The sequence below is a fragment of the Diabrotica virgifera genome, chromosome 10 (genome assembly GCF_917563875.1).
Source record: "Diabrotica virgifera virgifera chromosome 10, PGI_DIABVI_V3a".
Taxonomy (NCBI): Eukaryota; Metazoa; Arthropoda; class Insecta; order Coleoptera; family Chrysomelidae; genus Diabrotica; species Diabrotica virgifera.
The window spans coordinates 80,400,848-80,472,936 of NC_065452.1; the positions used below are offsets into that span (position 1 = coordinate 80,400,848).

At 32.3% G+C, this 72,089-nt stretch overlaps 2 protein-coding genes across 2 annotated transcripts; one reads left to right on the forward strand and one right to left on the reverse strand.

Moving 5' to 3' along the window:
* Positions 1-29,364: 29,364 nt before the first annotated feature.
* On the forward strand, positions 29,365-35,272 carry LOC126878735 (uncharacterized). The gene is made up of 4 exons (XM_050641604.1): positions 29,365-30,145; positions 30,207-30,629; positions 31,984-32,341; positions 34,034-35,272. The coding sequence occupies exons 1-4, from the start codon at positions 29,908-29,910 to the stop codon at positions 35,247-35,249; spliced, it is 2,235 nt and encodes a 744-aa protein (XP_050497561.1). The 5' UTR covers positions 29,365-29,907; the 3' UTR covers positions 35,250-35,272.
* Positions 35,273-48,867: 13,595 nt separating this feature from the next.
* Positions 48,868-56,199, reverse strand: LOC126893085 (uncharacterized). Its single transcript, XM_050663029.1, has 5 exons — positions 56,148-56,199; positions 55,958-56,035; positions 55,781-55,897; positions 55,589-55,705; positions 48,868-49,125 (listed from the first exon to the last, which is right to left on the reverse strand). The coding sequence occupies exons 1-5, from the start codon at positions 56,197-56,199 to the stop codon at positions 49,109-49,111; spliced, it is 381 nt and encodes a 126-aa protein (XP_050518986.1). The 3' UTR covers positions 48,868-49,108.
* Positions 56,200-72,089: the final 15,890 nt, after the last annotated feature.

Below are 72,089 nucleotides of genomic sequence, written 5' to 3' on the forward strand. Positions count from 1 at the left end.
TACACCATGGCCAGAATAATTTTCACTTTTAATTTCTCCTGGTTTGAGGATTATGAATAAACCTGGTTTTAACTTAACTAAAAATCCGCTGTGTCTAGATACACGCTAAAGTGTCCAGTGTTAATTAAATGTGTAACAAGAATTATACTTGGCAACCCTGCCGACCGTGTGACGTAGGTTCTCCCGACGGCTGACAGATGACATGGCGGTGTCTGCTTCAAGAGTGCATGATTGTACTCCAAGCCATTGAACTATTAGTTTTAATAATGTAGTTTGTTTCTATTTCTTTCGGTGATTATACCGCTCACAGTAAAGTTTGTGCTTATTATTATTCAACCCCGATGTGCAAGGTGCTTCCCATTATTTACAGCTGAAGTTCGAGTACGAGCAAAACCCCTATAATATATCCTAACTCTCACACCCTAAACCCTCATCCCCTTATATTGGCGTCCCAACTTTGTGGCTAGGAATTATAGACATTGTTTCGTAAGTGTTAAAGTGCTTTTTAATACCAGAATTTCGCTGTAAGTAGTATTTTAAAATCAATAACCCTACTTTTTCATATCGTGGCGTGGCATGTATTTTGCGCCGATTTTCATGTTTCACCGGTATATATCGATTTTGCATGCAGGATCTGGGCCCTGATTCTAAATCAAATTTCGACCAAAAACAAGTCGCTTTCAATATGGCGACTGTCGAAATTATTTGACACGGAGATGAATGAATGGCCAAAAGCGAGGTTAGGTTTAGTTTAGATGTGTTTTGTTTATTTCTTGCAAGGAAAACTAAATCAAAAGGTATTATAATATAGCTGGGTTTAATTGAAATTTGCTTGTTTTGAGGAATTAGATAGAATAGTATTAAATTAGAAATATAATAATTGAGAATGTCCACAACATGAATCATCAACTCAATGAAAGATGTGAGGTAATAATCTGGGAAAATTAGTAAAAAACAAGGAAAATTAATTACCAGCTATTTTATTGCTGGACATGCTGAAATCAAATCTTAAGATTTCCTATATTAGTAATATAGCTGTGCAAAGTCCACAGAAAGTGTGCTATTTTGTTTATAAACAAATTAGCACTCCGAAATCTTTTTTTTTATTATTGCTCTATAACTCCGAAAATTTTAACTTTAAACCAAAACACTCACATAAAAATTGACAGTAATTTAATTCTGCACATTGATAATTTATTCCAATTTCCTTCGACGGAAATTTTCTTCGGAAAATTCGGGTTTTCCAAACAAAATCTTTAATTTTCAACTAAAATTTGAGGGAAGTAATTATTTATCAATAATTAAATAATTTGGTGACAGTGACATAAATCTTTTTTGTTATGAGTGTCTTGAAGATATGAAAATTTGTATGTACAAAGAGGACCGGAATTAAAAGGTATCTAATGGTTCAAAGATTAAAATCCTGTTGTTTATAACTCTGTCGCAAATGCCGGTCAAATTTGACCGGTTATACCTGGAATCACTCCTCGCAATTCAATTTGTTTTTCTTCGAAAAGGACACAGAAGCCGTGCTCTTTTCAACAGCGTTAACTTAATTTAATTTAATCTAATATTTTCTTTGTTTATAAGCCAAAAAATTGTTTCTTTATGACATTCCTGAGACCGCTCAAATGGTCCAATTTCAATCCTGTAAGGTACGTTGAATAGGTATAGTGCTTTTTTATATGAAAATCATAGTTATTCTGGTGTATCATAATCTTTCTGGTTATTATTTCGACCGAAATTTTTTAATTAACATTTTAATTATTGCTAAACTATTGGTTAGATTGTCGCCGGTCTCCTGATATACAGAGAGGGGCTAAATTATGGAATAAATTCATTTTCTCTAAAATGGACGATTTTAGAGAAAAATCCCGAAACAGGTCGATTTTTATTTTTAAATTAAATTTCTTGGCATATATTTCAAACTAGTGACGTCATCCATCCGAGCGTGATGACGTAATTATTTTTTTAAATAGGAATATGGGTTCGTGTTGTAGCTCATTTACAAAGGCGTTCAATGCTCTATTCAGTATTATAAACATTAATATCATTATTTATACAGGGAGGCCAAAAAAAATTTTGAATTAAATTAATTGACGCAAGAAGAAGAATGCATGTAATTTATTTAACTCAAAATACATTCTATTGCTGTCAGAAAATAGAAAAAAATGTTTATTTTGCAAATAAACATTGCTTTTAGCTTAAATTAAAAGTTCAAACTGCCAATAGGTAGGAGGGAGGCTGTTTGTGATTTAATTTAAGCGAAAAGAAATGTTTATTTGTGAAATAAACCTTTTTTTCTATTTTCTGACAGCAGTACAATGTATTTTGAGTTAAATAAATTACATACATTCTTCTTTTTGCGCCAATTAATTTAATTCAAAATTTTTTTTGGCAACCCTGTATAAATACCTAATGATATTAATGTTTATATTACTGAATAGAGAATTAAACGCCCTTTCAAATGACCTACCACACGACCCCTATTCCCATTAACAAAATTATCGATTACGTCATCACGCTCAGATGGATGACGTCACTAGTATGAAATATATGCCAAAAAATTGTAATTTAAAAATAAAAATCGATCTCTTTCGGGATTTTGCTCCAAAATCATCCGTTTTAAAGAAATGAATTGATTCCATAATTTAGCCCCTCTGTATAATCTACTATAATAAATCTTTCATGTCTTCAATTATTTAATTATTGATAAATAATTAGGTACTTCCCTAAAATTTTAATTGAAAATGGCAGATTTTTTGGGAAAACTCGGATTTTCTGAGTAAAATTTTTGTTGAAGGAAATCGGAAAAAAAATAACTTTGTGCAGAACTAAATTACGGTGAATTTTTATTTGAGTGTTTTTGGCTCAAAGGAAAAATTATAGGAGTTACAGACCACTAATTAAAAAAAAAAGAAGATTTAGGAGTGCTAATTTGTTTATAAATAAAATAACACACTTTCTGCGGACTTGTCATACCCCATATTACTAATATATGCAATCTTAAGATTCGATTTTAGCAATAAAATAGCTGGTAAATAATTTTTCCCAAAAATGGTATTTTTTCGATAATTTTCCCAGACTATCAACAAAATCCAAGAAACCGAAGCGCCAACCCAAGCAGTCTCAACATGATAAGGTTAATATCCCCAAGAATCGCTATACTCTGCGGCTGTCATGGCGGTGTCGAAATGAAATTGCGACTGTCGAAATGAATTAGAATCAGGGGCCTGAGTACGGGGAATCGATTTCGTATTTCGATTATTCGAATTGATGTTCGCTTACTTGTCGTTCTGCGCGGTGTTGCCTATGTCTAACACTGTTTCGTAGCTCTTCAAACTTTTTCAACATTTTGTTGCCAAATTTAAAATTTTACCGAATTTGCTCGGATTTTAAATTAAAATATAATTATATAACTTTTTTCAATAAAATAACTTTATTGCATATAATTATAAAACCTTTTCAATAAAATAACTTTATTGCATATAATTATAAAACCTTTTCAATAAAATAACTTTATTGCATATAATTATATAACTTCAATAAAATAACTTTATTGCATATAATTATATACCTTTTTCAATAAAATAACTTTATTGCATGTAATTATATTATGATTTCTCAATAAAATAACTTTTATTGCCTATACATATAACTATTTAATTTTTACAATAAAATCACTTTTATTGCCTGTGTCTGTTGCATATTTAGTAATATTTGGTTATCTGCTATACTTTGTAAAATGTCAAAAGGTAATTCAAAAAATCCTACAGCAGGGGAATGTTCTGCTCCCGCTATGGTAACAATGTCACAAGATCAATTTGATTCATTACTTTCGGTACTTGCTAATTCTAACAAACAAGTATCTGAAGATATTCTGGTACAAATCAGAGACCTTAATAGAACTCCTACACATACGTTAGGAGGAAACTTCGTTAAATGTACTGCTCGCTTTGATGGTACTGTTAACGCTGATGTTGAAGCTTTTCTCGACAATGTGATCACTTTTAAGGACTGTTCCCAAATAAGTGATGAAAATGCTCTTCGTGGTTTATCCATGCTTCTTAATGGTAGTGCTGCTACATGGTGGCAAGGTGTCAAAAATACCATTCTCACATGGGAAGACGCTGTACAAGCCTTGAGAGATGCCTATTCGAGAAAACTTCCTCCTCATTTAATATTTCGAGAATTATTCTCGCGTGAACAAAATTCTAAGGAACCTACCGAACTGTTTGTTTCTCGTATTCGAGCTTTGCTCGCACAATTACCTTATACCCTAACCGAAGAGGTTCAGTTGGATATGGTTTACGGCTTAATGGCGCGTAAAATACGAAAAAGGTTACCAAGGAATAAATTTCGAGACTTTAAGGAACTTTTAAGGGAATCTCGAGAAATCGAAGCATCCTTAAAGGAAGGTTTAGTTGCTACCGACTCTGATCGTCGACAAAAACCTCAATCGAATGAAGAAAAGGATTCTGTCAAACCAAAATCCAGACCGAAGTGTACATTTTGTAAAATGTTTGGCCATACTCAGCTGGAATGCAGAAAATTTAAGCAATCTAATTCTAATGATTCAGTTAGCACCTCTGTATCTCCTAGTCGTCCAAATACAAATCCTAGCACTTCAAATATACCTTCTCAACGTTCTTCCAGTGTAGTTTGTTACGGTTGCAATACTCCTGGTTATGTTCGCACAAATTGTCCTAACTGTAAAATTTCTGTAAATCCTATTACCACAGAAGCAGCTTCTTCTGTAGAGCTTCTTTTAGCAGAAACTAACAATTTGAATAATCGTCCCCTCTTACCAATAAGTGTCTTAGGTTTGAGTGGTTGCGCATATGTTGATACTGGAGCTAAATGTACTATAGCTGGAATTAGACTTTACAATCATTTTTTAAACAAAGGTCTACACTATATTTCCAAGGAAATGAGTTTAGTGCTTGCTGACGGTATAAGCCGCATGGTAACAGCTCATATTTTTGAGTGTTTGGTTTTCCTATTAAATAGATCTATACCTACAACTTTTGTGGCATTTCCTGAACACACATCAGCTAAAACTCTTCTTGGCATAGACTTCTTAAAAAATGCTGATATTATTATTAATATCTCTCAAATGAAATTCTCATTTGCTGATTCTCCTGATATTCAACATAAACTATTACGGGAACCTAACTCCTGCAATGCTTCAATTAATCTTCTTGAACTTACTCTACGACAGGACGAAGCTTCACAGTTAAATACTTCTGAGCGTAGTACTTTACAGTGCTTGATAAATCAGTACGGTGACGTTTTTATGGAACATAATGAACCTACACCATTTGCTGAGCATTGTATTAATTTAACCAGTGATATTCCAATCGCTGTGCCCCCTTATAGGACAACACCTCAGAAAGCAGAGATACTCAAAAATGAAATCCATCATTTATTGGAAATGGAAATCATTGATGAAAGCGACTCAGCTTATGCTGCACCAACTGTACTCGTTCCTAAAAAAGACGGTACCTTTCGCATGTGCGTTGATTACAGACGCCTCAACGAAATAACTGTACCAGATAGATATCCTCTACCGAGGATGGACGATCTGTTGCATGCCACCACACAGACACTATTTATGACAACACTAGATCTGAAAAGTGGCTACCATCAAATAAGTGTTCGTCCATCAGATCGAGATAAAACTTCTTTTATTACCCCTTTTGGTATTTTTAGATTTAATCGTATGCCTTTTGGTCTACGAAACGCGCCTGCTACTTTTCAAAGGCTTATTGACCGTTTTCGTAGCGGATTACCAAGTATTACTATTTTGGCATATTTAGATGATATTATTATTTTATCTAGCTCATTTGAAAATCATATCAATGATCTAGCTAGTGTGTTTCAAAGATTACAAGTATTCAAACTGTGTGTAAATAGAGCAAAATGTACTTTTGTGCGCTCTTCAGTAAAGTATTTAGGGCACCTTCTTACGCCCAATGGGATCGCTCCTGATCCAGGGAAGATATCAGCAATTGCTGAAATGCCTATTCCACGCAATGCTAAACATGTTTTGTCATTTTTGCAAACTTGTAGTTGGTTTCGACGTTTTGTGCCAAACTTCGCAGGTATATCCAAACCTCTTTCGGATCTAACTAAGAAGAATGTAGCATTTGTTTGGGGACCGGCACAAAACCAGGCCTATGAAACTCTTAAGAGATTGCTTACGCAAGCTCCCATTCTGCAGCAAGCAACTTTTACAGATACTTTTGTAATTAAAACAGACGCAAGTTCATATGCACTTGGCGCATGTCTCCTCCAGGGGGAGGAAGAAAATGAAAAGCCGATAGAGTATGCAAGTCGCTTACTCACAGCGGCTGAACGTAACTATAGTACGACAGAGCGAGAAGCTTTAGCTATAGTATATGCAATTAATAAATTCCGGGGTTACATAGAAAGTTCGCCTATTATTGTCAAAACAGATCATCAACCGCTAAAATGGTTGATGTCACTAAAATCTCCTACTGGCCGTCTTGCTAGATGGGCATTAGAAGTGCAAAGTTACGACTTACGAATCGAATATGTTCCTGGACGGACGAATCGAATCGCCGATATGTTATCAAGGCCTATCTGTGGTCCAGACACGAAAGATATTTGTGACCTCTGTACTATCGCAATGGATGTACCAACGATAAGCAATAAAAAACTTAGAGAGGAACAGTTGACTGATTCACAGCTTAAAATAATTATTGATTGCCTTGAATCTGAAGAACCTGAATTAGTAGACATCAACCGATATACTGATCACGGATATGTCATGAATCAAGGAGTCTTGTATCGTTATAATCAGGACCTTGAATGTGAGGATGCTCAGTTAGTAGTGCCTCAAAATAAAGTAGCTGAGGTTTTGAAAGAGTGCCATGACATGCCCATTGCAGGACATTATGGTGTCGAAAAGACAATCCAAAGAATTGCTCTTCGATATTACTGGCCTACCATTAGGCGAGATGTTGTAAAGCATATAAAGAAATGCATCGACTGCCAAAGGTATAAACCTTTGAATCTAAAACCAGCAGGTCTAATTCAAACTCCTGTGTTGGCACAACGCTTTGAATGCGTTGCAATTGATTTAGTGGGTCCACTACCTGTGACTGAAAAGGGAAACCGATGGATTTTTGCAGTGGAAGATACTTCCACGAAATGGATAGAAATATTCCCGTTAAAACAAGCTACTGCGGAGGAGTGCACAAAAGTACTAATAAGTGAAATTTGTTTACGATACGGCACCCCTCGTAGAATAATAAGTGACAACGGACCCCAATTCGTTAGTAAAATAATGCAGCAGTTTACATACTGCCTAGGTATTCAGCAATCACTCATTCCTGTTTATCACCCTGCCTCAAATCCGGAGGAACGTAAAAATCGAGATCTTAAAATTCAGATTTCCATTTTAGTTCAAAGGGACCATACTAAATGGGATGAAGTGCTACCCAGTATACGTTTTTCTATGAATACCGTACCAAATTTAGCTACCGGTTATTCCCCGGCCTATTTGAACTTTGCGCGTGAGCTACGTACGCCCACAGATGTGCATAAAGACTTACGAGCTATTATCGCGAGTGAAACGGTTATTCCCGAGATAACACCTTACTTGCGCAGGCATACTGACATTTTATTAAGTGCGCGAGAAAACAATGAGTTACGCCAAGACTCTTCGAAATTGTATGCAGATAAACATTTTCGCGAAACCGTTGTGTTTAACAAGGGACAGAAAGTTCTAGTAAAGACTCACATCCTTAGTAAAAGTGATGCAGGACTGTCTTCTAAATTTGCGCCTCGTCGCGATGGCCCATACCTTATCCTTAACCAACTTTCTCCCACCTCGTACGAGTTAGCAACTCTAACGCACCCAGATGTATCGATCGGAAAATACCACGTGTCTGCTCTCCATCCTTTTGTGGAAGATGATTCTGATTCGCCTGTAACTCCTCTACATGAGTTACGTAGTAGAGGTCGACCTTCAACCACGTTGCAGAAAGATGTCGCAGCCAAAAGCAGAGGGGCTATCCCTAAACGACATCCTGAGACAACGCAGCAATCTACAGGTTCTGGTGTACCTGTAACCACAACCAGCGACTCCAGTAGTACCTCGTTGCCTACGCAGATTGATTGTTCCATACAGAGACCCAGACGTTCCAAACGCCCTCCTAAGCGCTATCAAGATGCTCATGTATGATTCCGAGGTCTGTTCCAAGCCCTCGCTAATAACCAGTTATTCCGTTTTGTATCAGCCATACTCTACGTCTGATCCAAAGGGGGAGGATGTAACAAGAATTATACTTGGCAACCCTGCCGACCGTGTGACGTAGGTTCTCCCGACGGCTGACAGATGACATGGCGGTGTCTGCTTCAAGAGTGCATGATTGTACTCCAAGCCATTGAACTATTAGTTTTAATAATGTAGTTTGTTTCTATTTCTTTCGGTGATTATACCGCTCACAGTAAAGTTTGTGCTTATTATTATTCAACCCCGATGTGCAAGGTGCTTCCCATTATTTACAGCTGAAGTTCGAGTACGAGCAAAACCCCTATAATATATCCTAACTCTCACACCCTAAACCCTCATCCCCTTATAAATGCATTATTTTTTTTCAAATTCTGAGAAAACTAATTAATAAGTATTTTTGAAAATTTTAAACGCAGAATGGAAGTTTACATTATTACCGAGAGCCGAAAGTCTCTGAAAATTTATATAATGTTTATTTTAATAACTTATATACCTAATATGTTTATTTTAATAAAGATAACGGGATGAAAAAACAAGAGAAAAGTTAGTGTGATTTTTAATTTCGAATATTTCATTCAAAAGAAACTTTTTGTTTATTCTAAGGGACTTTCGGTCCTCCCTAATAATGTAATCTTTCATTCTGGGTGTAAGTTTTAAAATGTATTTATTAGTTTTCTCAGGATTCGAAAAAAAATAAATGTATTTAAATAGAATTGGACCGAGATTTTGCGACTACCCCCTTAAGAGAGAGTTTACTGTATTTCATATTATTACTAGAATTTATTACTTTAAACATTTTATCGCTCTTGATTCATTTTTTTGTGTATTTAATTCCATTCAATTGTAATTGTACATTCAATTTTTTTTGTATATGTTTACACGTTTTATTACTTTCGAAATAACAATAACTATAAAATCGATTTTTCAGCCTACTTGGGTCCAAAAAATACGCAATTTTCGGAAATTTCGTTAAATGAGAACATTTACCTACATTTCTATTTAAGCTTTTAATAAGATTTTTAAAAATAATTTAGATTATTTAATAGATACACTCACCGGCACGAAAAACGGTCACCCCAAAAAATGGGTCATTTTGATGGCTCGTATCTCCTAAACCTATTGTCCGATTTAAGTATTTTTTTAATATGTTATAGCCCTATTCTTTAACAATATCGCTGTAATAATATTGTTTCTAGACAGGTAAATTATCATTATATACCGAATACCGGGCGTACCAATCAAACTGGATTTTTTTCTCAATCTTCACAACAGCCTGTGGAATATTCTAGCCTTTATACAATATTGAAATTAAAACCCAACTATAGCCCCAGGTTTTCTTAACATTCTGTTTTTTTATTCATTCGCTTATGTTGGATAATAAAAAAAGATAGGTACTTTAACAACTAGCCATGTTCTTTATCGATACATGGTGTTTCTAAATAAGTGCGACAAACTTTAAGGGGTAATTCTGCATGAAAAAATAATGATTTCAAAAATAAAATTCTTTTGCCAAACAATCATTATTTTTTCATGCATAATTACCCCTTAAAGTCAGTCGCACTTATTTAGAAACACCCTGTATTGATAAAGAACATGGCTAGTTGTTAAAGTGCCTAACTTTTTTATTATCCAACGTAAGCGAATGATAAAAAAACAGAATGTTAAGAAAACCTGGGGCTATAGTTGGGTTTTAATTTCAATATTTTATAGAGAAGCCAGCCGCTGAGAGATTTACTAAGCTTTCCCTATCACGGCTGGATACAACCACTCAGCCGATTTCTGCTGACCGCCAGCCGCTATGGTCGTCCGAACGCACCCATTGAGTCTTATGGGATTATTTTGTTAAACTTGAATATTTTATTTTGTAGTGATAATAACCGAATACAATTGTTAGAATTCATTAGTTATTAATTTATACTGTAATTTATAGTGCAACAAAAATATTTTCTTTTTCGTTAATAAAGATTTATTGACATAAACTGCGATAGTGAGGTTATGTATACAAAATCAAACTGATAATCAATATTGGAAATAGAAGAATTTATATCAGATTAAGTGCGTTTTTATTTTCTGTTTATATTAATACATAATATCACTAGCGGGACACGGCATTTTTTTAAATGTCTCATTTAAACATACACAAAGCGTCCTGATAAAATTTCAAAAAACCGCCACCATGAGCATAGGTCGGTCGATTTTGCTTTGACACTTTGTTATAACGCTCAGAGCGAATAGAGCTTTGAAGATGCTTGGTTTTGTAAAACGTAGTCTTTCTGATTTTAATAATATAAATTGTCTTAAATCTGTCTATTTTGCATGAGTTAGATCAATATTAAGGCCGCGTCTCACCATCAAATAATTTGATCAAACAGTTTGAGCAAACTCCGGAAGTACGTCAAAGTGACGTCACAATTGCAGTTTTTTTGAAATTCTAAAAATCTGTGCTCTCACTATCAGTCTAGTTTGATCAAATTTTTTGTATTGAGTTGTCTGCCGCGTCCCACGATCAAATAATTTGATCAAACTGGTTTGAGCAAACTGAAAGTGACAGTTAGTGACGTCACATCCTGAAGTGTTCATTGTGAATAATAATGAAAAATTTTAATTTTAAATAAAGTACAAACAAGTTAGACAACTCAATACAAAAAATTTGATCAAACTAGACTGATAGTGAGAGCACAGATTTTTAGAATTTCAAAAAACTGCAATTGTGACGTCACTTTGACGTACTTCCTCAAGTACGTCAAGTTTGCTCAAACTGTTTGATCGAATTATTTGATGGTGAGACGCGGCCTTAACTTGTTTGTACTCTATTTAAAATTAAAATTTTTCATTATTAAGTGCGTTCGCGGGTACAGTTGACAAATTGTCGCCGACAATTTCTAACCTCACTTAATATAAATAATACCGTTAAAAGATAAATATACAAGGTATATTTACTTTTAATTAATCGAGAGTTATCAAGTAACTCTATGAGAATACGGTAACGTTATAAATAACATGTAAAGTATACAGTAAAATAGCGTTACCGTATTCTCCTAGGGTTACTTGATAACTCTCTATTATTAATAACTAGTTATTAAATTATACTAGGTAAATATACCTTGTATATTTATCTATTAACGATATTATTTATATCATTTTAAAGTGCGCATGCGTTTTGCTGCTAATTTGTCGCCGACTAGTCGTCGACAGGCACCCACGAACGCACCTATTATCCACAATGAACATTCAGGATGTGACGTCACTAACTGTCACTTTCAGTTTGCTCACACCAGTTTAATCAAATTATTTGATGGTGGGACGCGGCCTTTAGAATATTCAAGCTGCATATGGACACCCTACTACAGATGCCACATCGATAATATAGAGAAAGTCCAAAAAAATTTCTAAGATTCATTGCATATAAACTAAATATACCATCTGAAAACATCAATTATAGTGAAATTCTCAACTTATTAGATTTATCATCACTGGGAAATAGAAGATCATTTCTTGATTTAGTTTTCTTATATAAGATTGCTAATGGATTGGTTGATTGCTCAACACTTCTTGAGAAGATAAAATATAGAGTTCCTCAATGTAATACTCGTAGTAAAGAACTATTTTTTGTAGACTTTCATTGCACCAATTATGCACAGAACAAAGCAATTGGAAGAATGTCTAAGGGGGCCAATAATATCGATATTGACTTTTTTGACTGTTCATTGCCTAGTTTTAAGAAAAAATTGAAAAAAAAATGCTAAATTGTATTTAATATATATATATATATATATATATATATATATATATATATATATATATATATATATATAGTGGTTTGAAGTTTCAGCAATTCGGTCATGTGAAATAAAAGTCTATTTGTTATTTCTCAATATTTCGTCACACTTTTGTGACTTCTTCAGGAGAAAACTGTAAATTTATTAAGATTAGAAATTAACAAAAGCTAAATATTTAATTACTTACAACTATAAAGGCCCCGTCTCACCATCAAATAATTGACAGTTATTTGATCAAACTTGACAGTTAGTGACACAAAGTGACAGTTAGTATGTATAGTTTGTGTCACTAGTCAAGTTTGATCAAATAACTGTCAATTATTTGATGGTGAGACGGGGCCTTAAGAGTATTAATTTAGATTTTTTTAACATATCGTAAGGGACATTGACTTAATTTTGATTTTGACATTTATTATTTCGGAGTTATGGTAACTGCAATAAATTTTATATTCATAGAATATTGTCTGATATTTAAAATTCTTTTTTTAATAATAAATAGGTCAAAGTAAACCAAAGAAAATATTAACGGAATTTTAAGGTGGAAAGGTATGATTAATAGTAGAAAAATTTTAGAAAGAGACTAGAGTATATTAAATTGATCTATAAAATGTAAGTGATGGTACATAGTGAGTTAGTATAAGGCTGATATTTTTCGAAATTAAATAAAAATTAAGATGGATTAATTATTAGGTGAATAATTGAGTAATTTGTTTGAATTTTTACATTTTTTGAAAATATTTTAAAGGTTATTTATTATTTAGAATGTTACAGTAGATATTACTCAAATGGTTAGTATCAGTCTTATAATTAATAGATTCTGGAGTTTTGATAATATGTACCATCTCAAGGAAGAGTCGTTTTTTATAATTGTCAACTTGTTCCAAGATTTTTACATTGTTAAAGTCAAATTTATGTCCCGTCTTTAAATGGTGTTCTACTGTTGTGCCTTGGTAAATCCTTGGTAAAGCCTTGGTCACAAAAGTGTGACGAAATATTGAGAAATAACAAATAGACTTTTATTTCACATGACCGAATTGCTGAAACTTCAAACCACTATAACACAGTACGGTCGAAAATATTCGTACAAATATATATATATATATATATATATATACAGGGTGAGTCATAACTATAGGGACATAGAGTAAGGACAGGTTATTTGGACCAAAATATGGCTATTGGGCCAAATATGCCTTAATAAAATGTTGCTGAGAAAAAAGATACAGGGTGTTAAAGTTAATTTTTGTTTTTCGTTTTTTGCTAATAGTTTCCCTGTATATTGATAAATTGCTATCAAAATTGGCACAGAGGCATAATCTTAGACAAGAAATAGTATTTTATCTACAATTTTACGTTTTGTCATAGAGGGCGCCACGTGGATCATTCCTGATGATCAAATTGAGTCTAAACTTTTTCTGATTAAACTTTTTAGTAATTTTTATTAGAAAATATGACGTAAACATAATTTTTACGTAAAATTTGTACTCTTGTTTAAACATGATAATTTCAACCGTTTTCGATAAAAACGCAGTCGAACTGCTTAGAGTCATTTTTCATTAGCTGTTAGAAATCATCTTAATGACGTATTTCCTCAACGATGGATTGGCAGAGGCAGTGATTTTCAATGGCCATCAAGAAGTCCTGAGTATAGCGCGCTAGATTTTTATTTTTGGGGACATATGAAGTCCTTAGTTTATGCCAATGAAATTAATACACGAGACGAACTTTGGAGATACATTCAAAATGCAGCTAATCTTATAAGGGGACAGAATAATATTTTTTTTAACGTCCGAAAATCCTTTATAAAAAGAAGTAGAAAAGGCATAGAAATCGGAGGAGACCATGTAGAACATTTAGTTTGAGTTTTTGTGAGTTCTTTTAAGTTAAAGTGTATTTAGTTTTGATTTATCGGTAAAACGGAGACCTTACGTTAGTTGCAACTTTGTTTATTAGTTTGGTCAAAGAATACATATCTCCCAAGAACCGACACAAACGGATTATCTATGAACTAAATTTTTATGCGCATGTGCCAGATCGGCCATTTCTCAATTTGTATGAATAGCAAATAATTTTGGTGACATTTGTCTTGTACAGGATCGGCGTTTGTTGTCACAGTTGTTTGTTTGGCTTGGCTTGGCGTTAGTATATTGTTTTTGTATCAGTTTGTAGCTCATAATATTTTGTATAGACTTATTTTCTATATATATTTTCTTATATAGCCTACAACTATTAATTGTTATTTTCCAACATTTATACAATTTAATTCTTTTTGAGATATCTTGATTATGTGAATTAATTATTTTAAGCTTTTTCATGAACTATAAACTATCGTATAAAAAATTAATTTTGTATTTATTGGGATTTCAAAAAGAATTTGAATCTAAAATATCATACAAATTCTCTAACCTTTCTTTGACCTCTACTGTACCAAATGCATCTGCAGGAAGAGCACAAAGTCATATTTTATATGTGTTCATTCCACAAGCCACGTGCTGTGTTTAAAAAATTGAGAATCCAATACTCACAAAAACTTCCATAAAGTACTTTTATCAGCAAACCTAAATTAAATTTAATAAACTATGTTTCATTAAATTGTTTCTGTAGTTTGTATAAAACAATAACTTAGGTCAAATATATAAAACAATTTATGACTGACTACTTGAAATTCAGGATTTTCGGGAGTAACATTATATAATTTAGCTAATTCAAAAAGTTTGATCCAATATCACTTGAAATTGTTTCAACATTCAAGTTAATGCTTGATAATTGACAATACACTCTTCATAATAGGTTTACATTCTCTTGATTATACTTGCGTTCCAACAAAAAAAGCTAAAGGCTGCTTTCATATGGAATATAAGCTTCTGACCATAATGATCAAAACGTTTCCATATATATATTAATTAATATATTAATTAAAAAAAATCACTTTTCTCTTTTCTCGATTGCTTATTAGTTTTTATTGTATACTATATATATTTTTTCAGTTATTACATCTTTATATTTATAGAAATAAAATAGTACAATACTTATTAGTTTTTTATTTATTTACCCCGATATTCGACTTTAAAGAAACCCCTATCTATGAACCTTGTATCCGTACCTCATTATTCCTATGCCCCTACAGTGTAGGCAACCACAACCGACGTTAATATCGTTTTTCTTTATAAAATTTTCAATTTTCATTATTTTTAATTAAAGCCAGTTTATTTATAATCCGCAAACGAGAGCAATTAGGTGATATGGTTATTTATCAATTTTACGGCTTTTTATACCCAGAAAATGAAAATTTATTTTTAGCGCTGCTTTTTGTTTGGTTATATCTCGAAAACGGAAAATCCGCAAATGAAATTTCGAATTGAGGGATTTTCTTACGTCAGAAGCAATCATTTTAGATATACATTACAATACAGATAATACTTTTGCAAATACAATTTAGGACCACCAAAATGGAAAATTTTTTTCTTCGGAAAATTTTTAAGTTTTATGATTTTAGTTTAAACCAGATCTATTCGTAATTGTCAAACCAGGAGAAATTAAATGATATAGTTATTGTTATTTTTACAGCTTTTAATAAATATCCCGATAATGGAAATATATACTTTGGCGCTGTTTCGAGAAATTTCATTTTGATATAACTTGAAAATGGAATATCCGCAAATGAAATTTCGAAGGAGGGATTACCTTTACTAGTAAGTCAGGAGGAGTTATTTTGACTATGGTACATACTACTTTTAGCAGGCTGTATGACACTATACATTTTCTTGTATCATTTCTAATATCGTTTCTGATATGTCAAAAAAATGCATAGTGTCATACACAGATACAAGAAACGATATCAGAAACGATACAAGAATTTGAGTCAGACACAGATTCTTGTACAAGAACTGCGCCAATTTCTGCGCAAAGAGCAAAAACGTAAAACCTGCTGGTAAAAGATCTAAAATGTCATAATTACTTACTTATAATGGCGGCTGAAATGAAAATGGGATCATGTATTGATGAATTTATTTGTGTTTTTGTAGGTATTATTTATAAATCTTATATTGATACTAATATACCGTTTGGTATGGACTACTGTTCTACTAATAACCATATATTTAGCTCCTAGTAAAGTTCAAACTATAAATTTAGGTTTCATGGTGCATAATTTTTTACAAAATACAATAGCTCCTAATTTGGATCAAACTGAAGATAATTCTAATGCAAATATTTTAGCACAAATATCAAAACAAAATAAAAACACAAATAATCAACCTCAAAGAGTCAACGTAAAATTCTAACATTAAAATGTTAATTAAAAGTTTATAAATTTTATAAAAATCCTTAAAATCAGCTGTAGATGTAGATGCAGTACTACCATAACGTGACACGGGGTGACAAACAAAATATCGACCAATCACGTGCCGAATTTCATACAATTTTCGATACAAGAACTTGCATAGTGTCATACACAAGAATCTACAGGTCGAGCAAGTCTTGTAAATTTCACGATTGCGAGCCACGTTTCACGCAACCGTGTTTGCGTACTTGTGTTTCGAGTTGCGTGGTCGTGCGGAGTTATATTTACCAATTCGCGCTTGATTGCTTGATTCTGTGGTGTGAAGGTGGTTAAGGCTAATTTTCACAGATCCGATATCCGAAGACACGAAATACGAAATTTTTTCGTACGATTATATTTGATTGTCGTATCCGAAATTTTTTGACATTTGGGTAATATGTCAGATTATTCCATGGATTGATATTTGATACAAATGAACAAATGTTTGCTGTTGGAACAGGTACAGATAGATAGTTTTATTTCGATTTTATTCTTATTATTGTTTGGATCATCATGGATTCGTCAAATTATCTGTTTGAAGAGGATAAAAATGTGAGTTATTAATAGAAGTACCATCACATCCATTTATAATTAACTGTTTTTAATGGGAAATAAGCCACAATTTTACTAAAAAATAAAATCATTTTTTTATTAAAATTGTGGCTTATTTCTCATTAAAAATAGTTAATTACAAAAATGCCACAAGAAAATAGTTTCAGAACAACATCCATTTATAATTACGATTTTGTTGTTCCATTTCAATATATCAAAAACATAAACACTTCACAAAAGTAAGGTTAAAGTTCAAGACGTTCAAGATAGAATGTCAATAGTCAAGGTTAATAGATTAGGGCGTAGGTTGTCTCATAACTGTAGACCAATCAAAGGCTGGCTTTTTAAAGGCGGGAATACGTCATCCGTACGACAATTTTAAAATTGCCATAAGAGTCAATGCTAATAAAAGGTTCGAAAACTTAGGTTTTGCAATATATTTTGAGATTTTCTTGGGTATAGGTATATTAAGTGGTTCTTATATTGGTAATTATATCAATTTTTCCCTTAAAAATCAATAGTCTGCTAACAAAAAACTAGAATTCATTTAACACTTATTATGTGTGTTTTAAATGGAGAAAACAATTTAATTAGCACAAAAATCCAAAAAAAATAGAAGAAAAAGTTTAAAATCAAAAATACTAATATGTAGGTACTTACTCATTATGTTTTTCGTGGAATGTGCAGCACTTTTATCATTTTTGGTGGTATGCAACAACAAAAGAACAAATAATATAAATAATTTATTATTAGGTTAAAATATAAAAGACATAACATAATATTAACATATTCAGACACGAGGAAATGTTTGCTACCTATTTTCTTATGTTTAGAGGCCCATTTATCTTGTAACATTTTATTATCCATTATTGTTTGATAATGTTAAGGTATTTGGGAAATGTCCAAAAGCATTATTTTGTTTCCATCTGGTTCAGGAATTTTGGAGTTGCTTTTACATATAGCTATGCTACAAATGTTACCACCACTCATCTAAAAAATGTTTTATTATTATAACATACAAAACTACATATTATTATGTGTAATATTATAATTTTTAAACTAACTTTACACGGTTACGAAAACACACTTCACAAGTCATTACTGCCTTTGTATAGGACCCAAATAAGTAATTATAGTAATATTGTCCTTATATGCTTAAAAACTCAACAAATATTAAACAAATAAACGATATTACAAGAAAATTCCACAAAAATATACGGAAATATAACCACAAACAACTGTCAAACTTGACTTTGTCGTACGAGTGACGTAGGCATTCCCCTCCCTCTCGCTTCCGCCCACATAGTTATGAGATAACCTAACCCCTATCTATGAACCTTGGTCAATAGTGTCAAAATTCATCCGATTTTCGTGCAAAAGTTAAAATAATTTTAACTTCTTCCGATGACTTTTTAATTTCGTACGAAAACCCAACTGTCACTTTTCAGCCAATGAAATTCTCTGAAATTTCTATCGTATGATCGTACCGTCGGACATCGGATCTGTGAAAATCCACCTTTAAACTTTTGTTTTATTTTTTTTGTTTTGTTTGTTTTTGTTGTTGCGAATATATCGCAGAAAGTTTTTAGATGAAGTAATTGTATGATGAAGATAACACAGAAAATACAAGAGGGCAGCATACTTTGCAAAACAATTGTTACAATTTGAAATCAACAATTTGTTAAGTTGTTGTCTTGCAGGTAAAAAAGTGACTTTTTAAAAAAATTATATCTTGGAAACTAAAAATTATTTTTATTTATAATTGAAACATGTAAAAGTATAGTACTCTCAAAAAAATTTCAGCCAAAAATATTCATTTTTGTAGAGGTGACTGCAATTTTTCGACAACAGCCCTTTTTTGCAGTGAGCAGCATAACAAGTCCAGTCTCATCTGAAATCAAAGTTTCTTGTAGTTTATACCTCTGGCTAGTGAATGAACAAAGGATTTTTTATTAGATGAGGTCATTTTTGTTTTATAAAAAAACTACTTTAAAAATGAGAAAAATTGGGGTCAAAAATGTGTTTAAACTTATGTAAAATCTTCAAATTTCATTTTTTTTAATTCCTTCGTTCATATTCTAGCCAGAGGTATAAACTACAAGAAACTTTTTGATTTCAGATGAGACTGGACTTAGTTATGCTGCCAACGCAAAAAAACTTAACTCTACAAAAATGAATATTTTTGGCTGAAACTTTTTTTGAGACTGCCTTAAGTACTATACTTTTACATGTTCTAATTATACATAATTTGTCACAAGATGGCCGGCGACGAGGATGCAGGGTCAATTGACGGTGACAATAATTTGCAGATTAATTTCAAATGCTGCATCAAAAAAGAGTGCAAAATTGTGATTTGTAAATTGTGTTTTAATGTGTTTCATCCCAGCTGTGCAAAAAGGGCTGGGTTTGAAAGTTGTGAGAAAAATTTAATAAAGTGCTGCGAGAATGGTGAACAAAACCTGAATCTTGATAAATCAACAATGGATTCAGAAATGCTTAAGTTAGAAAATGAGTTGTTAAAAAGACTTATAAAGGAAATGGAGGATAAGAACAGCATTTTAAAAGAAAATAATGGTCTATTATTACAAAGAGTAAGTTTTTTAGAAACAAAGTTATCTGAAAAAAGTGTAAAAACTAACAAAAACAAGCAATCCACAGTAAACAGTAGCCATCAACATCAAGGTCATGCCATTAGTGAAAGTGAACTACAGCTCAAATCTATGGATATCCCACAGAACACAAATTTCGCACAACCCACGCCGGTGAATCGATTATATCGTGACGTAGTTAAAATCGACAGTAGTTCATACGTACCAAAACTGTCAGCCACTCCGTTGACAGACGACAATGTTCAAAAACAAATGAACAAAACTTCTTGTGATGTTTCAATTACCGAAAAAGGGTTGGAGATTGATGCTGAAATTGTTGATAAAGCCTCACTAGACGATAACTACACCGAGGTAATGAGGAGAAAGACAAAACTTCGCACTAGAAGAAATATTGGCACTGCAGAAATAGCTCATGGTGATAGTGGTAGTGGTTTTACAGGAGAGGAGAGTAAGGTTTGGCTATACCTATACAGAGTTAGGAGGACATCTACAGAAGAAGATATTCGTAAATTTTTACGAGACAAACGAGGAATGGAAGAGAAATCTATTATGGTTAAGGAGCTACCCAGCCAAGAAAACATGCTAAAGCGATTTGTGGTTTCAGCTCCCTTCAACAAGAAGGATGATATGTATAAATCGGATTTCTGGCCTGTTGGAGTTGGTGTAAAAAGATTCCACATGAATCGATATAAAGAATTTTTAGGCAATGGTGGTGGAAATTTTTGAAGAAAGATATAACAGGTCGGTTAAAAATTGCACATGTTAATATTCGTTCTTTACTTCCTAAAATAGCTGATTTAGGTAATTACGTTATTGATAAACAATTTGATATATTTTGTGTATCTGAGACATGGCTCAAGCCAACAATACCGAATAATGCTATACAAATTTATGGTTACAATTTAATTCGTCAGGACAGAACAGCAGACTGTCGAGGTGGAGGAGTTTGTATGTATATAAAGAATAATTTGCAATTTTCTGAAGTTAAATTTGATAATCACATAGAACAAGTGTGGATTAAACTCAAAATTAATGACTTGTTGTTAGGTATAGGTGTTGTCTATAAACCACCAAACTACACAATTAATACCTTTGTTGAATCTTTTGAAAAATCTCTTGCTGATATGGTTACAGATTGTGATGAAATTTACTGTTTGGGTGATTTTAATGTTGACTTACTTAATTCACATCTGAGTCCAGCTCATAAAATTAATGATTTACTTGACAGTTTTAATTTGGTACAGATTATTGATAGGCCAACTCACATAACCCTTACATCGCAGACTCTGATTGATTATATAATTGTCTCAAATGAAAATAGAATTAACTCCTTTGGTGTATGTTCTGTTGATCACATAACAGATCATGAGCTTATTTATTGTGACATCAATATCTTCTCGGAAAAATCTGATCCAATCTTTAAAATTGTTAGAAATTTCAAACACTTTGATGCAAATCTTTTTTTGCTTGATTTAAACTCTACTCTGTTTACCAACATCTATCACATTGAAAACATCAACGACAAAGTAAAATCCTTAAGCAGCTCCATTGTGGCTCTTTTCGACAAACATGCTCCCTTTAAAAAGATTAAAGTCACTAAAAAATATAATCCTTGGTTAACAGATAATGTGAGACTTCTTATGTCACTAAGAGACAAGGCTAAAAAAAAGTGGCAGAAAACTAAGGAGCCAGCTCACCTTAACTACTACAAAATGATTAGAAATTATACAACATTAGCATATGAGAATGAAAAAAAAGCCTTCTTTCAACACAAACTGAATGTGGGTGGAATAAAAAATGCTTGGAAAAACTTAAAACTCCTTAATATTGGGAAGAATGAACACATAATTCCAGAAATTTTAAAAGAACCCTATGAGATTAATCAGTATTATACATCATGCATCCCACAACTACCAATCAATCAAAATACAATTGACTATTACTTAAATACTGTACCTAATCGAGAACTTTTCTCCTTTACTCCTGTACCCTGTGATTTAGTGCAAAAACTGTTATATACTCTGAAATCTAATGCTTTAGGCTCAGACGGTTTGAACTTAAAAATGTTACTTCAATGTTGCCCATTAATCATTCCTTATATAACACATATAATGAACTGTTGCCTCTCTAATAACTATTTTCCAGATGAATGGAAAAAAGCATTAATTAGACCCATACCTAAATGTAACAATCCAACCGAATATAAGGATCTACGACCTATCAGTATCTTGCCAACTCTATCAAAAGTGTTAGAACGCATCATGGAAATGCAGCTTCGCGATTATATTTCTAATAATACCATCTTAACTGATTTTCAGTCCGGGTTTAGGCCATTTCACAACTGTGAAACAGCACTCCTTAAAATAACTGATGACATTTTGAGAGAAAGGGATGTGGGTAAAGTTACCATTTTAGTTTTGATCGATTTCTCTAAGGCATTTGACACTCTTAATCATTCGCTACTTTGCGCAATTTTGCAGTCAATAGGCTTTTCCGTGGATGCATTGAATATGGTTGAGTCTTACCTGCGCCATAGGAAACAGAGCGTCAAAGTAGATGAAAGGTGCTCTGATTTTTTAAACATCTTGTCAGGGGTGCCTCAGGGTTCAATTTTAGGTCCAATCTTATTTACTTTATACACCACCAATATTGGGACTTCTCTGAATACCTGTAATTTTCATCTATATGCAGATGATACACAAATTTACCATTCATTCTACCCGGTTGACAGCGCAAGTGCTATTGAGACTGTTAATCAGGATATTAAATCATTAGTTGATTGGGCAAGAAATCATGCATTAAATATAAATTCTAAAAAAACTAATCTGGTGGTTTGTGGTCCTAGCCGGTTATGTCTGGAGATGAGTAACACCATTGAAATAGTTGTTGATAATGAAATCATTAAACCTGTAACTAGTGCTAAAAATCTGGGTTTAACTTTAGATAATCACCTAAAATTTACAAAACATATTAACACCTGTGTGAGTAAAGCATTTCTCAGTTTAAGAACAATTTATCATAATCGCCGCTATCTATCTTACAAGATAAAAAGAATACTGTGTGAAAGTTTGGTTTTGTCTAAATTTAACTATGGTGATGTTGTGTACGGGCCTTGTATTAGTTCAGATGACAGGAGAAGAATTCAGGTGGTTCAAAATTCGTGTCTTCGTCTTATCTGTGGTGTAAGAAGACACCAGCCTATTTCTCACAAACTAAAACATGTAAAATGGTTGAGCATGGAAAGGAGAAGATATCTACATGCTGCTTGTCTATTCCATAAAATCATCAAAAACTCATTACCAGCATATCTTTTTAAAAAAGTTATATATAGAACTGACATACATAATGTTAATACAAGATATAAAAATACAATTACAGCTCCACCACATCGTACAGAACAATTCAAAAACTCATTTACATATCAAATATCAAAAATATATAATGGGTTAGCAAAAGAATTAAAATTAAAGTCGATTGTATCTTTTAAGAAATCTCTTAAAACTAAATTGCTAACTGAGTAACACATGTGCCATAGTTAATGACCTGTTATGTAGCATGTATAGACTATGTGATAGTTTTTTTACAATATTTAATTACAAAATGTTCCTATTAGTCACGGTTTTTAAAATGTTACAGAACATGAAAAAAATATATATATATATATATATTTTTTTTCTCTTGCTTAAGATGAAAAGCAGAGGTGCTGATTTCTTGAACTCAGTACCAACTGATCTTCGGCATTTTTTCTTTCTTGTTGTTATATTATGCATTTATATTTTGTATGTTTTTGTGTACTGTATGTACTTGAAGGAAAAATAAAGACCTTTATTATTATTATTATTATAAATAAAAATAAATTTTAGTTTTCGAGATATAATTTTTTTAAAAAGTCACTTTTTTTACCCACAAGACCTATGTAACCCCTTAAAAAAATGTTTGGAAGAATATGTTTGATGGCCAAGATGCATACATATATTTAGAAGGAAAGTTCCTGATTTCTGTAGTATAATACATAATACCGAAGAGGAAGTAGCCCTAAGCGCCAGACTCCACTTGCAATTTGTAGTTGTGAAGATTGAACACATTCTTTCAAATAGAAGTCAATCCATGATTATTTAGTCACAAATGAATTGACTTGTTTTTGAAACAATGTGTTCAATCTTCCTGATTACAAATCGCAAGTGGAGTGCGGCGGTAATAACACCAAAATATTCCATATAGGTCCATAGAAGGTACACAGACATTGAAAAATTCCTGGAATATCCCCGAAAACATGTTCCCTGAACATCCCAGGAAAATCCTGTGTCAGCATTTTAAACATTACCTGAATGTCTTATTGGAACATTCCATGAATGTCCACGAATGTTCTCTGGACATTCAAAATATATTTTGTAGACATTCCCTGGATATACCAGAAATACAGTGATGAGCGCTCTAATAACCGGCAAAATAGCACAAAAGATGTATTAAGTAGTGAGATAAAAAGACATGAAACTAGTTGAGCTGGGAAATTTAGCGATATTAACTTATACATTTAGATTGTATTGATTGTGTACCACCTTCAGACGAGTTTGGAAACTACCACTGTCACAGTGACAGTTTTAGTTGACATACTCCTCTGATATGTGTAAAGGTGGGATCAATATAACGTAAATTTAAAGGTTAATTTCGCTAAATTTCCCAGCTCGACTAGTTTCATTTCTTTTTATCTCACAACTAAATATGTTGCCCATATTTTGCCGGTTATTAGGGCACTTATCACTGTACATCCTTGCTGATGTGACAATACCTCCTATCTGTTTTTTCATGAGTTTTGTATGAGAGATGGAAAAACATGTTTTAAGGTCACCTCCTGTGTTCATATGTAAGTTTTGACTTGTTTTGTAGTTCATAGATAGTTTAATTTACTACAAAACAAGTCAAAAAATATCATATGAAAACAGGAGGTGACCCTAAGACAAGTTTTTAGTCTCTCTTACAAAACTCATGAAAAAACAGATAGGATGTATTATTACATCACTGACGATATGTGGCCATACCAAATAATACATCCTTGATAAATATAAACATTTTTATTGAACAAAATCTTTTCATACATTTTTTTAATGCAATTTACTGATATTCCTAAATATTTCAAAAAAATGTGTCACATTTGCTTTGTAAACCTTTCTTTTGCCTTTCGTAGCCACATATTCCGTTTCCTTCCTGGTTTTTTGTAGACCACTTCTCTCAGCTGATTCTAAAAAAAATGAAATAAATGGTAATTTTTCTATCCTTTACAATTAACAATCAGAAGAAATATTTACAGATAATGATATGCATAATAATAATAGGTTTGTTCTAGCATCAGTTTGAAACCATCAGCGAATAGTGGACCAGCGCGAGTAGAGGGGATCGCACTGGTGACTGTATTATGTTCTTTTACTGACCAACTGTTTGCTGATGGTTTTTGACTAGTTTGACTGTTTGCTAGAACAAACCTAATAATAATAAATATTTTGTATTTTGACAATGACATCTGATGTGGAAGTCAAAACATTAATAAAATTATTTTTTCAAGTTAACTTTCACATGCGCATCTTAAAATTGTACTTTTAATACTTATATCATAAATAACTATTAAAACTATCTTAAGAGGAAACAGTATCGATCAACAGGTAGCGAAAATGTGTTCCAAGATTGTGGCTGTAATTTTGAATATTTTTCAAGATATTTGGCACACATATTCGTAATATAATAAAGAATGGCGGTACAGAGCCCAATTTGAAAAATATATTATTATGTGGAAATTACTCTGTAATTAAATACAATATAAAAAAAACGAGCTTGTACCGCCATTAAGAAGAACAAAAAAATACACTTTCTTCAAATACAACTTTTTTATCAGATTTTGTGTTATTTTGGAACTACTAAAATTTTTTATTTCATTAGTAGTTCCAAAATTACACAAAATCTAGGCATCAGATAAAAAAGTTTATTTGAAGAAAGTGTATTTTTTTGTTCTTCTTAATGGCGGTACAGGCTCGTTTTTTAAATATTGTATAATTACAGAGTAATTTCCACATATTAATATACTTTTCAAATTGGGCTCTGTACCGCCATTCTTTATTATTTTACGAATACGTGTGCCAAATGCCTCGAAAAAATATTCAAAATTACAGTGACAATCTTAGAACACGTTTTGGCTACCTGTTTATCGCTACTGTATTACCTTAAAACATTGTAATTTGCTAAACCAGTATATTTTACTCTACTACTACTCTACTAGCTACCTCATTTTCCACTGTTTCTAAAGACTTATTTACATGGGTAGAGTTTTGAGGAGAGTAGAGTAGCGGTAGTACTCTACCAAAAATGGCTTGATACCATTCACATGAGGAGAGTACAAGTATAGTACTGATGCTAGTATAGTGAAACCGATTTTTGTATTTTTAAACACTCTTGATTATAAGTGCACCTTAAATTCTTAATTTTTTGCTTAAGCTCGTTTACTCCAAAGCCCCCTTTGCCATTCTTTCGACGATTTCATCCTCCGCAGCTTGCTGCAAACTTTTATTTCTGTAGTATACACTACCTAAATTCCAGAAACACTGGTATTCGCCATATTATAGCTCTACAAGTTTTAAAGTTTCATCTTCGGTGAACTTCATTTTCACTATTTACACAATTCCAGCCAGAATGACAGCGCCCCCATGTACTCTCCTACCTACTCTATTCTGCCATAATTGAGCGTGTTCCATGGGTAGAGTGTGCAGCCAAGTAGACATTTTGGCAGTAGTGGTGGTCATAGAGTAGTTACTTTGCCATAGGTTGCTAGTCACTCTACTTTAACTCCAACTATACACTCTACCAGCTATTCTACTGTGCTGAGCATTTTTACAGGTAGAGTTACTCTACTCTATCAAGTACTTGCATCATTACTCTAGCTGTGTAAACAAGTCTTAAATCTACTGAATGAAAATCTACTTAATTTTAATCTACTCTTAATGAAAAATGTCTAAAATCATTTACCCACCTAGTATTATTGTAGAATTTAAGACAGTCCAGTGCCTTATAAATAATTTCAATATGAATATTTTTTCCTTTAATTCTCCTTTGATACCACTCCATTTTAGATTTTGGGGAACTTATTTCATTGTGTTTATAGCCCATATTTATTGAAGGAACCCAATCTGGAGATTGTTATTATCGATTAAGTCGGCTGGTTTTCCTATAAGATTAAAATGTTAACATCTTCAAAAATCGTTACTGTTGTAATTGTAACTTACCAGATATAAAATGTTTACAGCAGACAGGACAGGAAAATTTTCATTTCGCTAGTAAAACCTGTACATTGTATTGCATTTAACCATTGTTGTCTCTCAGATACCTTATTTAGTTCAGTTTAAAAGTGAACTTTATCTTGACTTTATCACAATTACTTTGCATTTCACACTTCAAAACACAACACCAATGAAGCATATTATCTTTCTAAATTAATACTTCCAGAGAAAATGTTAAATTAATCTTTGTACAACACAAAATTACAAAGAAATACAACTAAAATTATCTAAAACTCATTAAGAACATATAGATTTATCTTTTACACCCAGTAGCCATATTGACATATTGATTTAATTTTGACAGCATGTTGGAACGGATTTAAATTTGGTAAATATAACTCCGCACGACCACGCAACGCGAAACACAAGTACGCAAACACGGTTGCGTGAAGCGTGGCTCGCAATCGTGAAATTTACGAGACTTGCTCGACCTGTAGATTCTTGTGACAAGAATCTACAGGTCGAGCAAGTCTCGTAAATTTCACGATTGCGAGCCACGCTTCACGCAACCGTGTTTGCGTACTTGTGTTTCGAGTTGCGTGGTCGTGCGGAGTTATATTTACCAAATTTGAATATAATCGTTTCTACTGATTCATAATAATATATGTCAATATTAGTGATGTTGATTATAGTTACTTTCGAGTATTCGTTACAAATCGTTACTTTTGTATAAAGTAATCATTTACAGTATTCGTTACTTTGATTACTTTTGTTACTTTTATATTTGAGTACCGGTAATCATATCGAGAATCGTATTTCCCAGTAAGTAGGTTTGTATAGGTATTCCGATATAACAACGACCTTCACCAATCTGTTTAAGGGATAAAAATGATTTGATTAGGTACTATGATTACTTTTGTTATTTTTGCATTTGAGTACCGGTAATCATATCGAGAATCGTATTTCTCGGTACGAGATACAATAGTCGTTACTAGCTCTGATACGGTTGGTAACAGTGACGCACTCAGAATTTTCCTCTAGGGGGGGGGTTGGCTTGGGCGGGGTTCGGACAAATAATCCCTGGCAAAAAATCCCCACAAATTAACAAGAATCTACAGGTCGAGCAAGTCTCGTAAATTTCACGATTGCGAGCCACGCTTCACGCAACCGTGTTTGCGTACTTGTGTTTCGAGTTGCGTGGTCGTGCGGAGTTATATTTACCAATTCGCGCAATCGTACTTGAGACGCTGTGTCAGGTGAGGTGTTTGAAAATTTGTGTAATGGTGTAACTTGATTGCTTGATTCTGTGGTGTGAAGGTGGTTAAACTTTTGTTTTATTTTTTTTGTTTTGTGTTTTTTGGAGATAACACAGAAAATACAAGAGGGCAGCATACTTTGCATTTTGCAAAACAACTGTTACAATATGAAATCAACAATTTGTTAAGTTGTTGTCTTGCAGGTAAAAAAAGTGACTTTTTAAAAAAATTATATCTTGGAAACTAAAAATTATTTTTATTTATAATTGAAACATGTAAAAGTAGAGTACTCTCAAAAAAATTTTAGCCAAAAATATTCATTTTTGTAGAGTTGACTGCAATTTTTCGACAACAGCCCTTTTTTGTGGTGAGCAGCATAACAAGTCCAGTCTCATCTGAAATCAAAGTTTCTTGTAGTTTATACCTCTGGCTAGTGAATGAACAAAGGATTTTTTTATTAGATGAGGTCATTTTTGTTTTATAAAAAAAACTAGGTACTATAAAAATAAAAGTTATTCGGAGGTTTATTTGACAGATTTACATGTAATCTGCCGGATAAACTTCCTAATACATATTTATTCGGAGGTGAAAAGACCGGGCCTAATTGTAATATATGTAACTTGGCAAAACAACAAATGTTGTGTTTGCGTGTTTCTAATGTAAAATGCGAAATAATTGTTTGAAGAATGTGATCCAGACATGCAGATGTTAAAATCAGTGGATGACAAAATATTATATACAAATATTAAATAAGAAACTGATAAAAATTAATTATAGTTGGTCATTGTGTTCCCCAGTTAAAATATAAAAAAGTTTGGTTTTTGTTTACAGTCATATTAATTTCTAGTTAAACTCCCTCTGTGGCTCAGTGGTAAGAGCGCCTACCTTTGGATCGAAAGGTCCGAATGGTCGTGAGTTCGAATCTCACCAGGGTAGAGAATTTTTCGTTTATTATAAATTAATACATGAAAATAGTTTCTATCCTTGTGGGATCGGTACCCACCGGAGGGACCGCAGACGTTCGGATACAATTAGCGTCTCTGCAAAGACAATGACTTCGACTTTGCAAAGTAACAAGACACTTACTCAACACACACACTACACATAACACTAGCTATTACCTGATTGGTAAAATCCACTGTACCATCACCATGCCAATGCCCATTAGTTGTCGAGGCATTAGCTAAATAAAAAAAATTTCTAGTTAGTCAGCTGTTATTTTTATTATAAAAAGTCCTAAATTATATACAAAACAAGTTTTATAGTAAAATTTAGTTTTTGATAAGTAGATTTTAGTAAGCATTTTCTAAATAAAATGTGGCAACGCTGTGTTAGTGGCAGTTGGCAGTTTTGTTTTGTGCATTTGATAAACTTCATAAACTGAAATGGCGGATAATATGGATTTTTCAAAAAAGAAAACAAGATATTGCAGCTGTTGTATTGATTCATGTAAAAATATTGAATATAGCAGTACTGGATGCAGTTATTATATTCGGAAACATTGCGTACATGTCCTGCATCAACTAAATCCTTTCCTTTTTTGGTGTTGCTGATTGAAATTGGATATCATGGGAAATAAGACTTGAATCCAGTATAATGTTTAATATCCATTTTGATAGAATTCAAACAAATTACAATTCATACAAATTACAAATTTTAATAAGCAAAGCAGTAAGCACACAAAAAAGGAGCGCCTAAAAGGAGGACTTCGCAGATGTCACCACCCACACGTGATTTGTGCTGTTGTGTTGCTGTTTGCTTGTTTTGGTTGGTATAACATTAACATAACCTAAGAAATTATTTTTTGGCGGACTGTTGATTCGTATTTTAATAATTGTGGATTTCTTTCTTAAAAATAAAGGAAAATGGGAGTGTTTTGCCGTGAGTGTAATAAGGAGTTTCAGACTCAATCGAGTCTTAATCCGCACAGTAGAAACGTGCATAAAAAGTATGAAAACTATATAGAATATGAAACTCCTAAAAGGTATTGCTGCAAAGAATGTAACTTGTTTTTCAATTATAATAAAGACTTACGTGCCCATTTATTGGAGAAACACGACCATATTACAGAATTAGTGAATCTTCAGTTTAAAGACTTATCCGGTAGGTACCTAACTTGTTACTTTTTTTTCATTTTCATAATAAAGTTATTTTGTATTTTTAGAATTTACTGCTTGGATAGTAAGCGAACAAGAGCAACTTGGACTGAAGTATTCCAAAACAAGTGGATTAATGCGCTCTGGACAGTTAGAACAACATTATTACGAATGTTTGTCTTTTTCTATTACTGATCTACCAAGCACATCCCAATACAATGAACTACGAAAAACACACAACTCCTGCACCAGTCAAATAAAAATGGTCAGAAATATTGAAACAAGTAACTGTACTGTGTCATACTTTAAAACTCATTATGGCCATGATGAAAAATCAGTACAGTTACAGTCTTTTGAAAAACAAGAAAAGAAATATATTTGTTTACAGTGTAAATTAACTTTTAATGGTAATAGGGATTTAAGATTCCATTTACACGAAGAACATGGGCAACCTACTGAGCTGGTAAAATTGGAATTCGAAAACTTTTTAGGTAGGTATAAGTGACTTTCACACTATTATTTAAGTATGCAGGTTGATGTTGATATCAACATCATCAACGTTAATGATTTGGGAAACGTATTAAGCAAATGTAAAATTCATCTTTTTGCTGATGACACATTAATATATTTTTATGGGGAAGATTTTGTTGATGTAGTGGACACGATGAATCTTGAATTGCATTTATTAACTGAAAGATTTAAGTTAAACAAATTGAAAGTCAATGAGTTAAAATCCAAATACATGTTTATTGGTAATAATACTCTTTTCAGGAAATTCTTAAGTTTGGATGTTCACATTAAATTAAATAATGAAAAAATTGAAATGGTTCAGGAAATAAAGTATTTGGGATTCATATTGGATAGGGAACTAACTTTTAGTAAACATGTTGATTACATTTGCAGAAAGATAGGGAAAAAATAGGTTTTTTTCGAAGAGTATCACCATTTTTGACATTTCAAACTAAATTAACAATTTATAATTCGTTAATATTACCTCACTATTATTGTTGTTCATTGATTTATACAGGATGTTCTAATTATGACAGGCTTCAAATTCTCCAAAATAAGGCTATGCGAGTAATATTGAGATGCAATCGATATACTCGAATTCAAGATATGCTGAAAACTTTAAATTGGTTAAAAGTTGAACATTTTATGTATGTCCAATCTATGACATTCTTATTTAAGATGGTAAACCATTTATTGCCTGAGTATTTGAACAGTCAGTTGGTCCCGATAGCAAATGTTCATGAGCATAGCACTAGAGCTGCAAATTCAATAAATTTTTATGTTAGAACAACCAACAAGTCCAGTTCAATGAAAAGCTTGTTTCATAAAGGAATTGTACAGTTCAATAATATACCTTATCACATTAAAAATGGCCATAATGCAACTATCTTTAAGAGATTATTAGTCCATTATATTAAAACTAAGACCTAGAAACCAATTGGCAATGTTTGTTGTACTTCCAGTGTTTTTATTTTTATTTTTATTTTATTTTTTCTTTTTTTATTAATATATTGAATGTTTCTGATTAATTTAATTTGACAATGCTTATTTCTTTATTTGTTTAGTCTCATGTTTTTAATTTTTGTAAAAATTTTTGTAATACTTTATGATAATTATACAGCGCTCCTTGCCTTGACAATTCTTATGTAATTTGTACAGGTGTGGAGTGCAATGTTTCTGTTTTGTGTATTATCTATTATAATAAATAAATAAATATCTATCTATCTAAACAATTTAGATTTCATAGGTACTTTTATGTAGGTACTTATTACTTTTAAAATTAAGCTATCAGTAGTATAACTGCCCATGTAATCACCTGTTATGTTGTTTTTGTAGATTTTACTGTGTGGATGGCACAAGAAGAAAAAAATAATTATATTCAGTACTGTAAAAACACAGGAGTAAAGCGTCACAAAGAGCATGAAACGTCTTACTATGAATGTATACGATCCTCAAAAAATTATCCTACAAAACAAAATCGAGAAAGATCATTAAAATCCCTTGGATCCTGCAAAATGTTAAATTCGTGTACTAGTCAAATAATAGTATCCAAAAATATTCAAACTGATTGTTGTACAGTTACTTATTTTAAAACGCATTATGGACATGATAATGACATAGAACATTTACATGTTCCAAAATCTGATAAAGAAAATATTGCTTCAAAGCTTATTTTGGGAGTTTCTTCAAAAATGTAAGTAAAATGTTTGCATATACACAATATAATTTAAAACAAACATGTTACCATTAAACCACCTTTTAAATTAATCAATTTTAAATTACCATTAAATCACCTATTAATCGTGAATATTTGCTACAGTTTATTTTAAACTAGATTATTTTATTTAATTTAAAAATTTAATTATTTTATTTAAAATTATCAACGGGCTGTGTAACTGCCCCGAACTTCTCTCCAAAATATCTCTATTTGTCCCCAGTCGTTCGACTAGGCAGGTGCAAACCTTTTATGTCTCTTTTCATAGATTCAATTATTCTTACAACACATTTATTCCTAGAACTCTTCGATTAGCTAACTCATTAAATAACCTCGAAATTTTTAATATATCAGTTTCCCGCTTTAAAAACCTAATTTCTTCCCTAACTTTTTAACTTTTTAATATTTTCGGCCAGAGCTTTTGTATTGTGATTAGTGTTACATGACCTGTATGTATTAGATAACTTAAAACCGTTATACCTTACAACATTTCCGAATTGATTTAGGTGATATCTTTTGTTTGTAATTGTACTGACCTAATGTTATCTTATTCTTTTTTTCTTTCTTTTTTGTAACTGTATTACTCATACGAGTTATTTTTTCTCAAACCACTTGGTTATATGTTATATTACGATAGTTTATGTTATATAATTGGTTAACATTAATGTTATATAATTGTATAATTATGTTATATAATTTAGAACACTGTAAAATTTATATCGGAATAGGGCTTGCCCGTGAATAAATAAATAAAAAAGAATGTTTGATTCTCCTCAGGGGCGTCATTTGAAATTTTGATTGGTGGGGGAGGGGGAAGCATTACCTATATACAGGGTGGGGCAAAATCTGATTTTTATTAAAAAAATCAAAACCATTGATTTTTTTGATTTTTTAAATTTGAACATTTTGATTCTTTGAAATTATTGTTAATTATTTTAATGTATAAGTCTAAAAATTATAATACAATTTGCGGCTCAAAACTTGTGACAACGCATTTGTCGTGCTTCTTGCGAGAAAATTTAAGCAAGATATGTTTTCGGACGAAGTAATAAAAAATGTAAATGGACTACAATGGTGGTTATCACAAAAAGATGAGCCGGAAATCTTGAAACAAACAGTTGCCAATAATAAAACAGTTCCTGTGTGCAACTGCTTCTTCAGCTTCAGTAGAACGCGTATTTAGCTCTTTTGGTCTTGTACACTCGGATATTAGAAACAGATTAGGCATAGAAAAAGGAGGAAAACTCGTGTTTTTGTTTAAATTGTATAACGAAAATGAATAGACTGAAAATATACAGTAATAAAATTTAGGTGTTACGTTTAGTTTAAGAATTTGGAATTATGTACTTCTTTTTTGTTGTTTTTGCTAAAAGCAGATACTTCTTTTGATCTTTGAGAAAACTTTTATATTATGTTGTTATCTGCTTCTGAATAAAAAAGAAAAAAATTGATTTAAATCATGATTTTAATTTTAAAAATCAAGCGATTTAAATCATGATTTTAATCGTGATTTTAATCACTTGATTTTAATCAGCCCAACCCTGATATACAATACGTTATATATTATGATGTAATGATGAAAATTGATGTCTTTTTTGTAAATTTCAGTCACTTTCCAGCTATCAAATGATGCCCCTGATTTTCCTAACATAATATATTTTACTATTTTAGTGCACTTAAGACTGTACGGGATAGCATAGGAGGTGAATTAAAAAGAGCTGATTTAATTACAAGAAAAGATATTACCAATATTAAACACTCCTATGGCATTGATCTGAAAGATGAATGTAGGCACAAAGATGACGCAACCAGTGTTCATTTATGGGTGACTGAATGCTTACAGACCAAGCCAAGTCCAGTATTATTTTATAAACAACAGGGCATAATAATGGATAATAATCCTGAATTTAAGAGTAATGATTTTTGTCTAATTTTTATGAATGCTGTACAAAAGAAAATGTTAGTTAAGTTTGGGAAGTCTGTTATTGCAATTGATGGAACTCATGGGCTCAATTCCTATGACTTTGAACTTACAACAATATTAGTAAGAGATGAATTTGAGAATGGATTTCCCACTGCTTTTTTATTTTCAAACAGAAAAGATACTTATATTTACCAACTTTTTTTTGAAACAATACGTGAGCGTGTTGGTATTATACAGTCAAATGTGTTCATGTCAGACATAACTAACACCTATTATAATGCCTGGTCAAATGTAATGGGTTCTGTTCCAAACAGACTGTTATGTGCCTGGCACATAGATAGGGCATGGCAAGTAAATGTTAACAAAATATCTGATTCTGAAAAAAAATCATATGTATACAAGATGTTAAAAGAGCTGCAATTTGAGTTAGATTCAGATAAATTTTTTGAGAGTCTTAATAACTTTTTGGGTAAAATTTTAAATGATGCAGATACATCCAATTTTGGTAGGTATTTCCAGCAGAACTACTGCGATAATATCGAACAATGGGCCAATGTTTATAGAAAGGGTTGTGGAATTAATACCAATATGGCCATTGAAAATTTTCATAAAGTTTTAAAATACTTTTATTTAGATAAGAAAAAAATGAAAAGATTGGATAAGAGTATCCATCAGTTGATATTGTTTTTAAGGGATAAGACAGTTGAAAGAATTATAAAGCTTAAAAAAGGCAAGCCTGATGAAAGCTCTATAACATCTAGACATCGAACTGCATTAGCTTGTTCTTTTACAATGGTACAAGATAATAATGTGTATATATTAAATGAAGAAAAAAATGAATACCTTGTTGAAAGACAAAAAACTGTTAGTTGCTGCTACATTACATGCAGTTTGTGCAATATATACAGGGTGGTTCATCTTATTCGCCTCGGTCTCTGTACGGAAAACCACTTGATATTTTAAAAAATTTTCTTCACAGAAATATACAGGGCCTTTAATACTACAACCTAAAAATAATGTGAATTATACAGGGTGTTCCAAAAAAGAGTGGTATATCAAAGTTATATTTTTTCTTATAGAATGCCCTATATCTGATGACATTATTGAATTGACCTTAAAAAATAAGCTATACTTTCATAAGGGTTCCCTATACCTAAATACAGGGTGTTTTGATTTATTTCGATTTTTATAAAAATGTAAGGTTTAAGAAAAAAATAAATATCTACGAATCTAAGAAGCAGTAACAAATTCTTTCTTGGATTTTAATAATAGACTATTTAGCATACTTAAACACATGCTTATTGCAACAAAATTCTTTACAGGGTGGTCAAAATATGAGATTGTTCTATTAACAAATTCAAGCTATAATAACTTACTTATTTTAAATGGAACACCCTGTATCTTACTAGTCTATCGCGTAGAAAATTTACTTAGCTTTCAATTTGTATTAGGGTTTCCTATACCTATCTTTTTACAGGGTGGTCAAAATATTAGATTGTTCTATTAACAAATTCAAGCTGTAAAAACTTACTTATTTTAAATGGAACACCCTGTATCTTACTAGTCTATCGAGTAGAAAATTTACTTAGCTTTCAATTCTTATTAGGGTTTCCTATACCTATCTAGCTTCATTTTTTAAATATTTAAAGATTTCCTAATTTGTAAGCTTTAAAAATTAGAATTAAGTACCTATGTCGTGGTTATGTACAACACATCACCAACACCGGCAATATACGTGGATATCTTAGGCAAGATAGTTTCATTAATAAAATTCACATTTTTATCATTTAATCACACAGAGTGTTCTTATTTTAAATGACATACTCGATATTCTATTCTTTATAATGGAAGATATTTAAAATCTCTTCAATTCCATGTTAACATTCTCAATACACATGTTATTCTGTAAATATAAATTTCCATGTTATTCTGTAAATACCTGTTTTTACATATTTTTGTACAATAGGCTCGTTTTCGTCAAAGTAGCCATTGCATTTAATTGTTTGTAATTGTGATTTAAAGATTCAAACAAAAAGTGACGTTCTTAAATTTACTTAATAACCGTTGGGTTAAGATATGGAAAAACTTATACGGAATGAAATATAATTTAAATATCTTCCAGAATACGGCATCTAATATAGGGTATGCAGTTTAAAATAAACATATTATTCAATTTCACATGTAGGCCAAAATCAACTAAAATAATACAACACTCTGTGTGATTACATGATAACAATGAACATTTTATTATTAATGACAGTATCTTGTCTAAGTATATTGCCGGTGTTGGTGGTGTGTTGTACATAAACACGACATAGGTACTTATGTAATTCTAATTTTTAAAGCTTACAAATTAGGAAATCTTTAAATATTTAAAAAATGAAGGGAGATAGGTATAGGAAACCTTAATAAGAATTGAAAGCTAAGTAAACTTTCTACTCGATAGACTAGTAAGCTACAGGGTGTTCCTTTTAAAATAAGTAAGTTATTACAGCTTGAATTTGTTACTAGAACAATCTAATATTTTGACCACCCTGTAAAAAGATAGGTATAGGAAACCCTAATACAAATTGAAAGCTAAGCAAATTTTCTACGCGATAGACTAGTAAGATACAGGGTGTTCCATTTAAAATAAGTAAGTTATTACAGCTTGAATTAGTTAATAGAACAATCTCATATTTTGACCACCCTGTAAGAAATTTTGTTGCAATGAGCATCTGCTTAAGTATGCTAAATAGTCTATTATTAAGATCCAAGAAATAATTTGTTACTGCTTCTTAGATTCGTAGATATTTATTTTTTTCTAAAACCTTACATTTTTATAAAAATCGAAATAAATCAAAACACCCTGTATTTAGGTATAGGGAACCCTTATGAAAGTATAGCTTATTTTTTAAGGTCAATTCAATAATGTCATCAGATATAGGGCATTCCATAAGAAAAAATATAACTTTGATATACCACTCTTTTTTGGAACACCCTGTATAATTCACATTATTTTTAGGTTGTAGTATTAAAGGCCCTGTATATTTCTGTGAAGAAATTTTTTTAAAATATCAAGTGGTTTTCCGTACAGAGGCCGAGGCGAATAAGATGAACCACCCTATACATTCATTTAGTTGTACCTGTATAGATTATTTAATAAAAAATACGATATGTAAACACATTCATTATGTAGCAAAGCAAGATAGTGCAGATCACATTCAACCTGAAGACCTTTCTAAAAATCAAACCATATCAGCTGATGTTGAACAGCTTTTTTCTCATATCTCTAACTCTAACACATCAAATTAAACAGATAAACTCAAAGAAAATGTAATTACAAATTTACATAATCTTTTACAAAATGTAATTTCAAAGGATTTATCTCTTGACCAATTGAAATCTGTTAGTCATCATCTGAGTACTGCCTTAGCAGTTATTAATATTTCAATGCCCTCTGAAATTAACTTTGTGAGCAATCCCGCCACAAGTCAAGAGCCTTCAAATAAAAATATCACAAAACAGAAATCATTTATCAAAAAGAAAAAAAACCAAACCTGTAAATTTAAGTAAGAGTACACCAAAAGAGAAAACTCTTGTTAAGGAGATGTTGAATAGTGACATTGTAGTAACTGACAATGTTGATAATGATCATCAATATATTTAAACTTTCGGTGCTAATGTCTGGTCTCACAGATGGAGTTAACCATACGTTACCAATGGTTTACCATACCAATAATTAACGATTTTCCGATATTCGGGCTAGGTCATTCAATAGCTTCATATTTTACTTAACCGCTGTTAGTTTTAAAATATTGTTAAACTTAGTTACATAGTTCATTTGTTACATAAAATTTCAGTCTCAGGACGATGTTAGCTTTTGTGGTTGTAGTAAAAGAAACTATTGTAACTTTCAGGTCCGGTTTCACCAACAACAAATAAATCAATGAATAATTATTTATCGAATAAAATTTATTAAACGTTTGATAATATAAAGTTAAACTGGCGAATTTACTATTTTCTAAATATTCACGGCCAGTTTAACTTGCCAATTTACTCAAAGAGTACCTAAGTATTTTTTTGATAAATAAATAAAGTAAGTCTTATTTAACATTAGTAAAATGGAGAAATGTCAGTTTATTGCTCCAATCATAGAATAAACCACTATTTGTCGTTAGTATTATATTTTCAGTGAATAAAATATTATCTTTTTGCTTCTCTGAAATAGAAGTGAACTATCAGGAGGAGCAAAAATATTTAAAGAGACGTCTACTCTAGAGGGAGTTCACAGTAATGATAAATTGGAATGCAACGATTCTGGGGATAGTTCTGAAAAATATGAAGTTGAAATACAAAATCTCGATACAGATAGTAAAAAACGCAACTGATTCAATTACAACGCAGCCAAAGGAGGAGTGGACACTATTGATAAGACGTGTGAAGGCTACAATTGTGCAAGATCAACTAATCACTGGCATATGACGATTTTTTATACAATATTGAATATGGCTGGCACAAATTCATAATTCTGTTTAAATGGCCCAACGGATAGCACTTCGAAGAATATTTTTATAGACAGTAGGTATGAAATTGCTTGATCCACATACAAGATGTAGAGCAATTGCAACAAACATGCCAAGGATGATAACTATGTGACTCAGAGAAATTTTTGATATCACGTTTAATGCACAAATATTGAAATATCACATGCTTGTTGTTTTTACTGTGGAAGCTAGAAAAATCGAAAAACAAAGCACAATTGTTACTCGTGTAATAAATGTATGCACTTTGAACACATAAAAATTATATGTGTCTAATGTTCAGAAACAGGTAGACTTTTTTTTAAATTTAAAGTTACCACATTTGTTTGAATCGTTTAAGTGTGGTTATTATAAGTGGATAAATTTATCTTTAGTTTAAAAATAATTATGCCAGTTTTTGGTTTAAAGTTAAAGTTTACGGTTTTTTCTCACTTTTTAGAACAATTACTTATTTTCTAAGGAATTATTTTTGTCAAAATAAATGTTTGTAAATATAATTTGTAAACAAAACTATTTAATAAGACCCTTGGAGTACTTAATTAAATTTTGAAAATTTACGGAATTTATAGTACCTACTATTTAGGGCATGTATAAATACACAGTCCCAGAGACGGACATTAGCACTTATGTTTAAATAATTCACTTTGGCAGTGAAAGGTTAATAATCATTTAAGGGGCTCTCCTAGTGTAAACATATGAAATTCATATAGATACTTTTTTGAGAATGTCTTAAATAAAAAGTACTGTACCAGTTGTTTAGAAAATTTGCGTGATAATTTATTATAAAAAGAAGTAGGTAAAAACATTTTCATAAAAAAATATTGAAAATTGAACGATTTATGCACCATCTGCTGGCACCATGAAAAAAACAGCTCCACTGCTGCAGTGATTGGGACTAATAGAGATCCTGAAATATAAAATTTCAAAGTGAAGTTTTTTACATATACTTTTTTTTATAATAAATGCTCATGCAGAGTAGTTTCAAAACAACTGGTACAGTTCTTTTTATTTTAGAAATTCCCAAAAAAGTATATGAATTTCGTACTTTTATACTAGGATAGCCCATTAAGTTAATTAGCTACATATGTACTTTTTGGAAAAATTTTTCTTTTTACGGATGATAACAGTATTACTTGGAGCAACTCAACTATTGCAACTCTTCATGCAACTATAACTTCTGATCTACTAACGATAAAAACCTGGTATTAGCAGTATAGACAGTAGCATTATCCTACAAAGGAGCTCTTCAACCCTGCTTCTTAATAACAGCCGTCAACATTACTGTTGATTCTGTAAAATTTCTTGGTATTTTTTTTTAGACATCAACCTGAAATGGTCCCTTTACATCGATTTTTTGTTAAATAAGAAACTCGCTTCAGCTTGTTATGCAATAAGATGTGTTTCTAAGGAAATACATTTAGCATCTTCTAAAATAAGATATTTTTCTTTATTAGAGTCCCATCTTCGATATGGTCTTCCTTTTTGGGGCTCCCAATCTGATGTTATTTTTAAATTACAACAAAGAGATAAGATATCTGTTTGGCCTCAAAAGAACAACACATTGCAGAAGTTACTTCAAAGATCACGGAATTTTAACACTTCCTTTTTGATACACATATTTTAAAAATTGTTTGCTTAATTCGTAGTAGTAATCTTTATTTCGAAAATTGTACATACATATTATATTTATACAAAGAGATATACATATACGCAGAGCAAAATGCACGTCAACAAAGAAAAACATAACAGAAATCCTGTTACATATTTGAATTCGTAAAATATGGTTCTATCTACAATAGTAAACTTTGTACAGCCTTTTTATACCGAGTTACATTTGTCATTACTCTGATGTCATGGCGCAATGTATTGAAGAATCTCGTTCAAGAATATTTGGCACTTTTTTCTGTCACAGTCAATCTGTGAATGGGGTAGATATACTTAATTTCCCTATTGTTATAACAGTGAGGATTTATTTCTGAAGAGGAATAGTATGCATTCCTCAATAGATATAAGTGTTTTATTTATTTAATTAACACTTGTGTTTATTTTAGTAATATTTTGTATTTTGACAACGGCACCCGATTTGGGCGTCGAAACGTTAATAAAATTATTTTTTTCATTTTAATTGTGGCTTATTTCCCATATAAATAATTAATCATAAGATATAAGTATATTGCAGTTACTGTTAACATATTGCTAGTTTTGAAGATTTCTCTACAAGATGCTCCAAATCTCATTCTTTAAATAATTCTGAGCGCTCGTTTCTGACATAAAAATATTTTATCAAGTTTATTGCTTCACCATAAAAAATTGCATCATAACGCACCAAAAATTCAAAGTTTGAAAAATAAACTGTTTAGGCCATATTGATTCAAATATTATTGATAATACCCTTGAAGTATAGCACACTGAATTCAACCTTTTACTAAATTGCTGTAAGTTTCATCAATTGGCATGCCTAAAAATGTAGTTTTAGTCCCAATTTCAATGTTTGTATCATCTAACAGAAGATCATTTGGATATTCCATGTTTGATCTGGTTGTTCCAAACATTAAACAGTTCGTTTTTTGTTTATTAATAATTAGTTCTTCACTGGAGAACCACTTTAACATGTCTCCATAAATGTCAACAGATTCATTTAGTAAAATCTTCAAATGATCTGCTGTTACTAGGACATTTGTACCATCCAGCATAATTAATTAGACTGCAATTGTTGCTATTAAAACAGTCACGCCCGGTTTCATAATCAACTTAAAGTAAACATTAACTAAAGTTCACTTTAACGTTGACATTTATCCATATGAATTGCATTGATAAAGGTACCAACTTAAAATTTAAAGTCCACATTAACTGATTATGAAACCGAGCGTAAGGCATATCTTTTATGTAATGTACAACATGAAAATTATCATCTCTGTTATGCTGCCCTGAGGAATGCCTAATTTTATAGTTTTAATTTCTGATTTCATATTCATATTATCCTTTGTTACAATTACCCTTTGTGATCTTCCCGAAAAAGAAGCATAGGGAGACGCAGAATATCGTAGCTGTTCAACCTGAGAGAATGGTACGGATGTACATCATATGAACTTTTCAGAGCAGCCGTCTCTAAAATCCGAATAGCTATGAGGATTGCCGACCTCCGTCGCGGAGATGGCACTTAAAGAAGAAGATCTTCCCGATAAGAATAATTTGAAGCACTTATGAGCTACACCATTTATATCATATAAGCTTAGTTTTCTCAGTAATAGATCATGGTTTACACAATCATATTATGCTTTTGTTAAATATAGAAATATCCCTAATATTGTTTCGTTCTGTTCTAGTACTTGTAAAACACTTTTGAGTTAATTGATATTATATGGCTGTGTCTACGTCTCTTTGCCTTTAAGATATGCATGTTGACTATTATTGAATACTTTCGTAAACACCTACATGTCTTTCCAACAAGGCCTAATCATGACTACTCCACCAGAAATTCAACCTTTGATGTCTATTTACCGATCTCGTCCACTGAGTTGGTAAATCTATATTGTATTCCACAAAAAAAAAACTATACAACCATCTCCCTTTACAATTTAAATTTGCAACATATTTCCCTAAGTTTCGTAAAATTCAAAAACGCTATCTAAAGAACCATATTATTCAGTAGAAGAGTTTCTTAAAGGGATAGGCGCAAACTTTCGGCTTCGATGCTATTTAAATGTATTCATTTTTTTCGAATCCTGAGAAAACTAATAAGTATTTTTAAAAAATTTAAACGCAGAATGAAAGATCACGTTATTACCGAGGGCCGAAAGTCCCTAAAAACTTATTAGTTTTTTCAGGATTCGAAAAAAATTGTGGTATTTTCTACATCGAACATTCGCTATTTTTGTCATACAACGCACTTATTCAAACAGAATATGGTGACAAGACAGTGACAAACACGGCTATTGAATATTTGACACGGCTTCAGTAATATTTTGAGTTGTTTATTTAATAATATTGATAGGTAATGTATTTGATAAATAGTTGATTCAAGACGTGAAATTAATAAAAAGTGATTTATTGCTTATTATTTATTGAAGATCCAAGCAGCATACACCAAGATTTATTCTGCGAGCCAAGTATTTTGTTGTTAAATGTGTTTAAAATATATCTAAGGGTTCCATAATAACAATACATATGAAGACTACAGGAGAAAAACAAGGAATGTCACATTTTATACATATTGAGATAAACATCAATAAAGGTTTAATTCTTATGATATCTAAAAACTACTTAGGAGATTCTTAGCATAATTCTAGCAATTATTAGTCTATAATCTTAATATAATATTAATCTATATTAACTTGTGAATTTAACCCCTTAATGCACAATTTTTTGGAAAAAGACCGGCCAAAAAAATTAAATTTATTTTTAAAGTAAAAAGTGATCCTAGCGCGCAGGTGAGCCCAACTAGTACTTGCATTTATCCGATTACTGAAATAATTGTCACGAAACTGTCACTGGACGATCACAATTTTTGTTGTAATAATGGGAAGGACGATGCGATGAACGATATTTTTTTTGTTGGAGCATATTTTGTTTACTGTGCAGGAGCGTGATTTATATGTATATTGAAAAATGAGCGAGTCAGAATATTATGAAGACACAAATTTGTCTGAAAGCGGCTCACGACAAAGAAATAAGTCGTAAATGATACCTAATTAGAAAAAGGAGTATATTTTTTCTGAAATGTGTAAGTTTTATAGTTTACAATCCCATGTGAAAATCAGATGTGAACTCCAGTGAATTTTTTCCTTCTAACTATGATGTCTATCGTAATGATCGTCAACTAGATCAGTTGGGACTTACCTCTGGTGGTGGAGTTTTAATTGCAGTTGATAGTACAATAGAATCGGATGTTGTAGATACATCCCACTTACATAATATTTTTCCTATGATTGACTGTTTAGTTTGTAAATGTTTTGTTCCTTTTAGCACATTTTATATAGCTGTCGTTTACATACCCCCATCTATTTCGTTAGAATATTTTGAAAATTTCCTTGAATCGTTTGAAAATTTGGATGTTTTAAACTCTGGATGAACAAGTTATTATTGTAGGCGATTTTAATTGTCCAACATTTATTGATAGTGATATGGGTGATAACAAAACTCGTTCACTAATGAATATGCTAGCTTTTTTAAATATGAAGCAGTCTAATGATATTTTAAATGGTAATTTTAGATTATTAGATTTAGTCATTAGTAATATAAACTGTACGGTAACTAGGGATTTTATACCTTTGGTGAATGAAGATATTTATCATCCATCTCTGTCAATTGAATTAAAGGATATTGTTAAAAAACGTAATAATTTTAACTCAAATATTAAGAACAAAACATATAACTTTAAAAAAGCGAACTATCTTGACCTTTATAATAATTTTATGTATACAAATTGGAACTTTTTAGACAACTGTCTTACAGTTGATGAAGCGGTGGGAAGTTTTTACAACAGATTTTATGAAATTTTTGACACACATGTTCCAGTCTATAAAAATTATAAACATCGATATCCAGTTTGGTATACGGAGGAAATTATTAAACTCATAAAAGAAAAATTCAAGCTACATAAAACTTTTAAACGAACAAATAATATTGTTTACTACCAAGAATTTAGTAGATATAGATTAGAAATCAAACAAAAGTGTAAGGAAGCATATATTTTATATTTACAAAATATACAGATTAGGCTGACACAAGATCCAAAATATTTTTGGTCTTTTGTTAATCATAAAAACAATACTTCTAGAATTCCAGGAAATATGTTTTATAATAATGAATCATTTGATAACTCTCAAGCAATAGTCAATGCCTTTAGTACATTTTTTAAAAGTGTTTATTCTTTGCCAGATATTAATGATGAGTCTAATTTAAATTTTGACCCGGGTACCTGGTTGGATATTAGTTGTGAACCAATAACTGAAAAGGAGATTTTGGAAGCTGGAAAAAGGTTAAAGAACAAATTTACGTGAGGTCCAGATACAATCCCATCATTTCTTTTTAAAGATTGTCTGCGGGTTTTAATAAAACCACTACAAACAATTTTCAACTTAATTTTAAAAACGTCCTATTCACAAATCAGATAGCCGTAATATCGTGAATAATTATAGACCAATCTCTATTTTGAATAATGCTGCTAAAATCTTGGAAACCTTTTTGTACAATCGTATATATGTATCTGCTAGGAATCTTATATCTACAGATCAGCATGGATTCATGAGCGCAAGATCCACTACTAGTAATCTTGCAGTATTTACTCAGTATTTATGTAAATCACTTGACGCAAGGGGGCAAATTGATGCAGTTTACACTGACTTCTCAAAAGCATTCGACAAGATAAACCATCGAATATTATTACAAAAACTTTCTTCGATGGGAATTAACAATACTTATTTCCAGCTTCTCAAGTCTTACCTGTCGCAACGCAGACAGTATGTTTATTATAATGGCTATAGTTCCGAAATATATACTGCAACTAGTGGAGTCCCGCAAGGATCGAATTTAGGTCCATTGCTATTTTTATTATTTATAAATGATTTGAGTGAGTCCTTAGATTGTAATAAGCTGATGTTTGCGGATGACTTGAAATTATATGTAACAATTAATACCTTACAAGATTGTGTTATGTTGCAAACACAAATTAATTTATTACATAATTGGTGTCTACAAAACCAACTTCACCTAAACAAATCTAAATGTAAGATTCTTACTTTTAGTCGTAAATATAATACTTTGATGTTTCCATATGAAATTGATAATGTTGTACTAGAAAGAACTAATTGTATCAAAGATCTGGGTATTTACATGGACTGTCAACTAACATTTAATTATCACATTAATTCTATTGTTTCCTCGGCATATCGCTCATATGGTTTTATTATTCGCAACTGCAAAAGTTTCTATAATCTATCAGCACTAAATGCTATGTACATGAGCTTAGTTAGATCCAAATTGGAATCCGTATCCGAACTGGATACGGTGCTTTAATATGGAATCCTATTTATTTTAAATATTCCAACGTTATCGAATGGGTTCAAAAAAAATATCTAAAATTTTTAACCTTCAAAGTTACAGGAACATATCCCCAAAGGGGTTGTGATTATGTCGCTTTGTTAGATAGTTTTAATTTTATTTCATTAGAAATGCGTAGGAATCAATCAGCGATATTATTTTTGCATAAACTATTAAATGATAGAGTTGACTGTCCTAATTTACTAGCACAAATCGATATCTTTGTTCCTCGGGTATCAGCTCGATCTAATAATACATTTATGTGTGAAAGATCCTACACGAATATAATGTTGAAAGCACCAATCAACTTAATGTGCAGAAACGCAAACAAACTACATATCTAATAATTGTGATATCTTCTGTTGTGGTGCTTATGAATTAAAAAACAAGTGTCGAGCTCTTACCTAAGGTATTTCATTTTGTTTCTTTTTTTGTCTTTATAACGTATATTTGTTTTTTTTTATTTATTTCTTTGTTTGCATGAGAATTGTTTATTATTTATTTGTAAAATTGCTCTGTAAATGGGTAACTGTTGGGCAATAAACGCTATTATTATTATTATGTAAATGATAAACATCAATAAAACAATTGTTTTTTCTTGCTTTCACATTATTATTTTCAATTCGCGATCGCATTCGAGCGTGAAAAATTATAGTAACATAAAGTAAAATGCCGCTCGAATTATCTCGAGTGTGCACATTTTGGCTAGTTTAGCGCTCTCGAGTTAACTCGAGTGTGCACGTTAAGGGGTTAATAATGCACCAAAAAACTGCTAACATTCCTTTTTTCGTCCAGTGGCGTGCGGACAATCCTGCTCCTTCGCCTGGAAAGAAATTTATAAAAAATTTATATAGACTGATCTTTCTGGTTATTGTTCTGAATCGATAGTCTAGTCGATAGTACTCAGTTTTTGCTACCACATGACGAGAAAAGTCAAAATTTATGAAAAAGTGGCATTCCTTGTTTTTCCCCTGTATTCTTCATATATGTTACTACTAAAATTCACCGTATCACTTTTCCCCTTTTGTCAATTATTAGTTTTTATTATATAGTATATAAATTATTGTAATCACTGAATACATAGTTAATGAAAAATAATCATAATTAATTAACTGAATTAATAATTTAAGCGATTGTACAAGTAACGGTTTATTATCCAAGAACATTCAAAAGCCATCTCTAAGTTAATGATGACAGTGCCATTGTTAAGTAATGTTTACATCTCAAAACCAGTGAGAATTTTACTACACGTAGTTTGCCTTGTAATGAAAGAAAAAGTAGAGACAGCAGTAAAATATTTGCACCTACGCTCGTAATGAATAACTAAGAAATTAAAGTATGTACCTCTATGTACAAGTACCCAAAGTATTTTTATCTATATTTAGGTGTTATATGCAGTAGCTTAAAACTTTTAGTTTCTAAGGTTGTATTTTATTTTTTGTATGTTCAATTTGCAATTTATATAAATTTTGCAATATTGTTACTTTGTTTTTGCTTTACTTCAATTATCTTTTTAGCTAAACTCAGTAAATTGTATTTGTTATTGTCATTAAATAACAAATTGTATTTGTTATTGTTATTAAATAACAATAACAAGATTACAATTTACTATTTTTCTGACTCTATGTAAGCCTTGTCTAGAAAATTGTAAAATTTTCAGTAACAATAAAGCATATTTCAATTCTATAATAAATTATTTTTTTCACGTTTTTGTTTTATTCTACATGATTTCTCGTTAACGTAACTCTGCAAAATTTCTTCATGATAATTTGAAACAAAATATTATTTTGACAAATTCAAATGTTCTTTTCAATCTATTCAATCAGAAATAGCGACCCTAACTGAAAATAAGGTCACTATCGAGTTTATGTTTGTCTCATCGCATTCGGGTATACAAGGAAATAAAAGAAGCAGATCAACTAGCTGTTAACTGGAAAGTGCAAGCAAGGGACAGAACAGAATGGCGTAGAACGCTTGAGAAGGTCGAGGCTCTCTAAGGGCTGTAGCACCAAGATGATGATGATGAAGATCAACTAGCCTGCTTGACATCCTTCAGCCAGGACTCCATTCATATTAACGAGGTTTCTACTTATGATTTGAAGTCAGAAATAAAATGTAATGGGTTAAGTGGCAAAATAAGTGGAGTACATCATAACACAAACTCAAAGAAATTAAACAATTAGTGAAACCGTGGCTTCGGCCAACAGCGGATAGACCCGACCAAGTGTAAATAACACATTTGCGGCTGGGACACAGTAACTTAACCCATATGCGGCACCTCTTTATGGGAACTGTGCCACCAATATGCGAAAATTGGTCCCAAAGTATATAAAGGAAGCCCTAGGAGTAAACATGAATGTAAGTTATCTAAAAGACACTAGATTATATTATCAGCTATTGTAACTTTACCTGTATTACAATATGTTTTTATGTCGCTAATATCCCTTGTGGTTGCAGCGTAAAATAAATAAAAAAGAATATTTGTTTCTATAGAGTAATACTAAGATTACTTAAAATATCTTCAATTTGTGTAAACTGTTTATCTTAGTCTTCCTAAAAATTCTTAAGCATAAATTATGTTATTTTGTTTTTATCAAATGTAATTTTTTGAGCAGAGTTATCAAATATTAAATTAGATGTTGGATCATAATTTGAGAAAACAAACCTATAGTATGTAGCTAGAATGTCAGATTATAGATGCTCATGATTCTCAAAAACGTACCTTGTAAAAAAAGGATACAAAGTTATAAAACAATAAACATCTAAAACATGTACTGGATGTATAAATACCTCCTTTTTGTATATGGAAGAAGAGGTTTTGTATTTTAGCCAATGTAAGTGGAACACAGTTAAACTGATTCAATTGTTATATCCTACAGAAATAATCCATATCATACACACACACAGAGAGAGGAAGAGATCAAAATGAAGATAATTTTGGAGATGGTTTCTAACCTTATGGAATATTTTTGTGTTATGGGACATGGGGAAATAGAAAAATGATTAATATACACCTATGATTTTTTTATTATTTATTTATTTGTCATTTGCAGTTTAATTTTTAAATTGAATAAATCCACCTCTTCTCTGTGTCTCCCTTTTATCTGGCATACTTCTGTTGTGCCCTTTCCTCATCTTTTTCTATGCGAAGTTGTTGAGCTATGTTAAATAATGGCTTTGTTCTTTCTTGCATTATCTACTTTATTTTATTATTGGTAGTTTCCTTCTGGAAATTCGGAAAAGAATGCGGGATTCCATCTACATGATTGTAATATCTGTAATTAATTTTTTTATTTAGAATAAATTCAGACATAGGTATATGAGAAAGGTAGGTAATAACAAATATTAAAATTAGATTTTATTCCTGTTATTGGATTCTTCAATTTGCCATATAAATTATACAGGGTGTAACGAAAATACAGGTCATACATTAAATCGCATATTCTGGGACCAAAAATAGTTCGAATGTAACTAACTTAGCTTAGTACAAATATGCAAATAAAAACAGTTATGGCCCTTTGAAGTTACAAAACAAAAATCGATTTTTTCGAATATATCGAAAACTATTAGAGATGTTTGATTGAAAATGGACATGTGACATTCTTATGGCAGGAAAATCTTAAAATCAAATTACAATGAAATTTTGCACCCCATAAAAATTTTATGGGGGTTTTGTTCCCTTAAGGCTGTATGACACTGCATTTTCTTGTATCATTTCTGATATTAGAAAGTTATATACATTTTCTTGTATCGTTTCTTGTACATACATTTGTGCCCTGTATGACACTATGCACGTTCATGTATCGAAAATTGTATGAAATTGGGCACGTGATTGGTCGAAATTTTGTTTGTCACCCTGTCACGTTACATTGGTATGGTAGTACTGCGTCTACAGCTGATTTTAAGGATTTTATAAAATTTATGTATAAACTTTTAAAAACATAAATTTAACATTTTAATTTTTATGTTGACTGTTTGAGGTTGATTATTTGTGTTTTTATTTTGTTTTGATATTTGTGCTAAAATATTTGTATTAGAATTATCTTCAGTTTGATCCAAATTAGGAAATATTGTATTTTCCTCTATTAAAAAAATTATGCAACATGAAACCCAAAGTTATAGTTTGAACTTTGAACTCCTATTATCATAGGAGCTAAATATAATGGTTATTAGTAGAACAGTAGTCCATAACAAACAGTATATTAAGTATTAATAACAGATTTATAAATAATACCTAAAAAACACAAATAAATTCATCAAAACATGATCCCATTTTCAGCCGCCATTATGACATTTAGATTTTTACCAGCAGGTTTTATGTTTTTGCTTTTTGTGCAGAAATTGGCGCAGTTCTTGTACAAGAATCTGTGCACAAATTCTTGTATCTGTGTATGACACTATGCAATTTTTTAACATATCAGAAACGATACAAGAAAATGCATAGTGTCATACAGCCTTTAAACTCCGCCAAACTGTTGTGTGCATTCCAATTAAATTATTGTGGTACCATTAGTTAAATTCAATATTTTTTAAACTTTCTTGCCTCTTAGTATTGTTTCGATAAAGCAGTTTTTATCGAGTTGTGGCTTCTTTTTTAATATGTTTACATAAAAATCTTATGGGGATTTGGTTCCTTTAAACCACTCAAATGTTTGTGTATGTTCCAATTAAACTATTACTACGGTACCATTAGTTAAACACAGTGTTTTTAAAACTTGTTTGCCTCTTTGTATTTTTTCAATAAGGCACCTTTTATCAAGATGTGGCTTCGTTTTTAATATGGTTCAAAATATACCTAAAAATGTAAATCATAAATAAATTTTCATATTATTACCAAGTCTCCACAATCGTACTTAACCATATACAAATATGTCAAAATTATTTGTTTTCTGAACGTCTGCACTCAACTTACTGTGTACTGGTAGCTTTATAGCCTATTAGAGTATTTTATGTTATTGCGATTTCCCAAATTACTAGGTTTTTCACTTTTGATGTCAAATATCTCTGGATCCTTAGATGATACAAGGTCCAAATTTTTACAGTAGTTGTAGATGGACAATATCAAGTACCGCGTAAAGTTTTATTGCAAAATGTACAAAAACAAGTAAAATAAAAAATAAAATGTAAACTTTTTTGGGTTTTTTTGTAGGAGTATTTTAAAAAATTTTAAAATAAATGTTTCTTTCACTCCAACTTTACAAAAATTTACGAAGCACTAAAAAATATATGTATTTTCAAAATAAAAAAAAAAAGAATTAGGTCTCGTAAGTTTTTTTCTTTTTTTATTAACTCCATTGAGTACAACAATCTGCCCATTGGGCATTAAGCATTTGTTATGGTAAAAAATACAGACATGTAGAGAGTTACTCCAGTGGGTAACCTCTTTGAGGTCTCTAAGTGCTTTGGTTACAGATACAGTCCATCTAATTTACTTACCGTTGCATGTCATTATCTATGTTAGAGATCTAAGTTGACATTGTTGCCCAATTACAAAAAATTCTTGAATTCATTTTAAATCAAATACATCACACAATTTTTGCGGAAGTGCAAAACAAATTAATATTCAATGTAAATAAATAAAAACTTTAGAAATAGAAACCAATAATTAAGTTATAATCTTATGTTAAAGTACATAATAAAAACAGTAAATATAATGAAACAAATACTTACGGCTGGTTTCACAAAGTAAAGTTAACTTGTGGTTTAGAGATAACCTCAAAATTACCCCAAAATATGCGTTTCAGTTTCATAATTGTTACCCTTCTGGGTATACCCATAAGGGTAACCCACTCCAACCTCTGGTTAAAAATTCTGTGAGTTAACCATACTTCGCCGTTGACCTGAAACTAAAACGCATATTTTGACGTAACTTCTGGTTATCTCTTAACCACAAGTTAACTTTTTACGTTGTGAAACCGGCCGTTATAGTAAAGAATATAAACAAATATGAAGTGTCATCACCACAACTGTCAAATAAATGTTACCAATTTATGCCAAATATTACCTTTGTTCGATTATAGTTAGTGTATTCCGAACAAATGTGCTTCATAAAAACGCTTTATAATCCATTTATACAAATCAAATTAAACATTTATTATTGTGTATTTCTTTAAGTTAGCATTAATAGAAATCTTTAAATATTATTTCTACGCGTATATAATAAAATATGTCCAGTGGCTGTAATGCCAGTGTACTCAGCAACGTGATTCTAAAAAAGAACACACCTATCGCCTAAATATTTGGTGTTGGTATCATGTGACGTCACGGGCTATGATGCGGATGACATGCAACGGTAAGTAAATTAGATGGAGTATGTATGTGACATAATGTTAACATTGTCATTAAATGGGACTTTGGGTGCCCTTAAAATACTACTGCCATAAGAATGCCACATATCCATTTTCAATAAAAAAATCTCTAATAGTTTTCGATATATTGGAAAAAATTGATTTTCATTTTGTAACTTCAAAGGGCTGTACCTTTTTTTATGTGCACATTTATACTAAGAACAGTTATTAAATTTATGACCTGTATTTTTGTTACACCCTGTACAATATTAAAAAATTATTGTGTTTTGATATAACTAATTGGTTTAGTCCTAGCCTACTATTCAATATAGGTACCAATAATTGGATTGGATTTATATAATGTAGTAGGAAAAATGAAAGATTACCCATGAGCGATCAATCATAAACACATCTTTTCTATGTTCCAGAAAATAATTAACTAGTAAGAATACTGTAAGAACTGCTTATATGTATTACATGTACTTGCTCTAGCCATTTTTTTTGTGACAGAAAAATACAGCGTGTTTTATATGTTCCTTCATGGGTAATCTTTCATTTTTACTACTGCAGTATTGTAAGGCTTTCAAAGTTTTCCCAACATTAACAAATTTGTACATAATTGAATAATAGTCCACTTTTTCTGTTCCATTAGCTATCATGTGTTTATTTAACTTTTCTTTGTCTTGTCATTGATTGATGTATTGGGGGTCTTGTTTACTTACATATCAAGTTTTCAATTTTATGTAGGTAATATCTCTGATGTTTGGGAAAAAGGGCTTAAGTCATAAAATCAAAGTTTACAGGGGGAATACTTGAATGTTTCAAAAATTGTTATAAATCGCACATGTTACCTTTAACCAATTTAGTACAACAGTACCATTCAATGTACCATAATAAAATGATAATTATAGCCAGAAAACGATTTTCGTAGATTTTTAATATTTTAAATGCACTTAAGACATATAGATCTTACTATTTACTGACTTAAGACCTACTGACCGCGACTTTTCTATATTTATATTTTTGTGTATCTACCATTGACAGTGATTAAAATGGATTGGGAATTAAAACCAAAACAGCATTAAATATTTTACTGACAAAATATTGACAAATGAATGTTTTTTAAAAAATAATTATTAATAAAAATAAAAAAATAATATAAAAGTAAACCAAATCTAGAAAATAAAAATGATTATTACACCAAAAGTCTTTCAGATCTCTGGATCTATTTCCTCGAGATCCGGATCAATTTCCGGTACATTTAGGGAAATTGGAATATCCCTGTAAAATTGATGGAATACCGGAGGTATTAAATCAATTAGATCTAGTAGATCTTTCTTTTTTTCTTTTGTGACAGGAAGAGGACCCGTGTACGCAGAAGTGACATTAATTGTGTGACCACGACCTCTCCTTCTTAAGGACATACGTTTAAAAGGTGTATCAGATTTTAGAGATGTATTATAATCGAATTGACCGAATATCCGGCCATAAATCAACCATTGGCACTCACGCCATAAAAAACGCTCACCGCTGTTATTCTTGTGTTTTTGGATTAATGGACCCTTTAAAAGTTCTGCGAAGTCCAAAAATTCGTTTTGTTTCATTTCTACTATTTTAAATTTATTATTGGTACATCTAATTAATGTAGACCAGTCGTGAGGATGGGCTATTAAAGTAGCACTCTTTTTTTTTCTTTTTTTCTATTAAAGAATGATCTGCATCACATTCCATTCTGGTGTGGCCGGGTATTAGAAATTTGTGGTGAATTTCTTCTATTGTATTTTTCTGTTGTAGTAGATAGGTAAACATAGCGGCTACGTGTGAGTTCTTGTTCTGTCCTCCACATGTGTCAGAGTATAGAATAATTTTTTTGACTGAATCTGGTAAATCCATTATTTCTTTATAGAGACACGATGCAATTTCGTTTGCGCCACGCTTGGCTAAAGTTTCGTGCCATAAATAACAAGATGCCTTGCCTGTAGCGCAATCGTGAATGGTCAAGTTATATGTCCAATACAACCTTTTGTAAAATGCCAACGAGGTTTCTAGATCTGGCGTTGGAAGACACTGCTGTAAATCAAAGGTGTAGCATTTAATGGATGGATCAATCTGAGCTCTTGCTTTGTCCTCTTTTGTTGTGTTATATTCTAAGTCTGCTGCCTCATAATGTGAATTGGTCTCTTCCACAATCATCTGTTTTTGTTCCTCATTATCACAAACTTCCAGTTTCATCTTGTATACATCACATTTGTGACACGTATCAGTTTTTCTTTCTTTAAATTTTAATTTCATTTTGTGAAATTGTTCCTCGTATAGGGTCCTAGAAACTGGCTCAGTTACTGCCTCGCGATAAAGTTCATACATTTTTTTTAAACTAAGATGATTGGGAAGATACTTGTTAATGTTGTCTCTGCGAGTATAGTGACTTTCGTATTGCAGAAATGAGTTAATATGATTTATAATTAACTCTCTCATATGTTCGGTTTTTTTGTTTCCAGGTGATTTTCTTCCTCGTTTATCTGCATCTGTAATACCTGATCTGTGGTTACCTTTGTTAGTTAATGCAATTCTTACAAATTTCTCCTTTTCATCTAAAATATCCATAAAACACGTTTTACATACAACACGACGTTCACTTTTGTACTCTAAATGGTATATATATATATATATATATATATATATATATATATATATATATATATATATATATATATATATATATATATATATATATATATATATATATATATATATATATATATATATATATATATGTGACTTGTCTGGATTTGGCAGAGTCTTCATTTCTTTTTCTTGTTGTCGTAGTATTTTTGCACATAACTAAGCCACTAATGTACTGTGTCCGCCTATCGTGAGTCCCAAGTGACCAATATTCTTGAAATATTGTCTGCCTTATATCAAAGGTAAAGAAATCTGCACATTTCGATCTACATGGTTTCAATGTCTCTTTTACCATTCTTTGAGCTACATGCTTTCCTGTTACAGTAACATAACTTTCTCCACGATTTTTTTATCTGTTCTTTCTTTTCGAACAACTCGAACCCAAGGTCCCACTCCTCTTTTTCGTTTTTTAATATTTGTACTTGTATCACGAGCTTCTGCTACATCTGTCTGGTCTACTAAATTATTAGTTACTAATGCATCTTCTGCTACATCTGTCTGGTCTTATAAATTATTAGTTACTAATTCATCTTCTGCTACATCTGTCCGGTCTACTAAATTATTAGTTACTAATTCATCTTCTGCTACATCTGTCTGGTCTACTAAATTATTAGTTACTAATTCGCCTTCAGGTAAAATATAAACGTCCAGACTAGCAATATCAATCACTTCTGTTGTTTTTTTCCTCAAGTTGTGAATACACAATGTTTCCTAAAATATTTAAAAATGCTGCAAAAATGACTCCAAAGAATTTGTAAAATAATCATACCTTTTGAAATGTCAGTTTGGCAATTACTAGAAGATTCCTCAGCAGGAGGGGTACCCATGTCAACAATTATTATTCCTGTTGCTTCTAATTTCTCCACTTGTGGATTGACAATGTTTTCTAAAATATTTACATGATCATTAGTATTTGCAATTTTATACCTCATATACGTTGTACAATAATAGTCATGCATACCTTTTGAGCTTTCAATGTGGTCGACAGAAGCAGTGCTACATGCTAAAGGTGCTCTGTCAATATCAATAAGTACTTCAGTTGCTGTTGTTCCAAGTTGTGTCTCTGTATTATTTTCTTCTAGAATATTAAAAAAATATTATTAGTATTTAAAATCGCCTCTTAATAGCCTAATAATACCTGTTGAAATAGCTGCATAGTTGGTCATCGAATTATTACATGACTGAGAATCATCGTTGTTTTCAGTAACGGCTTGATCTGAAAGAAATATTATTCTTATGTTATTGTACTGTCACAATAAAACTTACGAAGTAGATACAAAACAATAATAATCTTTAACAAATTTTAAAGGAAATATTTCAATACTTACCCCTTAAACTACTATGATGTACGAGTGCCATTATCTTTTCAACTCTTTTCATTTTGATAGTAATTTTTAAAAATATATACTATTAATAAACTGAAACTGTCCTATTGTTCAAATAAACTATTTAGACTGTTAAAAACAGGTTTAACAAAATAATAAAATAATACAAAATGCCAAGTTTAACACTTACACAGCACACAGTCGACTGTAGTATAAATACTAAGGAATGTTTATCGAGTAATTTGACACGTAAGTATGCATCAGATACAAAATATTTGCGGATTTTGCCAATACAACTAAAATAGAAAAGTGCTGTGCTAGAAAATAGATAACTATTTTGTAAGTAATTAAAATATATCTAATGTCCCTATTATTATTTATTATTAGCCAAAACTTTTATTTTTCGGCTTTTTGTATACTTAATATTTTTATAAAAACATTTACCTATTGATCAAACGACCGATAATAAATTTATGTTATGTTAAACAAGGCTTATGTCAAGACACATGCCTTCTAGATCATATGCCTTCTAGATCATTAAGATCAGCAAGGCTCATGTCAAGACATATGCCTTTTAGATCACATGCCTTCTAGATCATTAAGATCAGCAAGGCTTATGTCAAGACATATGCCTTTTAGATCACATGCCTTCTAGATCATTAAGATCAGCAAGGCTTATGTCAAGACATATGCCTTCTAGATCATAGCAGTTATTCGCCAATATATGGTACAAGAGACATAAATTGACTTAAGTCTTATTGCAATACCATATTGAACAATCATGTTTGTGACTTTTATATCATGGTGAATAACTTTGAATTATAATGTGGTAGACTTAAACTGTTTGTACCAATAAAAAGATCTGATTTTTTTGGTCCAGAAGGCATCAAAAAATTTTTTTGGGAAATTCTGACTTAAGCCCTTTTTCCCAAACACCAGAGATATAATAGATATATTTATTTAAAATTTATTTACCTCTTGTTCAAACTCTTCAGTAAACTTAGCATTATTTTGTTTTTACTTCTTCACCAATGGTTATTTTTGAATGTTTTCTTTATATTGTTTTCTGATTATTGTGTGTCTACCTCATGATTTTATATAATTATTTTTATTAATTCTGATTTACATACTTACATTTCCTTCTTCCACAATGAAAATAAAATCATCTTGATTATTATTATGTGAATCGATATCTTATAATTTATTAGAAATTGCAATAAAAATAAACACAAAAATCAGTTAAAAACACCAACATTGCAACATTTGACTTTTGACATAATTGGTGACGTTTGACGTCACTCCTTTAGCTTGTACGTGTGACGTCACGGCACGATCTGCGAAGTCCTCCTTTTAGGCGGTCCCAGTGATATGGGAGGGAGGCTCCCTCCCACATCACTGGGCGGTCCTCACAAAAATAAACAGAGGTAACCTTTAAAATGTTAAATAATTCATATAAACTTATTCTTTTTCTCAATGGTCTCTTGCGTAAGCAGTCATCCAGTCGCAAGAACTTATATATTAAATATTAAAATTATAATGAATAAAATAAAAAAAAACATAATTAATTTTACTATTAATTCTGTGTATTCGTTTAGTAATCAGGTTACAATAATATTTCAGTTCATAATTTGTGTCTTTCTAGATAAGTATCTATTTTTCTCGTTTTGTATATTTCACATACATAAATTTTATCAGAAAAGTATAAGTTTCAAACCGCGAGATAGCGCTACCGTCGAAACTCACAGCCAATACTCTCACAATCACACAACAATGTCAATAAGTCTTCATAATTGAGAGACGCTCGACCCAAAACTTTTCGCAAAAGTCCTTTCACAATACCTATTAATCGCTCCCAAAATCCACCCCACCATGCAGCTGTAGGGGGATTGAAACGCCACTTAATACGTTGTGTGGAACTATATTCCGCGATCATGTTCCAGTCCAATTGCTTAAGCGCGTTCTCAAGTCCCGTAAAATTCGTTCCATTGTCACTATAAACCGTTCTCGGGCGTCCACGCCTTGCAACAAAGCGACGGAAAGCTTGAATAAATGCATTTGTTGACAAGGAGGTAACGATGAGTTCCAGATGAACTGCGCGATAAACGGCACAAGTGAACAAACAAATCCATGCCTTCTCGCCCGATTTGAAGTAAAGAGGCCCAGCTAAGTCCACCCCGGAAATCTCAAACACTGCAGCATCTCGAACTCTATCGGCCGGCAATGAAGGCGTTTGTACTTTGAACGATTTCCCATCTTGTCTCTTGCACACACCACATTCTTTTAAAATGGACCGCACAATCCGTCTACCCCCTAAAGTCCAGTATTTTTTGCGGGGCATAAACTAAGCAGTCCCTGTGTACCAACGTGACAAGAGTTTTTGTGTAAGCTCAAAATCAACTTGCGCACTATAAAATGTTCACCCAATAGGCAGACGAAAATCTTCCGTGTCAACTCTCTCGGTAACGCGAGTTTTTAAACGTATAAAGGCGGCTGCACAATTGCCCGGGAACGGGAACGAGAACGGAAACGGGAACGGGAAAAAAGTTAAGGCGGCTGCACAATTGCCCGGGAACGGGAACGAGAACGGAAACGAGAACCGGAAAAAAGTTAACCTCTACGTAAATTAATGTTGTAGATGCACAATAACTGAGAACGAGAAGCTGTCCGGTAACGGGAACGGGAAAGTTGACCATGTTTTAAAGGCGGCTGCACAATTGACCGGGAACGGGAACGAGAACGGAAACGGGAACGAGAACGGAAACTGAAAGCATTAGTAGATTCACAATTAAATGGTTAACAGCTGTTTTGTGTCATTGTCACTTGTGCTGTTAATTACTTTTCTTCTCAAAATAAATTTTGTGGAACGATCTTTTTCTAATTTTATTAAAAGAAAATGTCTGTTAACTCTAAAAATATGGATTTATTTGATGACGAGATTTTAATATTTTCGTTTTTTATGATCTTGGACCTAATTTACACAATATGTGTTCAATCACAAAGGTTTGTCAGCATAAAGACAAAAACCATATCATTCGAATATTTATATTATTATTATGTATCTAATTACCATATAAGTACGTACTATGATCTACATCAATCATCATACGGATGAGGACATTATTTTTCCAATAAATAAATCAATCGTTCGTCATTTATTTTAATGCAAAATGTATAAAAATTGTCAGTAAAACTTGGTCACACACTTCTAACAAATTTTTATTGGGCATTTGACAGTATTTTTAATACTGCCTTCTGATTGGTTCCGGGATACAACGGGAACGAGAAAGTTAAAACATGGTCAACTTTCCCGTTCCCGTTACCGGACAGCTTCTCGTTCTCGGTTATTGTGCATCTACAACATTAATTTACGTAGAGGTTAACTTTTTTCCCTTTCCCGTTCCCGTTTCCGTTCTCGTTCCCGTTCCCGGGCAATTGTGCAGCCGCCTTAACTTTCTCGTTCCCGTTATATTCCCGGAACCAATCAGAAGGCAGTATTAAAAATACTGTCAAATGCCCAATAAAAATTTGTTGGAAGTGTGTGACCAAGTTTTACTGACAATTTTTATACATTTTACATTAAAATAAATGACGAACGATTGATTTCTTTATTGGAAAAATAATGTCCTCATCCGTATGATGATTGATGTAGAATGTAGATCATAGTACGTACTTATATGGTAATTTGATACATAATAATAATATAAATATTTGAATGATATGCTTTTTATCTTTATGCTGACAAACCTTTGTGATTGAACACATATTGTGTAAATTAGTTCCAAGATCATAAAAAACGAAAATATTAAAAGCTCGTCATCAAGTAAATCCATATTTTTAGAGTTAACAGGCATTTTCTTTTAATAAAATTAAAAAAAGATCGTTCCACAAAATTTATTTTGAGAAGAAAAATAATTAACAGCATAAGTGACAGTGACACAAAACAGCTGTTAACCATTTAATTGTGAATCTGCTGATGCTTTCACTTCCCGTTCTCGTTCCCGTTTCCGTTCTCGTTCCCGTTCCCGGTCAATTGTGCAGCCGCCTTTAACCTCTATGTAAATTAATGTTGTAGATGCACAATAACCGAGAACGAGAAGCTGTCCGGTAACGGGAAAGTTGACCATGTTTTAACTTTCTCGTTCCCGTTGTATTCCAGGAACCTATCAGAAGGCAGTATTAAAAATACTGTCAAATGCCCAATAAAAATTTGTTATTAGAAGTGTGTGATCAAGTTTTAGTGACAATTTTTATACATTTTGCATTAAAATAAATGACGAACGATTGATTTCTTTATTGGAAAAATGTCTTCATTCGTATGATTGATGTAGATCATAGCATGATACTATAAATAAAGAGATAGTATTTTCCCGTAGCTCAAATACGTCCGAGTTCGCGCATTGAATACGTAACTGGAGACCGGAAGTTGAATTTGAATTCTTGTTAAAGTTAAATGGGATTTGTATGCATTATGTGATGAAATAATTAATTAGCAAAATAACATTAAACTTCAATGTATTCGAAAAGCATTTAGTGTCGAGAATCCAGTCAAAATAACTGTCAAAGATAAAATATAAAATACAACCGCGAACAATTCAAAGTAATCGGATATTACGAATGATCACGAACCATTACGAACTTGCCGGTCTCCAGTTGCGTCACGACTTCCGGATGTGCAACATATTAGAGAGATATTGCATAGTCACTTTTGCACTTGCTGTATTACAGCAAGCGTTATTTTGACAGTAGAGCATGCGCAGATGTGATATTTGGCTTACGCTGCGTTATTGGAAATAGTGCCAGCCGTTATTAGGGGAGTCGTTACGCTGTGCGGTATTCGTTGCGCTATTTTATTTTCAGGTTATGTTTGTTGTTTGTCTTTCATTTAAACCAAGTTTATTTGTAATAATTTTCTAAAATGAGTACCTCAGACAGTAGCAAACGAAAGATTTATACATCGGATGACGATTTGTGTTTATTAAAATAAGTTTTAGGTCAAAATCAATTGACTTAAGTCGACTTTACACTACATGATTTATCATGTGATTTGTCATATGATTTTTCCCATGACGAGCCGCATGACAATGCTTATGACAAAACGAGCCATATAAACAATGCAAAATCATATGACAAATCACACAGTGTAAACATGTAAATTTCACTCCATGACCAAATCATATGACAAATCACATGATAAATAATATAATGTAAAGTCGACTTTAGACGTTAGTTCAGGAAAACATGAAGTGTACAACAGGAAATTTTTTTATTTTAAGAACACTCAAGGCCCCGTCTCACCATCAAATAATTGACAGTTATTTGATCAAACTTGACTAGTGACACAAACTATACATACTAACTGTCACTTTGTGTCACTAACTGTCAAGTTTGATCAAATAACTGTCAATTATTTGATGGTGAGACGGGGCCTTCAAGGATCAATTGTTTCTCATGTTCGATATTTGGCAGAGAATTCAAACCTTCCTTCCTTTTAAATCAAATTATTTATTTTTAGCATGTAATAGGTTTATGCTCATCTTTCAGAATGTTATGCAAGATGATAAACTAGATGTCTTCATCATTAGCATTGGCCAAAATGAGAGCTTCTAACTAAATCTTGATCCAAAATTTCATACAAATTAGACAAACAACTAATCTTATTCGAGCTGTAAAAATACCGCCACCAAAATGTTGAGCAATATCTATATTTATGACACGTCTGAGAAATGTCAATTCTGTCAAAATAGCGCGGTGTAAATAGCGCAACGTAGGCTGTGTTAAATTTGCAATATCTCTCTAATATCTTGTTATTTATAGTATCATGGATCATAGTACGTACTTATATGGTAATTAGATACAATAATAATATAAATATTTGAATGATATGCTTTTTATCTTTATGCTGACAAACCTTTGCGATTGCACACATATTGTGTAAATTAGTTCCAAGATTATAAAAAACGAAAATATTATAAAAGCTCGTCATCAAATAAATCCATATTTTTAGAGTTAACAGACATGTTCTTTTAATAAAATTAGAAAAAGATCGTTCCACAAAATTTATTTTGAGAAGAAAAATAATAAATAGCACAAGTGACAGTGACACAAAACAGCTGTTTACCATTTAATTGTGAATCTGCTGATGCTTTCAGTTTCCGTTCTCGTTCCCGTTCCCGGTCAATTGTGCAGCCGCCTTAAGTCCAAATTCATCGACAAACGTGTTCAGCGAGGAAATTCGTTTCGTATCTGAACCGAACGCTTCGTTCTGCACTAACTTCAACACAAACTTTTCGGCTATGTCGATTTCCTCCGCGACCAATTCGCCTGTAAGTTTTCCATTCGAATTTCTCGTATTGTAACAAAATCGTAGCGTCCAAGCCATCATTCTTAACAGTTTTGTGTACTGAGAAAAGTAACGCAGGTGTCAATCGTCGGACGTCGTATTCAGTAGTGACGAAATGGCTTTTTTCTTTTTCTCAGTGCCGACTTCTTCTTCATCAACCTCTACTTTTTGTTGGGGCCAATAATTTTCGTTTCTGTACAACCATTCCGGGCCTTCCCACCATCGAGATTCGAACAATTGCCGAACACCACAGCCTCTTGATGGAAGATCGGCAGGGTTGAGAGAACCAGGCACATATTTCCAACACTCAGCATTGGCTAAATTTCTAATCTCCTGAACTCTATTAAAAACAAAAACAGACCAGTCATCTTTACGTTGAATTCAAGAAAGAACCGTAGTGGAATCACTCCAAAAATAAGACTCAACATGCTGAGAAAATTGTCTTTTGACTGACTGATAAAGTCTAGCACCAATAGTGGCTGCCAACAGTTCCAATCTAGGTATAGAAATCTTCTTCAAAGGAGCCACACGACTCTTAGCTGCTACAAGAAAAATCGAAACACCATTATTCCGAAGAACTCTCAAAAACACTACAGCTGCATAAGCTTTCTTACTTGCATCTGAAAAGGTGTGCAAACTCCAATGGTTAGCTTCAATGGGCCCAGCCTGGATCCAACGTGGAATCTCAATACTCGACAGTTCAGGAAGATGAGTAACCCATTGACAAAATTCCTCAGCCATGTCATTCTCGACTGGTGCATCCCATCCCAGGCGCTTTTCCCAAAGTTTCTGCAGCAACAGTTTAGGGAACAGAGATACCGGACAGGTAAAACCAATAGGGTCAAATGTACTCTGAGCTACAGAAAGCATATCAGTCTCTTAGTTATGGGTTCTTTTCCGACCACTCCCTGAAAAATTTCACCATTGATTTTTAGGGTGTCTCTTGAGGAGTCCCAGAGAAGACCAAGAACAGGGACAACTGTTTTTGTACTACCAGAAGACTCCCACCCTCTCAAATCCATCCTAGCTTCCTCCATGATGGCAGTTGCTTCTGATACGAACTTTCTCAACTCATTCTCATCGGTAACACTAGTCACACAATTATCTACATAGAACCCAATCATAAGCCTTTCAATTGTATTTTTAGAGTACGGCATTATCATTACAACATTTCTCCAGCGCCTTTATTAAATGAAATTCTATAGTAGCACCCAGAAGAAATGGACTACAGTTGACTCCAAAAACAACTCTCCTATGTCGAAATACAAATTCCTTTCCTTCATTGTTTACCCATAGGAACCTCAAAAAATCTCTGTCCTTCGAATGTACAGAAATTTGAAGAAAAGCTTTTCGAATATCCGACACCACACCTATTTTTTGTTGTCTGAACCGTAATAGCACAGAAGGAATAAGTTCAATAAGATTAGGCCCTACCTCTAAACACTGGTTCAAAGAAGGACGACCCTGTCCACGAGATGATGCATCACAGACTGGCCTAATTTTCGTGGTTTCGCTAGTATTTTTAATAACGGGCCTGTGAGGCAAATAGGGGAGAGATTAAATGTCCAGCAAACGACGGCACTGTTGCCAGATTTACCTTTTTCCTTTTAGCGGGAATTTTAAAATTAGTCTAATGCCACTTTGGTTTTAAAAGAGAGTTCTGCATTCTTAAATTTATAACCTTACTTTTACAAGTAATTAGGATTATGTATTTTATTTACATGTAAATATTGAAACAAGTATTGTACTGTGTCATAATTTAAAACTCATGCTGCAGTATTTTGAAAAAAAAAAATGAAGCTCAAAAGAAATACACTTATACAGTACAAATTATTTTTTAATGGGAATGGAGATTTACGATTTCAAAGGTGAAAATGTGTTGGATAGTATAGATGGACACTTTTTTATTTTAGTATTAAGTGGTTACCAGTGGTGTCATGGTGTGGGAACGGGTGGGAACGCCGTTCCCGCACTGGTTAAGAAAAGAAAAAAAATAATAGAGAATTTAGGTTTTGCAAACAAAAATTAGCAGTGCGTTCCGGCACTGCTAATTTTGCCATGACACCACTGGTGGTTACATAATTATTCAGAATATTAATAAAATTACTAGCACATAATTTGAATTAGTTTTAATATGTATTATAATAGTATTAATTCTCATCATGTATCTAGCTAAATAGCTAAGCGCTAAAGCCGCAAAGTAAAAAAATTGAAAAAAACATTCTTAGTGGCCTAGCACCTTTACTTTACCTGGGGGCGAGGCGAGTTAATAAATTCTATTTTCTTATTGCAGTCATTTTGTGACGGCTTAAGAAGTTACATAAATGATGTCTTTAGGCTGTGAAATTTTAACCGCAGAAAGACATCTTTATGACTTGTATTTACATGATATAGGGCTTTTCATTCACAGTCATTTGTTTCGAGCTTCTGTCATGTGTTGTCTAATATTAATATATTTAAGTCATATGTTATTGCCAATGATACAAACCAAACATGTATGACCTAGATATATTAATATTATGTGACACGTGACCGAAGCTCGAAACAAATGACAATCGATGAAATGCCCTATTCAATAGGGCCTTTCATTCACAGCCATTTGTTTCGAGCTCCTGTCATGTGTCACATAATATTAATATATCTACGTCGTACGTTATTGGTATATACCAATGATACAAACCAAAGACGTATGACGTAGATACATTAATATTATGTGACTCATGACAGAAGCTCGAAACAAATGACAATCGATGAAAAGCCCTATTGGCGTCTGCATATCAGGATCAGGTAATACTATATTATTTATCTATGATCAGGATATTGCTGGGTGTACACAAATAAACAACACTTTTTTGATTAAAAGGTTTATTTCATTAAATCAAAACTTACATGGATACAATTTAAATAAGATATTTTTTCTATTTAAAGTAATATAATATAAGATATATATTTTAGTATAACTCTCCTACATTAACAAGCTTTAACACATTCAGTGGCCATGACATATGGGTAGCATCACAAAGGTTTTACCGAAGCTACTGACGATGCATAACTTATGTGAGTAGTACTGTGTAACTAAATAAATGATTTAAGTATGTGGTACCAGCCAAGTGGAGCTTGTTCGAGATGGGCACCAAACGTGTTAATCTGGTCATGCACAGAGAGTTATACTATAATATGTTATATCTCATATTGCTCACTATTGTAATGAGTGAGCGTACATACACGAACTATAATATATTATTATGGTTCTGTGTATGCAGGCTCACTCATTGCGACAGGTCGAAGTACCTACTGAAAAAGCCGAAGTTCTCGAAGACCCTCTTATGATGGAGTTTTCGAAAGCCTGCGACGAAATACAGATGACACTCAGCGAGGCTCGAACACCTGAAGCTGTAAGTCAGAAGGTGGATGAACTGTCGCCGGATAGTGTACAGAAAATTATCATTGGATAATCATAATAGCAGACACCACCACCCATCTAAGTGACATAATAAGTTACTGGTAGATATTAAAAATGGATTCGATAGGGACAAAGAGACTAAAAATATTACAAGTCAACGCCGGAAGAGCAAAGGTAACACACGACTTAATTCACGCGAAAGCCTTGGAGATAGAGGCAGATCTCTTGATCGTCCCAGAACCTAATAAGAGAATAGCTACGAATAAAGGTTGGATATATGATAATAACATCGACGTAGCGATAAAAATACTAAATAGAAACGTGTGCATCAATAAAATAGTAAGAAAAGAGGGGCATGTAACAATAAAAATCGACAAAATAACCATAATAGCATGCTATATTTCCCCGAATATTACTAGAGAGCGTTACAGACAACACGCGGAGAATATAATAGACACGACACAGAGGGAGAAACATTTTTTAGTAGCGGGAGACATAAATGCAAAGTCCATTTTATGGGGATCCCCCCGAAACGACGAGAGGGGTGAAATTTGGAATGAGTGGATCTCCGCGGCGGACCTCATAGTGCTAAACAATGGAAAACCAACCTTTGTGAGAGGTACATCGAAAAGCCACATAGATGTCACCATAGCTAGCGGTGGTGTTGCCAAAAAGATCAGGGATTGGGACGTACTGGACGAGAACCTTTTCACCTTTCACAGGTACATTACTTACGAAATTGGCACCAAGGTCACGAAATACGGCAGGAAGAGAGCAGTATTCGACAAGGAAAAATTTAAAAGAGAAATAAATAACCTACAAGAAGAAACTACCAACTTTAACGAGCTCCGAGAAAATATCATAAATGCACACAGAAGAAGTACCATAAATAGGCACACTACATATACAATACCCTACTGGTGGAATGACCAAATCCAAAATAAGCGAGAGGAATGCTTAAGACGCAGGCGAATAGCACAAAGGCATAGAAACCAAGAAGAACATAAAGAGGCATATAAGAGAGCCAAAAAAGAATTAAGTAGTGAAATTAAAAGGGCTAAACGCACATGTTGGCAGGATTTGTGTGCCGCGCTGGAAGAAGACATATGGGGCGAAGCATATAAGATCGCCATGAAAAGTCTAAGGTTCGAGTCCCCATATAACCTTTGTGCAAAACGAAAGATGGAAATAGCGAACACTCTATTTCCAAGGAAGCCCGACAACACATTCCTACGGATAGACAATAATATTAGACCTACAGAGTTCACTACTGAAGAGATCATACAAGCAGCAGAAAGTATAAAGCCAGGAAAAGCACCAGGTCCAGATTAAGTAACGCCAGAAGCAATAAAACTGGTAGTAAAAGAGAAACCTGAAGTGATGCGCAAAGTATTCAATGAATTGTTGAACACACAAGAATTCCCAGATAAACTGAAGTTGGCGAGACTCGTATTATTACCAAAACCAGGAAAGAACCCGGACGAAGCCAGCTCATATAGACCTCTATGCTTACTAGATTGCATAGGAAAATTATATGAAGGTCTTATAAAGAAACGTCTTGAAGACGAACTTGAAATTCTGGGAAAAATTTCAGATAGACAGTACGGTTTTAGAAAATCCAGATCGGCTATAGATGCGGTGAAGAAGATCTCTGATACTGTAAAAAGATCAGAAAAAAGATGGGCCATTCTTGTGATGTTCGACGTGAAGAACGCCTTCAACTCTGCAAATTGGCATCACATACTAACGAAGCTCGAAGTGGCAGGAGTGTCAGACTACATCATAAATATTATAAATAAATACCTGACAAACAGATATTTAAATGTGGCATATAATACAGACATGAAACTCTCATCAGGAGTACCGCAAGGGTCCGTTTTGGGACCTACTCTATGGAATGTACTGTACAACGGGGTATTGGAAATAGACTATGGGCAAGACACCTACGCCATAGCATATGCAGATGACCTTGCAATCCTAATAGAGTCTAACATAAACGGGGATATTGAAGAAAAGGTGATAAGTTGTTACAGAAAAGTCAACAGGTGGATGACAGAGAATGACCTAGAGTTGGCAAGTAGTAAAACAGACATAGTAATATTAAAGGGACCAAGACAGAGACCAACTTTGAGCTTTGATTTAAATGGTAGTATTATAGAACCGAGTAACTGTGCTAAATATCTGGGCATACACCTTGATTCAGGTTTGAGATACACTAAACACCTTATAAATACAGTTCAGAAAGCCGAACAGAGAATTGCTGCTATGACAAAGATTATGCCAAATATAGGCGGACCTAGCAACTATAAAAGAAAATTGTATCTCCAGGTAGTACAATCCACCCTCCTATATGGGGCACCTGTATGGCTTGAAGCGTTGAGATACAAAAAATATGAGGAAATATTAACGAGAAGTCAAAGAAAACCCCTCCTGAAGGTAGTAAGTGCATACCGAACTACATCGACGATAGCTCTACAGGTGATCGCGGGTACGCTCCCCATTCACCTCCTAGCAAAAGAGCGTAAGATTATATACGAAAATGATAACGGTCACCTAATAGGAGTGAAAGCCGAGGTAAGAGAGCAAATGCTAAACGAATGGCAACAAGAATGGGAGCAACAGATAGAAAAAGCACAATGGACGAAAACACTAATTCCAGATGTGAAAGAGTGGTACCAATGTAGGTTTAAAAGAATAAATTACTTTTTTACACAATTCCTGACCGGGCACGGCTCATTCAGGTCTTACACATATCGTATAAGGAAAACTGAAGATGACTTATGTATAGAATGTGGAGTGCGTGACGACGCAGAGCATTGTGTATTCCATTGCAACGTTTTCCACGATAAACAACAAGACATGAGAAGAAAACTAGGTGAGATAACACCAGAGACTATAATGAATGTAGCCATGCAAAGCAAAGAAAATTTCAACGTGATAGTAGACCTAATAACAGAGATAATAAAAAAAAAGGAAACGAGAGAGAGAGCGAGACAAGATGGGAGATGAGAGAGTGACAGAAGACATCGTCAAGGACATTTTATCATTTATTTTACTTATACACCTTTATCTATACACTTTTATCTTTACAATGTTTTATGAATACTTATTTTATCTTACTTTATTTTATTTCAGTTGTGTAAACTTCGTATTATTTTAACTTTTTTCATATACTCTTCTTTTTGTACACAGTACTCAATGTTTTATTTCTAGAACAAATAAAAGAATAACTACTCCTCACAGTCGGCTCCACCGACATGGAGTAGAGATAGGGTCAGCAGCGGGGCATCTGAAGTAACGTTTGTTAAAAATACGTACCGGGTGTCCACGGCTGGAATGAGGGGGTTTTAGTGGGTAGGCAGTTGCGTTTTCACGATTGATTCGCTCGGCTTCACGGGTGTCTGAATCGGGCAAGCGGACTGAATCCCACACACCAGGGTAGAGGGCAGAACACTAATTTCTTGGGGTGCTGCGGTCTACCCTGACGGTCTTATGAAGAGGCTCACTCATTACTACTGTAGTGAACAATATGAGATATACCTATTATATATTATGGTATAGCTCTCCATGAGTGCCAAGTTTTAAGCTTAACTGATAACAACTAACGGATACTCTTTTATCCAAAATTTTATGAAAATTTTGAATGGTCATATTGGTATTAATTCCACAACCCCTTCCTATAACAATAGGCCCATTGTTGGATGCTATTGCAGTAGTTCTACTGGAAATACTTACTAAAATTGTATGTATCTGCATCACTTAGAAGTCTACCCAAAAAGCTATTAATACTCTCTAAACCATCATTAATAGATCTTGTATACATAATAGGATTTTTTTCAGAATCAGATATTTTATTAAGATTTACTTGACATGCCCTATCTATGTGCCAGGCACTTAACAGTCTATTAGGAGCAATACCCATTACATTTGACAAAGCATTGTAAAAGGTGTCACTTACGCCTGATATGAAAACATTTGACTATACATATAATACCAACACAGACATTTATTTAAAAAAATTGGTAAATAAAAGTAGGTATCTTTTCTATTTGAAAATAAGAAAGCAGTACAAAATCCATTCCCAAATTCATCTTTTACTAATACTGTCATAAGTTCAAAGTCATAGGAATTGAGCCCATGAGTTCCATCGATTGTGATAAAGGATTTACCAAACTTAATTAACATTTCCTTTTGGCACAGCATTAAGGAAAATAAGACAAAAATCATAAATGTTAAATTCAGAATGAATATCCATTAGTATATGCCCTGTTGTTTGTAAAATAATATTGGAGTCTGTACGCATTCAACCCAAAAATAAACACTGGTTGCATCATCATTGTACATATATCCATCTTTCAAATCAATGCCATAAGAGAGTTTAATGTTTGTGATATCTTTTCTTGTAAGTAAATTAATTCTTTTTAATTCGCCTCCTATGCTATTATGCTATCCTGAACAGTCTGAAGTTTACTAAAAAAGTAAAATATAGGTACCTATAGGAGAATCAAACACACTAGTTTGAAATTGTAAACTGTAGTAAATATTCATGATTAATAATTAAAAAGTGGTTTAGTGGTAACATTCTTGTTTTAAATTATATTGTGTATATCGACAGTGGAAAGGCAGGACCTCGTAACTGAAAATTTGTATAAAATGAGTTACTTTGGTTTTCGCTTTAGAATAAGTGTATCGGCACCTATTAAACAGCTTTTAGAGCTGGAAAAGCCTTTTGGAAGCCTTCCGGAAACTTTCCCAGCTGTAACCGCTGTTTAATAGCTGCCGATACACTTATTCTAAAGCGAAAACTGAAGTAACTCATGTTATAAAAATTTTTCAGTTACGAAGTCCTGCCTTTCTGCCGTCGATATGCAAATATTTTACTTACATTTTTGAAGAAAGTCTCAAAATAAACTTTGAAGAGATATTTATCTGATTTTGGTATTTATGTAAGTGCTCTATATCATCCTCATGCCCGTAATGTGTTTTAAAATATGTTACTGCACAACAATCGGTTTCAATATTTTTAGATACTATTATTCGACTAGTACACCAAATAAACATTTTGCAGGATCCTTGGGATTTTAAAGCTCTTTATCTTGTTTTGTAAAATAATTTTTTGAGGATCACACACATATACATTCATAATAAGATGTTTCATGTTCTTGTACTCTCCTTCTCTTCCTGTGCCATCCATACAATGCAAATAAAAAAAAACAACATAACAGGTGATTACATGGGCAGTTATACTACTTACAGCTTACTTTGTATTTACTCTATTATCTAGTATTACTCTATTAATATCTACCTACATAAAACTATCTTTGAAATCTAAATTTTTGATATCAACATCAACCTTAATACTTAAAAAATAAATAATAATGTGGAAGTTACATACCTAAAAGTTTTTGAATTGCAATTTTATCAACTGGAAAAGACTGCAACATAATGAGTTTTAAATTATGACACAGTACAATATTTATTGTTTCAATTTACATGTAAATAAAATAATAATAATAATCCTAAATCCTAATCACTTGTAAAAGTAAGGTTAAGATTTTTGACTTGAGAAAACAGAACTGTCAAATTTAAAACCAAACTGGCATATAAAATTTTAAAATTCCCGCTAAAAGGAATCTGGCAACATTGCCGTCGTTTGCTGTTAATCTCTCCCGCAAATGGTGCACACAATTATTCTCTTCGGGATTATTTACTATTTCGATCACACCCTCGTTCAACCACTCATTGAATATTAAATTATACGATTCAAACAAATTGGACTTTTTCAACTTATTTAAAGTAGTATCTAACCTTCTAGCGACAACTAAATTATCTAAAATTAAAGGATGCTTGTTCAACCAAGGTAACATAACCATAGATTAATAATATAGTATTACCGGATAGATAGGCAACTCACTGTAAAAATTTGGTTCCTTTCGCCACTTGCGACCGTAGTGTTAACTAATCACCATTTGGCGGGAAATTTAAATGGACAAGCATTAATTTCATCCGTTCAGCGCCTCTTGCGGGCCCTTTCGTTACTAATTAAAATATCTTCTTATAATCTCACCTATATTATTAAAATAAAATACCAGAACTTACTAAGCTTGTAAAGTATTTTATTTAAATAATATCTAAGTAATACCGTAATACTCATAAATTATTCGGAATTCCCAAGTTACAAAAATATGTTATTTTTGCTGTC

Excerpts from the sequence above, each read along its gene's own strand:
- LOC126878735 (XM_050641604.1), top strand. The coding sequence starts at position 29,908 with ATGGGAGTGTTTTGCCGTGAGTGTAATAAGGAGTTTCAGACTCAATCG. Across the intron at positions 30,146-30,206 it reads TCAGTTTAAAGACTTATCCG|AATTTACTGCTTGGATAGTA; the intron begins GTAGGTACCTAA and ends TTGTATTTTTAG. Across the intron at positions 30,630-31,983 it reads GGAATTCGAAAACTTTTTAG|ATTTTACTGTGTGGATGGCA; the intron begins GTAGGTATAAGT and ends TTGTTTTTGTAG.
- LOC126893085 (XM_050663029.1), bottom strand. The coding sequence starts at position 56,199 with ATGAAAAGAGTTGAAAAGATAATGGCACTCGTACATCATAGTAGTTTA. Across the intron at positions 56,036-56,147 it reads ACATCATAGTAGTTTAAGGG|ATCAAGCCGTTACTGAAAAC; the intron begins GTAAGTATTGAA and ends TATTTCTTTCAG. Across the intron at positions 55,706-55,780 it reads CCACATTGAAAGCTCAAAAG|AAAACATTGTCAATCCACAA; the intron begins GTATGCATGACT and ends TAAATATTTTAG.